This window comes from Quercus robur, chromosome 9 (assembly GCF_932294415.1).
Source record: "Quercus robur chromosome 9, dhQueRobu3.1, whole genome shotgun sequence".
NCBI lineage: Eukaryota > Viridiplantae > Streptophyta > Magnoliopsida > Fagales > Fagaceae > Quercus > Quercus robur.
Window position 1 is genome coordinate 27837181 of NC_065542.1, and position 72089 is coordinate 27909269.

The 72089-nt window shown below is 34.3% G+C and overlaps 3 protein-coding genes across 6 annotated transcripts; 2 read left to right on the forward strand and 1 right to left on the reverse strand.

The window, feature by feature from the left end:
• Positions 1-751: 751 nt before the first annotated feature.
• Positions 752-7552, forward strand: LOC126700292 (peroxisomal (S)-2-hydroxyacid oxidase GLO3-like). 4 transcript variants are annotated; one of them, XM_050398374.1, is made up of 12 exons: positions 752-894; positions 1676-1822; positions 1876-2018; positions 2100-2146; positions 2217-2294; positions 2426-2550; positions 2764-2821; positions 3789-3851; positions 4177-4246; positions 4677-4777; positions 5152-5256; positions 7242-7552. In XM_050398374.1, exons 2-12 carry the CDS (start codon positions 1680-1682, stop codon positions 7419-7421), a joined length of 1113 nt encoding a protein of 370 aa, XP_050254331.1. In that variant the 5' UTR covers positions 752-894; positions 1676-1679; the 3' UTR covers positions 7422-7552. The 4 variants fall into 4 exon arrangements, with proteins under 4 accessions (XP_050254331.1, XP_050254333.1, XP_050254330.1 ...); XM_050398376.1 differs by having other exon boundaries at positions 1894-2018; XM_050398373.1 differs by having other exon boundaries at positions 827-898.
• Positions 7553-15497: 7945 nt separating this feature from the next.
• On the forward strand, positions 15498-22089 carry LOC126700293 (uncharacterized). Its single transcript, XM_050398377.1, has 8 exons — positions 15498-16088; positions 16308-16447; positions 16549-16648; positions 16796-16894; positions 18584-18931; positions 20643-20735; positions 20822-21028; positions 21526-22089. Exons 1-8 carry the CDS (start codon positions 15738-15740, stop codon positions 21787-21789), a joined length of 1602 nt encoding a protein of 533 aa, XP_050254334.1. The 5' UTR covers positions 15498-15737; the 3' UTR covers positions 21790-22089.
• Positions 22090-26905: 4816 nt separating this feature from the next.
• On the reverse strand, positions 26906-60080 carry LOC126700294 (ATP-dependent DNA helicase SRS2-like protein At4g25120). The gene is made up of 29 exons (XM_050398378.1): positions 59756-60080; positions 58635-59286; positions 58444-58485; positions 58164-58327; positions 55560-55758; positions 53579-53635; positions 53389-53494; positions 53156-53289; positions 52914-52988; positions 52674-52799; positions 52432-52563; positions 52253-52336; positions 50557-50670; positions 50242-50342; positions 49400-49466; positions 48543-48593; positions 45733-45810; positions 45425-45634; positions 45266-45304; positions 37760-37831; positions 37577-37663; positions 35983-36039; positions 33939-34141; positions 33750-33843; positions 33045-33095; positions 31148-31210; positions 30878-30937; positions 28177-28239; positions 26906-27110 (listed from the first exon to the last, which is right to left on the reverse strand). The coding sequence occupies exons 1-29, from the start codon at positions 59914-59916 to the stop codon at positions 27021-27023; spliced, it is 3432 nt and encodes a 1143-aa protein (XP_050254335.1). The 5' UTR covers positions 59917-60080; the 3' UTR covers positions 26906-27020.
• Positions 60081-72089: the final 12009 nt, after the last annotated feature.

Consider the following 72089-nt stretch of genomic DNA (forward strand, 5'->3'; position numbering starts at 1 on the left):
CACCCTAGAAAAAAAAATCATTATTATATATAAAATTTAAAAGTTTTATGATTTTTCTTACCTTTAAAAAAAAATATGTGACCACTCTAAATTTTTTTAAGGTTCAATATAAATAAATTTTGGACAAAGTTTAGCAGCAAACTTGATTATAGATTAAGGCTACAACTCTACTCAATATTTTTTTTATTGGATATGAATTTTAATAATTCCACAATTAGATTACATTTTTTTTTCTTTTTCAAAAAAAAAAAAAAAAGATTACATTTTTTTTCTTATATCCTCTATACTTGCAAAACTTCAAGAAGATTAAAGATAAATAACTTATGTCATCAATCAAATGTTTCATTTTCAAGTTTTTGTAGTTTAAAATTATACGCAAAAAATAAGTTTATGGATCAAATAGTAAATAACATCCGATTGACATGAAACTTGACATGTGTTTTAAGAATATAAAAAAAATCATATAATTCAACGGTTAGATTTTCAAAATATGTAGTCATGTTAATTTGTTTAGTGAAAGTTGTAGTTTTAGCCTATAATAAGTTTGTAGTCAAACTTTAGTCTTTTTAACAATATATTGGGTCTTTACAAACAAAAAGAAAATTCCAAAAAAAAATTATTTAACTAAAATATTGAAAGAGATATAACTTGCTGATAATAAAATATAACTATTTTTTTCATTAAATATTGTATAATTTAAATTTCTAGAGCCGCCAGGAGTTGAGTTGGACTTTTATTGACAAATCTGATTGCCAGCTGGGAATATTCTGATCGTTGCTCTTACTCCCCTCTAATATAAACTTTATAGTCAAAAAATCATTGCCTGAAACTTGCAGCAATCGTTCAGACTCTATCTATTACAGTATTACTACAGTGCTTTCCCAGTTCTCGTTGGTATGTATGTGCTGCTTATCTTTGATCTTGATCAACTTACTTGAATATCTTTTGAGCTCGAAGGAATAAATGGTTGTAATACTTTAATGGGTCATCATGCTTTTTATTGGTTTTGAACTACTTTTTGGCTTTCAGTTGGTTGGATGCTACTTATTTTAGTGCTATGTTCAATCTTTTAGATCTGCCTTGCTCTGTAGATCATCTACTAGATATAGACACTACAGGAATTATATATATATATAGAGAGAGAGAGAGAGAAAGAGTAATGATTATCAAAAATAATGTGTATGTGCACACAAGCTGAAATCATGTTTCGAAAATACAATTTTAGTTAAAATGGTGAAATCACAATTATGGCTGCGATTTTACAGGCTGTGCAACTAGCTCTCTCTATACATACATAGACACACACACATTATATATGTGTATATATATTCTAACATTTGTCAAGGGCTTTGATTATGGTTCATCAAAGTACCAGAATGCACAAAGCAAAAAAAAATCAAAGTACCAGAATGTGCTACTTTCTGCAAGAAATTTTGAGTTGCTTGGGAACCTAACTTTGCCTCAAAACTGGATTGCGGTTATCTTATAATATAAGCAACTTCTTTCAAGCAAAAGTTTTGAGGCCCTAAACAGGAGCATCACCTATTTTAGGAAATTCTTGCAAGTATGGCACCTATTATAATCAGTGTCTTTATATGGTGTAGTCTCCTGAGACTGCATCCAGTACTAGATCACTAGAACGTAAACAAAAACTAATGCTCATGTCTGTTTCCAGGACAATGGTGGGTGAACCAGTTAACTTGAACGAGTTTCAAGAATTGGCTAGGCAAGCCCTTCCAAAAATGTATTATGACTTCTATGCTGGGGGAGCTGAGGATCAGTACACGCTAGAAGAGAACATGGAAGCATTTCGTAGAATCATGTAATGTGCTAGTCTTAATAGGGCAAAGTGGGTTATGGCATTTTCCCAATCAGTTTTCATTGTTTTCTCAGGATTCGGCCTAGAGTTCTTGTGGATGTCAGTAGAATAGATTTGTCAACTTATGTATTGGGGTACAATATATCGGCACCCATTCTGATAGCTCCAACTTCCTTGCATAAGTTGGCACACCCTGAAGGTCTAAAGTCCTCTAAAAAAGACTTTGGTTGAGATTCCTTTCCCCCTGCCAAATGCTTATATTACTTGCTATTTGTTTCAGGAGAGGTTGTTACAGCCAGAGCAGCCGCCGCATGTAAAACTATAATGGTATTAATACAACAAATTTGTCATACTTACAAAAGGTGTTGCAGACTAATTAAGTTATCTTTTACTGCAGGCTCTATCCTTCACATCTTCTTGCACTTTGGAGGAGGTTGCTTCCAGCTGCAATGCTGTTCGGTTCTTTCAAATATATGTATTGTATTCTTCTTGATCTCTTATTATTCCAATTTTTGTTGTTATCTGTTCCTTATGTGTTATTATTATTATTATTATTATTTGTTTGGTAGAAACACACACTGAAATTTGATTACCATTTACGAATAGGTATACAAGAGGCGAGATTTATCAGCTCTGTTGGTGCAGAGAGCAGAGAGAAATGGATACAAGGCTCTTGTCCTAACTGCTGATTCTCCCAGAGTTGGACGAAAGGAGGCAGACATAAAGAACAAGTGAAATATCATCTCACTCCTTTTCCTTCTGTGTGCAAGCACAATTAATTTGATTTCCAGAAAAGTTTGGCATAAACAGCTCTTAAAAAGGAGACAGGACACGAATTTGAACTCTAATAACAGAAGATATCTTATTTATTTGTCTCTTGTATCTATGCAATGAGCTATGTCTTATGCATCTCATTTGAAACACAATTTTGATAATTTCTGCAGAATGATTTTACCTAAACTGAAGAATACAGAGCGTTTCTTATCACTTGAAGCTTCTTCTGTGAGTGGAATATTTCTATACTTTTGAATCTAAATTTAACAGCTAAGCTTAGAATGAAGAGGTTCTTCTTCCAAGGTGTCTAATATCTTCTTTGAAAAAATACGTTGCTTTAACAGTATCATATCATATTTTCCTTTGATATGGCAAAAAAATCTCCATTAATCTGTAAAGAAACAAGTGATCAGTTCTTATGCAGCAATACCATTTATCAATATGAATAAATTCAAAGTACAAGGTACACGAAGGAGTGAATCTCAAACATGCATGGAGTGTCCTATGTCTAATTGTCTATCATAAATGGATTAACATTCTTATCTGTGGTTCACATGTCACTACCTCACCAATTATCAGTATGTGGGATATGGCATCTTTGTCTGCTTTTGCCCAAACTAGCATTTAAATTGTTAAGAATGTAATAGAGAAATATCTCTATCATGTATTTCTGTCCTCGGGACCCTTCTGACCACAATCAAACAGAAATTCATAATATTTTACAAATACTATTGCTAAAATTGTATTGTAGAATTGCTATTGGTTATTCAAACTCATAGACTAAAATTGTTACAATTATTCCAAAATTAATCTATTGCAAGATAGTGGTTCAGATTTAGAAGCTTTTACCAAAGAGGCAAAGGATGCTTCCTTTTGGTGGAAGGTATAAACCAGCACTATGTTATTACCTTCTGATATGCTTGTTTTAATGTGTCAGGAAAGGTTCGATATGTCAATTATGAAGGACCAGTAAATATTTTGCAATAGGTTAGCTAGCAAAGTCTCATGGTCTCCATAGCAGGGATATAGGACTGATTAGGGATAGGGAGGTTTATGGGTGGGGAAAAGACATGACATAAGATATGAGATGCAAATTATTTTATATGTCTATCATGTACTCTGGAAGTGTTGTGATTATTTAAACTCATACACTAAAGTTCGTAATTACAACAATTCCAAAACTAAACTTTTGCAGGATAATGGTTCAAATTTAGCAGCTGTTGCAAAAGAAACGAAGGATGCTTCCTTTTGTTGGAAGGTATATACGAGAAAATATTATGATTTGCTAGTGTTATGCTTGTTGAAATATGTCAGAAAAGATTAGTTGTGTCAGTTACAAAGATTCCATTCTGCTTAGTTGGCAAAGTCTCATAGTTTCATGTCAGGGACCTATGATTGATTAGGGATAAGACATTTAATGGGTGGGAAAAAAAGACATGCCATAAGTTATTAGATAAATGCAAATATGAAATATCTGAAATCTACTACAACTACTGTAAAGGACATATTTTGTACTCTTTAATAGTGTTGGCTGGGGTGCACTCTTGAACCATGGTTTAATTAGTGCATCATAACATCTGCAGGACATAGAATGGTTAAGTACAATTACAAACATGCCAATCCTTATCAAGGGACTACTTACTCGTGAAGATGGTAAGATAGCTCTACTTGTGACGGTCACGTCTCTTCACTTCATCTCCCCCACACTACTTCCCTTTAATCACAAAAAAGGAAGACCCTTCTCTGCCTTTGAGTGAAACTTTCAGTTCTTATTTATTATACCAATTGAAAGTCTTAACTTCTCGATTCTAAGATTCTATTTCTTCTTATTTAATGATTATACTTATATAGGAAACTCTTTAAAATCATTTTTTTTTCTTTGGAAATTCAAGTATAGGAGCACCGAGCACTGCTAATCATACTAACCAAGTAGTCTTTATTTTCTTATTATCCTCAACCCTCTCTTTATTTTTTTATAAATCCTTTAAATACTCAGATCCCTGAAAGTCATAACATTGTTTTCATTTCAGATTCCAGTTCATTATTCAAACATCCTTAACATTTGATGCATTACTATTGGCAGCAATAAAGGCTGTAAAAGTAGGTGTTGCTGGGATTGTTGTCTCCAACCATGGTGGTCGCCAGCTTGATTATGCTCCTGCTACTATTACTGTTCTGGAAGAGGTGGGGCTCTATCTCTACTGTTTAGCAAAAGAAAGACTGTCTCTCCTCTCTACTCAATTAGTTTGTTGGTGTGTAAGACACGGATATTGGGTTTTAGTTGCAGACACATTGCATCTTTCTGCTTTTATATATATATAGGGAAAGCTTGCAGGTGGTTATTTCATAGCAAGACATCCTCAACATAACAATTTGTAGGAATTATTAGCATTTCAATACAGAAAATGTAAATGCTCATGCATTCCTGCACAGGACTTGTTTTTTTTGGATTCATGTATTGTTACTAGTATACAGAACATAATGCTCATTGGGAAGGAAAGTTTAATCAGCAAGGTTAGTCACATGTCTGATGATATTGTTGTACCTTTTGATTCCAGGTGGTTCAAGCTGTTGGAGGGAGAATTCCTGTTTTCTTTGATGGAGGAGTGCGGCGAGGAACAGATGTCTTCAAGGCATTAGCCCTTGGTGCACAAGCCGTCCTTGTAAGCTCTCCAACACAAACTATTTAATTCTGCAAACATCTTATTTATTTCATATGCAATGTTGGCAATGTCACAGGGGCGTAGCCAGGAATTCGTACTTGGGGGGCCAAATTGCAATATTGATAGAAAAATCATAATTCATAAATTTATAAATAAAAAATGATCAACTTTGATATATTGTCATATTCTTAAATATTAATGGAAGTACAAAAGGTAGTCTATTTTACCATACACATATACAAAAATTTGCATACTTTTACTTTAAGCACCATCAACCCATCATTATCCATAACATTGAAAATTTTCTTATTTTTTAATGAATTATTCAGCTCCTAATTTCAAATTTTTTTTAAAAAAAAATGATGATATGGAGAGAGAGATAATATATTATCATATAGCAATACAACAAATTGAACAACTTAATAAACAATGCATATTCATAAAACTAAATGACCATTATCATATATATAAAAAGCATAAATCTAAATGCCCATATGATGTTGAAGAAAGAAACAAACCTGAAATACTGAGACACAAGAAGAAGCTGGAATTGAAAGCAAATAGATATAGTTTTTTTAGATGAAAGGAGTTTATTTGATTTCTACCCTTATTGAGAAGAGAGTTAATGTGTTTAGAGCAATCAACAATGAGAGTAAAGAAACATGAGGCATTGTAGGCTTGTACCAGGAGGAGAAAAAGTAGTAGTGATTGCAAATAGATATAGTTTTTTTAGATGAAAGGAGTTTATTTGATTTCTACCCTTATTGAGAAGAGAGTTAATGTGTTTAGAGCAATCAACAATGAGAGTAAAGAAACATGAGGCATTGTAGGCTTGTACCAGGAGGAGAAAAAGTAGTAGTGATTACTTCTATTTTCTTTGAGAATCCCGTAGGTGGCTTCTTGAGATTGAGAATGATGAAAAAAAAAAAAGAGTAAATTTTTGTTTGAAAATGAGTGGTAAAAGATGATATTTTGAGGGTGTGGATTATTGTCTATTGGATATTTGGATTGACAGCAAATCATTTGGACAATTGCGAGAGCTAACTAGTATTTTATTTGAGGACTTTGGGTTATCTATTGGACTAAGTAGAGATCCTAGAAAGAATTGGGAGGGCCGGTCATTATTTTCTAGGGGCCATAGCGTTTTACTTATTTTTTGCTATCAGACTCATAGCCTAACAGTAGAAGAAATCAAAATTTTGGGGGGGCCATGCTCCGCCCGCCGCAATGTAATTGCTTAACTATTTTGCTGTCATGCACTCGTTTTACTGCCATTGTGTGAGTTTCAAAGTGTCAATAGATGTCTCTACATCCAACTGATGGTTTTTAGAGATGCAGCTCTATCATACTGAGCTAATGGAATTGCCAGTCATCTTTTTCAACTTACTGCTTAAGGGGCCCCTAAACCAATAAATCTGTCTAACGTGCCTTTTTTTTTTCTTTTGTGGGGTGGAGGGATAGTGAGGGAGGGAAAGGTTGAACCACGTTAATTTCATGTGTTCTTTATCTTTATCTCTTTGTTTTCTTTACACAAAATAAAATAAACTTGTTGTCAAGGGTGGAGTTAGATGCCAATCGAATATTTGATTTCCTGGTCATCTCAGCCTCCTTCTCATGCTCTCACGAACCGATTTGACTGTTCATCGACATTGTCATTGAGCACATCGAATTCTGTAAGAAGCTCTTTGGTCTTTCTTCAAGAACTCGTTGCAACGTTGATTGCCAAAAACTTTTTTTTTTTCACAAAGCTTAACCCAAAAACTTAAACTAATAGGTTTAACTATGTATACCAACTGTTCCATCCTTTTATGTTTAATTATGTATATCAACTGTTCCATCCATTTATGTTTCTTTGATGATGAATTCAATACTCACACATACACTCATAAGTCATAACAAACATGTCACATATGAAGAATTAGAAGTATCACTATGCTTAATCATTGCTCTCTTAAGTTTATTGTAATCTACATATGTAATCGCAGATTGGAAGGCCTGTTATCTATGGACTAGCGGCTAAGGGAGAATATGGGGTGAGGCAAGTTATCCAAATGCTGAAGGATGAACTTGAGCTCACCATGGCTTTATCTGGCTGTCCTAGTGTGAAGGATATCACTAGAAGGCATGTGAGGACAGAGCGTGAAAGACTCCATTCAATGCTCTAATAAAATGTTAAAGCGTTAACAATATTTTTGAGAAAAATTATTTAGATCATCATGGTTGCGTTTGGAAACTTGGACTTGAATTTGGATATGGGTTTTAAATTAATAGATTTGAAATGCTTTGATTTCAAATACATTGATTTTAGGTGTTATTTCAAATTCAATGGTTTTAAACTTATAAAATGGTGGATTTATCAAATTCAAATCCTTAACCTTTTGTAAACTGTCCAAACAAAATATTTGTATTTTAATTATTCAAGTCCAAATTCAAATGCCCACATCATGCCATCCAAACATACCACAATATTCCTAAATAAAATTATGTTATGGAACCGTTATGCACCTTTGGTGCGGTAGTCACTCCACAAATATAAGTGCTTGTAGGATATGGAGGGTAAAATCCGAGGTTCAAGTCTCCAGAATGAAACTTCACACACATATACACAATACACTTAGATTAGGTTAGAATAGAATTTCTATCATGTAAAAAAAAAATATATATATATATATATATATATATTATGGATTTCCTAAGTACTAGAAAGTAACCATGAGTATCCTTGCTTACTTAGGTCAGGAATAGTATTCCTTCAATGATTATACTAATTATAATTGAACTTTCTTTGATAAAGCAACCCAACACCCAAAAAAAATCTTAATCAAATTATATTAGATCTTCCCTAAACAAGTTCTAATTAAATTATTTATTTTATATAAATTATCTAATTTAACTTTTATTTTTTAATATTTATTAACTAAATGTGTATTATATATGAATTTTTTTTGTCAAACTTTTTCATACATATATTACACAGGTAAAGAAATACTCTATATATATGAGAAATGATATGTCTACAATATTTTTACAACAAATCTTAAGTGGCAGGTTGTTACTGGTTGTTATTGTTAGGGCAAAAAAGTAATTTTAGTATTAATTTCAAATTTGAACCAATAACAACTAACTACCTGTGATTTGTCGTAAAAATGTTGTAGATGTAGCATCTCTATATATAATATAATATAAAATCTTTTTGATTTCTTGTTAACTTCTTGAAGTGTTGCCACAGCTTGAAAAAAGCCCACATTTTTTTTATATTATTTGTTAAAGAAAATGAAAAAACTTAAAAAAAAAAAAAAAAAGAGGCATATGACAATGAATGCTATTGGAGAACATAAAAAACATTAATATTAAATTTCTTATTACTTTTTTGTTAGCCATTCAAAAGTAGACTCATAAGTTGGAAAAGTCTATGAAGTAAAATATCTAACTCAATTTTTTAATTGAGTTTAAATTCTATAAGTATTTTAAAAATATATATGTAAGAATTTCGTATAAAACATCATATATTTATACGTGATCTATTAGAATCTTGTCATCTAAAATTCTTTAAATGATATAATAGATAATTCCAGGTATAAACAAAATCATATTAAATGCCGATTAATAATCAATGATTAAACTAATTAGAATTCAACTTTCTCTGATCAAAAAACTTTCTTTGATAAAGCAACCTAACACCAAGAAAATCTTAATTAAATTATATTACATATATCTTCCCTAAACAAGTTCTAATTAAATTATTTATTTATTTTATATAAATTATCTAATTTGACTTTTATTTTTTAATATTTATTAACTAAATGTGTATTATATATGATTTTTTTTTTTTTTGGGGTTAAACTTTTCCATACATATATTACACGGGTAAAAAAATACTCCATATATATCTATATTATAATATAAAATAAAATGTTTTTGATTTCTTGTTAACTTCTTGAGATGTTGCCACAGCTTGAAAGCCCACATCTTTTCATATTATTTGTTAAAGAAAATTTAAAAGCTAAAAAATTTATTATAAAAAATAATAATAATAATAATAATAAAACCACAAACTCATGTGACAATGAATGCTACTGGAGCACATCGAAAACATAATAATTAAATTTATTATTACTTTTTTGTTAACCATTCAAAAGAAGACTTGTAAGTTGGAAATGCCTATGAAGTAAAATATCTAACTCAATTTTTTTAATTGAGTTTAAATTCTATAAGTATTTAAAAAAAAAAAATATATATATATATATATATGTAAGAATTTCGAATAAAACCTCATATATTTACACGTTCTATTAGAATCTTGTCATATAAAATTCTTTAAATGATATAATAGATAATTCCAAGTACAAGCAAAATCATAATAAATGCCAATTAATAATCAATGATTAAACTAATTAGAATTCAACTTTCTTTGATAAAGCAACCGAACACCAAAACAATCTTAATTAAATTATATTAGATCTTCCCTGAACAAGTTCTAATTAAATTATTTATTTTATATAAATTATCTAATTTGACTTTTATTTTTTAATATTTATTAACTAAATGCGTGTTATATGTGAATTTTTTTGTTAAACTTTTCCGTACATATATTACACGGAAAATGATTAGGTACTCCCTGACTATAAATGCGTAGGTCTTCCTCTCACATGAATGGTAGGTCTCACAATGAATTTAATTAGTGGGACTTACCATTCATGTGAGATGAGAGAGTATACATTTATGGTTATACGGGAGTATACAATAATTTCCCATATTACACGGGTAAGTAAAGAAATTCTCCATATATATCTATATATAATATAAAATAAAATCTTTTTGATTTCTTGTTAACTTCTTGAAATGTTGCCCCAGCTTGAAAGCCCACTTTTTTTCATATTATTTGTTTAAAAAAATGCAAAAGCTAAATAATAATTATAAATAAATAAATAAATAAATAAAAGTAGAAACTCATGTGACAATGAATGCTATGGGAGCACATCAAAAGCATGACAATTAAATTTCTTATTACTTTTTTGTTAACCATTCAAAAGTAGACTCGTAAGTTGGAAAAGCCTATGAAGTAAAATATCTAAAGCCTATGAAGTAAAATATCTAACTCAATTTTTTTAATTGAGTTTAAATTCTATAAATATTTTAAAAATATATGAAATTAAATTCTGTAAAGATGTCTTTCTCCATAAAATAAAATAAAAAATAAAAAAAAATAAAAAATCTGTAAGGATGTGAAATAAAACTCATATTTTACCTCTCAAATCCCAACATATCACATCATCTTATCACATATTTAAGAAGAGAATAAATTCAATAAGGATGGGTGTAAACCCTTTGGTTTACACCAGCCAGGACATGCCACATTAACTTTTTACTTAAAACTCATTGTAAAATCTATACATTCTAATACACCTAATAACATCTTTAAAAAAATAAAAAAAATAAAAACACATATCTCATGTTATCATACTAGATGTGAAAAAGAGTCCCTAAAATCTCATCTACCTCCTCAGCTCCTCTATCTCCTGTCACAAACCTCATTGGACCTCCGTTCTTTGCCACATCAATTCGCCAGTCACTATTCAAACCTTGATAGTGGAATACAGCACTTGAAGGTCTGTTTTGCTATATTTGCTATATTTGAAGGTCTATCTTAACAGTATTCAAATCTTGACAGTGGGTTTGCACACAATTTTGTTTGTTGTTACATAGTTAACATAAAATCCTGTCTTTTATTGAAGGGGTTTATTGTGTCTATTGATATAGATATGTACATTGAAGTCATGTATTCCATTGTCAAGGTTGAGTTGCTATTGAAACATTTACATTGAAGTCTCAATGAATATAAGTGCCTCCTATATGGTTTATTGTGTTTTCCATTTGTGTTTCTTGTGTTATTGAGTTTTATCCATAAATTGTTAGAGCAAGTGAATTACTTTTCTTCTCTTTTCATATCCATTAAGTGTCTCCTATATCAGGGTAATTACTTTTCTTTTTTCTTTGATAATAATTTTATTATGAGCCTAAAAGTTTCCAATGAACGATGGGAACAATTGAGAACGATTTTGGGAAAAAGAAAAAATCAAGAAAAATTAAAACTTGAGTAAACCTGCAAACGATGAGATTTTAGATTTGAAAAATTAAAACTTGAGCAACGATGTTGGAAATGATGAGATTTCTTTTTTTCTTTTCTTTTTTTTCTTTTTTTTTTTTTTGATAGGAAAGGATGATATTTGGGTTTAAGTTTGTTCTGAAATCAAAGACGTTGATTAAGGTGAGAGTTAATTGAGATGTTATTAGGTGTGGAAGGGTGTATTTCTCATTAAGTAAAAGGTTGATATGGAAATTTATTATTGGATGTTTAAAAAATGAGTTTTACACCACATCCTTACCAAATTCAAACTCATTTAAGAATAAACAAAATCACACCCAATTATCAATTCTAATACCCATATATAAATTCAACCAAATTGGGAGTTTATTAAGATGTTATTAGGTGTGGCAGGATGTATTGAATTTTAAGTAAAATGTTGATGTGGCAATTACTTATTGGATAGTATAAAACATAGGTTTTACACCTTATCCTTACCAAATTCGGACTCAAAATATATATATATATATATATATATATGTGTGTGTGTGTGTGTAATTATTTCGTATAAAACATCATATATTTAGTTATTTACATGTTCTATTAGAATATTGTCATCTAAAATTCTTTAGATGATATAATAGATAATTCCAAGTACAAACAAAATAATAATATATACCGATTAAAAACTACTATAATGATCAAATTTCATATATATAAATAAATATATATATAGGCCAAAATGTGCATTTGCCCCTTTCACCCAAAAGATGTAAAATGCTCATATTCTGAAATTATCTAGCAAAATGCCCCTATTTTGAAACTCGATTTTTAGAAAATCAAGTTTCAATGAAAAACTTGATTTGATGAAAATCGAGTAATGTGAGAAATTTCACATGGAACTTGAGTTCCATGTTTTTTTTTTTTTTAAAGTTTGATTTCACATAACTTGATTTTCTAAAAATCGAGTTTTTCATTGAAACTCAATTTTTAAAAAATCGAGTTTAAAACAGGGGCATTTTGCTAAATAGTTTCAGAACATGAGCAAATGCCCATTTTGGCCATATATATATATATATATATATATGTAAAACTTAGAGAAAATCCAATTAGATTCTACAATTAAAGTCCAATTTTGCACCATGTGTCCTAAATTATTTATTTTTAGAAAGAGTTTTATTTCTTAATTTTGGAGTCAAATGTGGGACCACATCATAAATATCCATCCAAGTAAGTTATTGTGTATAAAAATCAAAGAGTTTAGAATTAATGAACATAAAAAATTTAAAAATAAATAGACAATTTACATTTTCTACCTAATAATATTCTTACAAGACTTTTTAAAGAGTTAAAAAAAATAAGAATGACTATCAATAATATTTATGATGGTGTTACAAAAAAGCACCAACTCCTAAACCCGTCCATATGGCTCATCCATTGAAAGACCAATTAGGACGAACCAAGCACATGAGGTGATCATCCCAAGTGTCCTTAATGACCTCGTTCGTCTTTGGACAAACGAGGTCCCATGAGAAGCTTGTCCATCCTCATAATCGTTTGGACAGACAAGCTCTACACGAAATTTAGAAAAAGTAAATACACAAGGGAAAGTCATCCCTAATAGCCTCGTTCGTCCTTAATAAAGGATGGACGAGTTCATTGGGTTGGACTACTATGTGCCAAGTTCTCCATTAACTACTATGGAACACAAGTCCAACTGAGGTAACTTCCATGGCGGTTATGGAAGTTACCTCCAAATCCTCCGGACTCCTCGACAATAGGAACGGTTATTAAACAGATAACCGTTTCACACATGCTATATAAGTACTCTTCGATGAGAAGGTAAGGATTTCATCCAGACATTTATTTCAGAAATCATTTCTTTCTTACTGGGAATTACAAATTCACTGACTTCATCATCGGAGGATTTTTGGTCGGTCCCCTTTGACTTAGTATTTGTTTTCAGGATCAAGCCCTAAGATCATCAGCGCCCGAGACTTATCAACCTACTGATTTCCAAACTGATAGTTCCTTGGAAATCAATAGGTTGATAAGTCTCGGGCGCTGATGATCTTAGGGCTTGATCCTGAAAACAAATACTAAGTCAGAGGGGACCGGTGGGGACTGGCCAAAAGTCCTCCAATGATGAAGTCAATGAATTTGTAATTCCCAATAAGAAAGAAATGATTTCTGAAATAAATGTCTGGATGAAATCCTTACCTTCTCATCGAAGAGTACTTATATAACATGTGTGAAACGGTTATCTGTTTAATAACCGTTCCTATTGTCGAGGAGTCCGGAGGATTTGGAGGTAACTTCCATAACCGCCATGGAAGTTACCTCAGTTGGACTTGTGTTCCATAGTAGTTAATGGAGAACTTGGCACATAGTAGTCCAACCTAATGAACTCGTCCGTCCTTTAATCCTTATTCTTAAAAAATAGGGTTAAAATTGTAATTTAACAAAAAAAAAAACCTGAGAAACTTTTTTCCTAAAAGCTAGCGTAGTCTCTATTTAAATATATCTCACGCACGTTTGATAATTTTTTTTCCTGAAAACTAGAACACATTAAACCCAACAATTTACTCTATTTCAAATTCTAAATTTTAGTTTCTTAAAAATCTCTTCCTGTGTAGCCTCACTAACAATAAATAAATTCAAATGGAAAAATTACATTAAATTCAAAATAAATAAAATAAAAGCCTCATCTCACGTGCAAAGCATGAATGATGAAGTTAGTATATTTTAAGTATATCCATGTATATGCATGAGATTACAAGTAAATAAAATAGGAAGAGAATATTAAATTTTGTTGAACTTTTTTTTTCCCCTGATAGGTAGATACTACTAGATAGCATGAGGGAGGGGGAAGTGGGGTTCAGTCTCAAATTACATATATGAGACACCAAAAAAGAATGTCATTTATTAGGTTATCACTTGAATCTCATATATATTTTGTTGAACTTTTTTGTGCATTGTACTAACTTGATGATCCCATATTTTCCCACATCATCACTATATACATTATATATATATATATATATATATATATATATATGAGTTGGGTTAAAGTTACACTTGGTGTAACTTTAAGCGATATTACAACACTTAATAACTTATTATTAGATGCGAATTTTGATAAATCTACTGTTGGATTATATTATATTCATATACTCTCCATGCTTGCAAAATTTCACGGTGATCAAAGATTAATAGCCATATTATCAATCAATTATTTAAATTCAAGTTTTTGTAATTTAAAATAATTCATAAAAGATGAGTTTATGAATCATATGGTAAATAATATCCGATTAGCATGAAAATTGGCATGCATGTTAAGCACATATAAAACATGTAATTCAATAGTAGGACTCTTAAAATATGAATTTAATAACAAATTATTAGGTGATATAACATTACTTAGAATTACATCAGGTGTAACTTGAACCTTACTATATATATATATATATATATATATATATATATATATAAATGATATGATAAAGTAGGATACAATGAATAATTATGTTTAGTTATTTTGTATTAAAGATACATAAATATATATTATAAAATAACTTTTTTTTCTCAAAAATAAATGGATACCAAAATATATCATTTTAATTTTTAACAGAAGATATTCCAAAATTAATATATATATATATATATATATATATATTTATATATATCAATGGACAAATCAAGACAATGACAAAAAAGAAATTGACAACTTGATTCTAACACACACACACATATATATATATATATATAGATATCAATGGACAAATCAAGACATTGACAAAAAAGGAAATTGATAACTTGATTCTAACATCCAAATCCTCCCAACTTTCGATATTTTTGGATTTGGGTTCTTTTCATTTCAAAGTGAAATGGACAATTAACGAATAAATATGAAGTTTAAATTTTACCATAACATATAATATTTAACTGTAATAAAAATTTGACTATGATTAAACTAAACTACAGCTGAGACAAAATCTTCTTTCTTTTTTTAAAGAAAAAATGAGATTGGAAAAATCTAAATCTTAAATTTATTTAATTTTAAATGGACATTTCTTCATTTCCACAGAAAAAAGAAGAAGAAGAAGACAAAAATGGTGCCAAAACATCATAGGATGGATGGGAATAAGATATGGTGATGGACTGATGTGGCTGGTACCGAGAATGATGACGACGACTTGTACCTTCCTTTCATGACATTACTTCTTCTTTTTTTAATCCCATTCCCCTTTCTCTACTCTCTCTCTCTCTCTCTCTCGACTCTCGCGTGCAAATTTTCCAACTTAAGAAAATGAAAAATAAATAAATTACTGATCAAACCAACCCCTCTCTCACTCTCTCTCTCTCTCTCTCTTCTCGCTGTGACTGTGCGACGAAAATGGCATCAGCAGCAGGGTCTCCACCGTCGCCGCCACTCCAAGACAACGTCGACGCCGAGCGCCGCCTCCGGGAAGCCGAGGACCGTCTCCGCGAAGCCATAGAGGAGCTCCAGCGCCGCCAGCGCAAGGCCGGAGCCGCCGTCCGCTCCTCTCCCCACCACAACCAGCCACAGCATTGCCCGCCCTGCTGCGACCATGCCGCCTACGAACCGTCGTGCGTTGCCAACGCCATCGGCAACCTCTGCCAAACCTTCCTCCTCTCCTATGGCGTCCGCGTCGGCATCGGCATCCTCCTCCGCGCTTTCAAGCTCGCTCGCCGCCAGTCCTACTCTTCCCTCATCGATCTCAAGGTCACTTTCGTAAATTACTCGCTTTTCCATGTCCTTTTTTTGTTGTGAATTGAATTGGATTGGTTTCTGTGTGATCGTGCAAGAATTTCGTTGTAATTAGGGTTTTTCATTTCAAAAATTGAAGCTGCAACGATTTTGAATTATTTGAATAACTATAATCCATCGATCGCCTTGTATTTGTGGACAATGTGTGAGCTTGCGTTTGTGTTTTGATTGCAGCAACTTGTGTCAGAGAAAGATCTGATAGTAAGAGAGGAAGCCTGTCGAATCGGATTGTTTTTCGGTGGCTTTACAGGATCTTATCAAGCTCTTAGATGTTTGTTGAGAAAATTGAGAAAGAAAGAGACGCCATTCAATGCGTAAGTTTGCAGTGCGTAGAGTATGAATTTTGTTTTTGTTCAATTTGCAATGATAATGCATGTTCCTTATTTATGACATTGTTTGAGGGATGATGGAGCAGCATTTTAGCAGGTTCAATTGCTGGTTTGTCAATTTTAGCCCTAGATGATTCTAATCGGAGGCGCACACTTGCTTTATATCTTTTGGCTAGGCTAGCCCAGGTCTGTGAACAAATGGTGTATAACCTAATTAAGTTTTCACGAGCTATGCTAAGTAATAGGAATCAGGAATCGTTTGTTTGTTTTTATTTTGCTTGTGATTATGATTTTTCACGCCAGCCTAATGGTTTTTGTGTCTTATTCTATTAGTGTGCTTATAATTCTGCAAAGTCAAAGAACAAGTTTCACTTTTGGGGAAGCCATTGGAGGCATGGAGATTCTTTACTCTTTGCTTTTGCATGTGCACAGGTAACATTAAGTTCATTTTGACTTGTAAAGCTGTAGATAACTTGAGTAAAAAAAAATATTCGGACCTGAATTCACTATATAATTGCTAGTGGAATGGCTTTTAACTAGAAAGTATGGAAGTATTTGTGATTGATGGAAACATCATGGTGATAGTGACTGTTATTATTGTTACTTTGACTGTATTATAGCTAAGACGAGCAGGAGAGGATAGATGGTGCCATTGGGATTAGTTTTGGAAGAATGAAGTCAATAAGTGCAGTGTGACCAGCCTACATCACATTGGAGGGTAAATTTAATTGGCTGGTATATGACCAGCCATGCTGTCATGGAATTGAGTGTTGGGCAGTTTTGTAAAATCTTGTCAATGAATTCAGCCTAAGCTGAATGCAAATGTAGAGATAAACAAACAGTAAGCTGATCAAGGGCAGAGTGATTTCATAATGGCATGGTTGGGAGCTTCAAACAATTGTTTAGGAATATGTGTATGCATGGATTTATTTTTCTCTGTGCGTAAAAGTCTGATAGCTGTTTTAGCAAGAAGAAACCTACACAGATCAGTAGAGAGCCAAAGATAATGTTAAGATTTAGAAAGGATGTCAATTGAGTTAGTGAGCAAGTTTATATTAGCTTATGCTCTATGAAAAAGTGAGGAACCCAAACATTTGTGAGTTGGGAGGATAGATTTGCTTTTTTAGAAACCTTTCCACTATTGCTTTTTTGGTGCTGGGGCTTCGGAACTTGGATTTCAGTTTTTGGAAATATATAACAAATGGTTTATAACATTGATTTTGAATGTATTTGGATTTTTCATTTTTGTGGATTTCACATGCAAGAAGTTAAAAGAATTGTAAAGAAGCAGGGTGCAGGATGTCAGGAAACAATTTAAGGTGGTGTTGTTGAATTAGGAAAATTTTGTCATAATCAAACAAGCAAATACCATGATTTGCAACCATGAACAATACCGCAAATGTTATTCTGAAATGGTAGGATACTAGGATGTCATAGAATAAGACTCGTTGATCAAAGTCTAATCTCTAAGAAAACAAATGTAGGAATTTTAGAAATTATTCGAATATCATAGACTAATAACAATCAATATAATACCCATAATAGGCTGGAAGAAAAAATCTTAGGAGGATTTATAAAAAACTACTATTAGTCACTGCACATAACGAAGTCCTATAGCTCTAAAACCCAAAACTTGACTCTATAAATGTTAACCCTATATTCCACTGGCATAATTCTATGTTCCACTTGTTTAATTATTTACTTGTAATGTTTGAGATGGATTAGAATACATCTCAGATGTTATATGTGGGGCCCATGAGTCTGCACATGTTCATTAAACAATACTAAGGCCTGTGATTCATTAACTGATGTCTTGCTGGCTATAGAATATATGAGGTCTGTGGTGATTAGGTTTTTGTAACCCTGTAACGATATAAAGTAAGTACTCTCTTCACGCTTTGAAATTCTGGTTCTTGCACTGAGCTTGTAATGGTATCATGCGCTCATTTGTTTGTGTAAAGATGTTAAAATTCTGGTCTTATTATATCTAAGCTATTGATTGGAATTTGATTCAAATTTCTCAAATCCTCTTCACTTAGTAGGGCTTTTTCCAAAATATCTTTTAATAAGTTACTTTTGTATCTTCCATAATCATTTTATTGATTGATAAACTCATTTCAGGTTATGTATTCATTTGTAATGCGTCCTGAGAGCTTGCCAAAATCATATCAAGACTTCATTCAGAAGACTGGGCCAGTAGCACGGCCTGTATACAAGGCTGTAAGAGACAGCTGTAGAGGTTTCCCAGTTGATGTGGCCTCACTCTCTGCTTACTTATCTGGCAGAAGGAATCCCAACTATGTAAAGTTGGAAGAATTTCCCGCCATTATTCCTTGTTCTGTTATTCATCCAGACACAAATTCATGTTTGACTCACAATGCAAATGCAGCATCAGCTACATTCAGGAAAACATTTCCACTTTACTTCTCTTTGACCTTTGTACCATTTGTTGTTCTGCACCTGCAAAAGGTACATTATTTATCCAAGTTGTTTCTTTTGCTTTTAAACTTCAGTTTTCTATGCTTCTGCTGAAAGAAGAAAAATGATAAATAGACAATCTTATATATACTGTAAATTCACATGGTTGGAAATAGTTGTGGAGATGGCCTCATATATCTATTGTGCTGAAGCAGAACCATAACTCTCAAACAGTTGTAAGAGGTGTACTGTTTATTAGTTGAGATCTATTTTGATCTGTTAGTGGGTTGACTAATTAACATGCCAGGCAAGTGCCACTCACTTTAATGGTAGATCACCATGTCACATTTGTCTTCCAAAATGCATATGAATATTAAGCTTGCCATGATGTGATTAAATGCATATCTGATGTGCTGATGTGGGAGAGATATGTAAACAGAATTATAATGGAGAGAATTAAATTGTTATTGGTTTTACTAGAGATGTCTTCTGGTAGGATGGGATGGTAGATTGGTATTTAAGATTTTAGAGAAAGGCACTTATACTTTCTCTTGCATTCTTTGTGTTGGTGCATGGCCTTGCTCTTTTCCTTAACATGTGTCACATTTGATAGTTGTTGCATCATCAACACCTCACCAGTCCTACGTAAATTACTGCTAACTTTTATCTAATTGTACCATGACCTCACAACAGTGTTGTCATCTCCAGTTATATGGATTTTACCATATTTCTATAATATTTCAATTTACAACATCACTGTCTTCTCCAGCTTCATCAACACTACCATCACATCTTTTGGCATGCAACTGTCTTCATGGACATTATTTGTCAGAAATGAACATCACCACCACAATCATCTCTGTTCTTTTAGCCTATATTACTGCTAGGGGCAAAGATGGGGAAAGATAGTGTTACCTACATGGATAAAGATTGCTTCTATATTTATGATTTGTTCTTTCTGAACCTCCATGTATTTAAATTTTGAATTGGGGTTTATCCTGAATTTTAGAATCTTTCTTTGTGTGCTGTGGCTGCATAAAGAACATTGCAATCAGTGATATTATTGGAAATATAATTGTAAAAAATGTCTACTTGAATCAAATATCTCAAATTTTGCATTAGTTGAACTCTAGTAGTATGATAAAACTGTAGGATGATTATTGCATAGTGGTTGGGGTTTTGGTCAAAATTGTGGAGTCCTGTATTCTGATTCTCAATTTCAGTTGGCCCATTTTGATAATATGTGGTTTATTTATGTGACATTTGGTATCTAGGTGTGATTTCAGTGCTTATTTTACATATGTACTGAATGTACTATAAACCCATGATACTGTCATTCCACATGCCTTTTGTGTGTGACATTGTATTTTTTTCCATGGGATGCATACATTGACACCTAAATCACGTGCAAAGAACCAACCAGACTGGCCTATTCTCTTGGGGATATCATCTCTATAAGTAGAAGAGGATAATAATTGTGATATTCTTGCTAATATAAAGTTCCATGCTTCTTATGTCGAATTCATTTTGTAAATATATAACATGGTATGTTTATGTGGTAGTATATGCTCTATTTTGATGATTAGAAACCAGGAAAAAATAAACTTCATTTTGAAGCAATGGATAGCAATTTCTGCCTTATGTTTAAATTGGGAGGATTTTACTTCATTTAGACTAGCCCTGGTTGACTTTTTTCATCTCTGAAATTAATGTTATTAATGTTATTGTTGTCATTAATTTTGGTTACATAATGCCATTTTAGTTCATGGATGCCCCTGCTCGTACCTGCTGGCTTGCTCTTAAGGGGGCTGTTCGCTCCACAACATTTCTTTCAGCTTTTGTTGGAATTTTTCAGGTAGCTGTCTTAATCCTTATCTGCATCTTTGGTTAAATTTTCATGACCATGTTCTTAGTTCTTTTGTGATGCTTGGGTGATACAAGGGAGTGATATGCTTGCATAGAAAGGTTGCATCAAAAGACCACAAGATTGTGTATTGGATCGCAGGCGGTATGGCAGCCCTTTCTGTATTATTGGAGAAAAAAGCTAGGCGCAGTGAACTTGCCTTGTATGTTCTTCCACGAGCAGGAGATTCACTGTGGTATATTTCAGTGAACCGCCACCTGCTTCCAGATATCAAGAATGCAGAGGTATTGCTAAAATTGTTGTCATACTTTTCTGAAAGCATTTTTAATTGTTTTAGGAAATATGCATTTCTGAATGCAGTTTCAGTAAACTAGTTAACAAACCAAATCAATTGAAATCGTAAATCAGGGTTGTTTCTGGGGCCTGTCTTTTGATGCCTCCTGTCAATTTTCTTTGTGTGATGTATAATTATATCCTCAGTTATTACAAAAGAAGTATCTTGCCATTATGAACTAGCCAATCTATCGCTTACTTCAGAAATGGAAGTTTCAGATAGGAGTCATTCCATGGTCATCATCTTAAGGGCCTGGGTATGGTGTCCTGCTCATGATTTGTCTGAACTCAACTACGTGCTCTACATTGGGTCAAGTTGAGAGAGAGAGAGAGAGAGAGAGAGGAATCATGTACTACTGAGTTTTTTGCTTGTGGTTATTAGTTAATTGATTATTATCATTTTTTTAATATTGCTACTCCTCAAATTGATGCTTTTCAACTGTAACAGGTGTTTTTATTTTGTATTTGTATGGGAGGAATCATGTACTACTTGGAACATGAACCAGACACCATGGCTCCATTCCTCAGGGGCTTGATTCGCCGCTTCCTTGCCAGCAGAATTAGCAGTCCTGGCCTTTCATCAAATCGTAATGCTTCCTCCCAATATTTGCAAACTCTTGATGCCATAAAGAAACCAAAATTGCAAGATAATGGGCAGGCTGAAGCTTCGCCTTTGCAAAAATACAATCTTGAATCAATACAAGGGCTATAAGTTTGCCACAGAGGGAGTGGGGTCGGGGCTGGGCTGGGCAATACACCCCTGAGATTTTTTTTTTTTTTTTTTTTTTTTTTTTTTTGCATTATAGATTATTGAAGATCTTAGGATGCGATTATATTCAATAATCGTGAGTTTTATAGCAATTTCTTATTATTAATATATCATTTTGTATAAAACTCAACATGATCACATGAACTTCAGCGTTTGATTTCTCTTCCATGATTTTAAGAGAATTGTTGAATGTTTTACACAATTCTAGGAATACAATTGATAGAAAGTTGTTGGAATGTTTAATCATGTCAAGTTTGCCGTTGTCCAATTATGCGATTGTCCCTAATCAATGTTTGAAACTGTAGTTGAGAATAAACTTTTTCTTGTGCTATTGTAAGTGTGCAGTCACCCGATTCAACTGGTCATCGCATCAAACTATGTTTTTGCTGATAAATGGGAGTATAAAGGGATAACATAGCAGAGAACATTACACCCGCAAATAAGATAAAGAGTGTAAATGATTTCTTCAAATATTATTCCAGCTTTCCACTTTTAAATTCCAAAAATTCCGACGCTGAAATGACTGTTTAGCCACACAGTATCTTATTATTTTTAGTAACTTTTATTTTTGTTTTTGTTTATATTTTCTGGGCACTGATGCGGTAGTTCAACCTCGAACATCATCGTTTAAGTCACTAGCCAAAAAAAAAAACATTATCATTTTGGTCAACTTTCTAAAATGTCTAAAACGGCTGTTGCTTTCAACCGAAAAAACAAAAACAAATTGACAAAAAAAATGTTATATCCGTAACATTTTCACGACATTTTCACAACAAATTCTAAGTGGTGAGTTGTTATTGATTGTTATGAGTGGACAAAAAAAGTAATTTAAGTTGTAAATTGAAATTAGAACCAATAACAACTTACCACCTATGATTTGCAGTGAAAATGCTGTAAAAACATTATGGACGTAGCATTTCTCAAATTGACATAGCTACCACGTTCTTCAAATTTTGGGTGCGCATATATGTAAGAGAACTTCTCAACTTTTTTCCCCAATAAAATAACAAGTCTAATAACAAACCATTTTCCCGATTGTCACACCTATGAGCATTTGCTAAGAGCCTGAGAAGCCAGGTTGGGTGTGGTTAATGTATCAAAAGTGATACCAACCAATGGGAGAAAATGGGCAAATGCCCCTTTAAAAAAAAATATCCAACATTTTGCCCCATTTTCCAAACTAATTAGGAAAATGTCCCTATTTTGAAACTCGATTTTCTCAAAATCGAGTTATAAATAAAAAATAAAAATTATGGAGCCCTATGTAGCGTTTTAAGAAGCCTATAGTGGCGTTTTGTAACTAGGTCTCCATGAAGTCAAGTTACATGCAATTTTTTTTTCTTTTCAAGGAGCTCGAGTTTCAAAACGCCACTATATGTCCTTAAAAACGCCATTATAGGGCTTAACTCGATTTTGAGAAAATCGAGTTTCAAAAGAGGGGCATTTTCCTAATTAGTTTGGGAAATGAGGCAAAATACTGGATTGTTTTTTTTAAAAAGGGCAAAGGCCAATTTTTTCCCCAATAATAGTCCCAATAAAAATGATGTTGCACTAATCACATTTTGTCACTTCAATAAGTTATCAACAAATTGTAAAATTTGTTGCATATGTACTCTCTAGTCTCTAGCATTTTTTTATTTTTATTTTGTAAGCACCCTTGAAATTAGAGGAGAAAACAAAATAGATGTGGAAGAGAGAGAGAGAGAACATAAGGGTTACATGGTTCGACCTGATGGCTTATGTCAATAAGATAAAGTTCTTAGTAACTACATCTTTACTGTATGTACAATGAACCCTAAGCAAAGTATATATAAAAACTAAGAGTTAGGATTAGCCTTAATTGGACTTTACACTAAATTAGGTCTCTTGGGCTGTTACATAATAAACAAGTATAAATTATAAATTAGTGTCTTTAACAATTACATTAGCACCATTATATGTATAGGATAGTGATAATTACATGCACTGTTTTGCACACAGTTCATACACAGGTTATTTTGAACTAAAATCATGAGTGTGATTTCAAGTTTGTGCGTGACAGGTTTTACCAATATGTATAAATCAAAGAGTAATGATTATCACACGGTGTGTAGATGCACACATTCAGCTAAAATTATGAAATCATGTTTCACCATTTCACTATTATAACACCCACTTCTTCAACCTCAACATCCAAACATATTCTTTTGTTTCCCATATAGTCACTACTATCTAAACATAAACAACTTCACAGCTTCCAGCAGAATGGGAAAAAAGGCTGTATGAGGCAGCTCAAGCAGGAAACACCCAACACTTGCATCAGCTGCTCACCGAAAACCCCTTATCCTCCATTCTGTTGCTCTCGATTCTACTGAGAATCCTTTACGCATTGCTTCCATTGCTGGCCATATTGACTTTGTTAAGGAGATACTGAGGTTGAAACCAGAATTTACCAAAGAACTGAATCAAGATGGCTTTAGCCCCATGCACCTAGCATCGGCCAACGGACACTTGGAGATTGTTAGAGAGCTGCTGAAAGTTGACAAGAGACTTTGCCGGTTAGAAGGAAGAGAAGAGAAGAATCCTCTTCATTATGCAGCTACTAAAGGGAAGGTTGACGTTAATAAGTGAAATGCTTTTGGCTTGTCCTGAGTGTGTTGAAGATATGACTGTACAAAAGGAGACAGCCTTGCACCTTGCTGTGAAGAACAGCCAACATGAAGCATTGAAGCAAAAGTTTTACTGACATGGGTGAGAGAGATGAAAAGGGAGGACATCTTGAACTTGAAGGATGAGCAAGGCAATACAATTCTTCACCTAGCAACCTGGAAAAAACAACGCCAGGCAAGTACATCTCTGTCTCTCTTTCTTTTGCTGTTCTTTTCAAAAAACAGAATTGGGAAACTGTACTTTCATGGATTCATTTGTTTTGGTTCCTGCGGTCTTGCAGATCACAATTGAGCATCTGACCATTTCTGTTTCTGTATATATTTTTTTTTGGTCTGTTCTACTAGGAAGCATAAGAGCATTTTATTTTATTTTATTTTTTCAAAAATCATAAGGAGCATTTGACTTGAGGGCCAGCAACTGGTGGCAGCCTGACAGGCTTGATCACAAAGTTGATGGGGTGATCACATTATTCCACAAATGCAACCAATTTATAATCACAATAATGTAGTTTGAACCTTGGACGCAAAAATTATGGTCAAAGTCAAAACTAGAAGAGATTTCTAAACTGGCCTTATGTTTTTAATTTGAGATGTCATACCACCCACCTTTTGACTGAACTAAAGGCCATATGCCCGAATTTCTCATTTTCCTGATAGAATGTGGTAAACATATAGGCTGAAATTAATCTAATTGGATTTATGTGAACCCGTCCTCTCTTTTTAGTAGGTCTAAACTCTAAAGTAGACTTTTGGCATTAAAATTTGGGATAGTTTTCATTTTGATCTTTTACGTTTCAAAATTTTTATTTTGATCATTCATATTTGATTCGTTTTTATATTGGCCTTTTATTTTTCAAAATTTTCATTTTCAAGAAGGGCTAAAATAAAGGGTCAAAAGGAAATTTTGAAATGTGACGGCTAAACAAAAAATTGAATCAAATATGAAGGGCCAAAATGAAAATTTTGAAATGCTATCCAAAATGAAAACAATCTCAAACTTTAGGGGCAAAGAGTGTACTTTAGTCTTTTAGTGGTGTGGGCTCAGGAAGCATATCAACAATAATTTTCCATCACAATCCTTCCCTTCTCTATTCATTTCTTGATCACATGGCAAGAATGGAGTACTACTGGCATTGTATCAACTCAGCTGTCTCCAAGGACACGAGAAATGCTGCAACACACTTTTACTGTTAATTTATTTACAGAACAGTAGGAGCTAGCTTAGAGTGGCTGAATTAAGTAATCTGCACATAGCTATGATCATTATGCGTGCTTATTCATAAATGCTTAAAATGGTAAAACCTTGGCAGGCGATAGAGTTGTTGCTAGGCAAGGAAGCAACCACTTCCCTTGTCCTGGATGTAAATGCTATAAACAAAAGTACTCTAACTGCTCGATTTGCTACTGATTTTTCCAAGCAAGGCCGGTGACAAAGAAATAGAGGAGATCCTTAGAGGTGCAGGAGCCATTAAAGCAAGAGATAGAGATCATCATAACATCTTCTCTCCTGCTTCTTCATTTGAGTTTGGTAACCACTTCAAAGTTAGCAACCCTTCAGCTTCAGTGACCTCTCTGGTGCAACCAAAGAATTTGGTGGAGTACTTCAAGTTTAAGAAGGGCCGAGATTCTCCCAGCGATGCTCGTAATGTACTACTAGTTATATCTGTTCTGGTTGCAACTGCAACCTTCCAGGTTGGATTGACTCCACCTGGTGGTTTCTGGCAAGATGGTAGCTTAGCAGGGAGGTCCATTTTGGGTTCTAATAGCGAAGTTACATTTTTACTTTTTCGTTCTTTTCAACTCTATTGGCTTCTCAGTGTCTCTTTTCATAATCAACATTCTCACGACCAACTTTCCATTGCGTTTCGAGCTTCAAATCTGTATGATTGCAATGTTCAAATCTGTACTTTTTCTCTCTTTTCAGTCAGGAAAAAATAAGACAATGGGAATATTGGATCTTGTAATTGCAATCCTTTCATTACAAGCATAACATTTTCCATTTTTACTATCAAATAGTGCTTCCCATGTACTTTATTAAGTTACCTACATGCTTGTTAAAGCCCTCAATTCTAGGTTGACTACTTGGCTCTAAGCAAGGAAATTCAAGATTTTTATAATTTATTTGGAAAGATCATTTGGAAGAAATCTGGAATTGTTATTTTAGCCCAAACGTCCCGTATTTTTTCCAAATAATCTTTGAAGAGACTTTAGAAGTTAAAGCCACCACTAAACCTGTAAGGTTTATAGGCTCCTGGTCTTCTCTAGTAATAAAGTGCGTTACTTAGGCCCTTGTGTTTTGTGTTGTACGTTCTATATGTTTTATTTATTACATTTTATCTTATGATTTAGATTGGCATAAGATTTTATTTACAATAATGAATGGGTAATTAATCAAAGTGCAACAATTTTTTAGAAGATTAGAGTCATTAATTAAACTGGTGAAAATCATTATACACAACCTCACTGTAGAAAAATTTACAGATATGATGACCTTTAAAAAAGTAGAAATAAGAATAAAATCAATAATCACAATGATTTGTACTGCTCAATCAAACGGGAAGCATGGAGACGAGATGTAGGGGTGACAGTGCATCCCAAACTTTGCAAATAAGAGATCTGCCATTGAACAGTTTAACAAATGAAACAGTGAGATTCCCAGCCATGGAATATTACAGTGGACAGTAAGAGATAAAGCATCAAACATTAAAAAACAGAGTTGAGTCTCCAGTATGCTCTAGTACAAACTAATTGGATTTATTCAAGTGACTACCAGGAAAAAAAAACATATAAAACTAAAATCCCTTATCCAACCTACATGTGCTTTTAATTGCAAATCCATATGTGGGTGTGATTTACCAACTTTCTGATGCATACATAAGTAATGTTGCATGTACATGTATGTCTTTCTATTGTATGGTATCGCCCAAGTGGAAGACGCCAACTCAAGTCGCCCCCTCCACCCTCTTTTTTTCCAGCAAAAAAAATATATGTATACCAGTCCATGGGAGCACAGGTGGAACAAGCCCATAAACAATGAAATGGGAAGCAAAACTTGATAACATGATATAAAGTGAGCAGCTAAACAAATTAAAAATTGAAGAGGAAACTTAAAAGATAAACTCAATGAAAAGCTCAAAACAAAATGGAAAATGTATTTTACATGAAAAATGGAAGCAACATAAAACCCACCATAGGCCTTGTTCATGTATCCTCATTGAAGGCAAACACAAAATTGCTCAATTGTGAAAAGAAAAAAAGATGTAAAATTGGTTCATCTTTCAATTAAAAAAGAATGGCCATTACCTAATATTGGTTCATAACAACAGCCAATGACTTCTAACATTGCACCAGAAAATGGCCCATTTCTCAAAATTCATTTTTTTCTTTTTCTTTTTTGATTCAATGGGAAAAGTTTGTGTCCACAAGGAAAAAAAAATGAATTTTTTTTTGTGAGAATTGAATATTGGACGATGCCACATTGTATAAAAAATTAAACGCAAACAATTCATGTGTGTAAGTGTATATTGGATCTGCTTGATCAATTTACATATCCAACCTTCAGAAAATGTGATACCCAAATCATAATATGATCACTCTTTTGTTCATAAATTCAATGAAAACACAAATGGAAAATAAAAAATATATATAAACCTGACTCATTTAATTAATGCTCATGAGGTACCTGTTTAGATGTTGCCGCTGATGAACCCATTGAATTTTCAATCCTTAACTTTTGGAAATGCTCCTGAAAGAAAAGAACATGTTCCATTTAGTTTCAATCATGACAAATAAACATTAAATTTTAAACATACTTTCTGAAACCAAACTTCTTTTAGTACAAGATGTACAAGATCAAGCTTGCATTCCCCTCATTTTAAACTGAGAAATAATTGTTCACTATTTTAACAAAGAATGCGCACATACGTAGAGGAAAAAAATACAAAGTAGGCCCTCTAATTACTCAAAATCATAGTGCAAACAAGCTCATCAAATGGGTATTTGGTTTTGTTCTCTTTGGGAGCTCATTTAGCTTATTTGCTTATGTGTAGGTTTTTTAAACCTCTATGCAACTATTTTTTGGACAAAGTTCAACTACAAACTTGGTTGTCATTCAATATCTTTTTATGGGATGTGAATTTTGAGAAATTCACTATTAGATTACATTTTCTTCTTAAGGCTACAATTTCAATCAATATTTTTTTATTGGATGTAAATTTTGACAAATTCACCATTGGATTACATTTTCTCCATGCTTGCAAAATTTCTAGAAGATCAAAGATCATTAGCTATGTCAATGATCAATTGTTAAAATTACAAGTTTTTGTAGTCTAAAATTATGCATGTTTATAGATCATATAGTAAATAACATCCAATTGACACAAAATTTGACATGTGTTAAAAGTGTAAAAAACATATAATCTAACGGATAGATTTTCAAAATATGTAGCAATGTTAATTTTTTTAAAAGAAATTGTAGCCAAACTTTGTCCCTATTTTTGTGCTTCAAGATATCTTTTTGATAAGTAAGCAAACCACATTTCTAATTATTTGTTAATTTCCTTATAATTATCATTTGTAAAGTGCTATATATGTTAAAATCCCTATATTGGAGCCTAACAAAATTTCTTCCTATCCCCACCCCCTAAGATCTTAAAAGAAAAAGGTAAGGGTACCTGTAACAACTCTACATGTGTGTGACCATAGTAGTCCCCACAGTCACTGAGTAACCAATGCTTGAAGGGCCTAGATGGTCCCATAAGGAGGGGTCTCACGTTGTGGATCCACACCCCATGGTAGTTCGAACCTAGAACCTATACCACACCAAGACTCTAATCACTGAACCACAACCCTCAGTGGTTATATCAAAAGAACTTAAAGAAAAAGGAAATGGACTCAGTCCTCACACAGATGTACATAGAAAGATTATACGGTACCTCCTCCCCTTAAAAGTTCTAGGTGGCAATGTTCAAGAGCCATCAAATACGTGTGTAACTTACAAACAAAAAAGAAAAAGCATATGTACATTTTAAATTCATAGATGGATGGATAGGTAGATAGGCAGAGAGAGAGAGAGAGAGAGAGAAACATTTATTTGGATACCTATTGAAATGAGAATTTTTCTACTGTCAAGGAAAACTCTCTTTCTTTTTTTATTTTAATCATAAGCAAAGCAGGAAGGGCACCATAGTACATAGGCTGCTATGAAGGAAAGCTTTGGAAATCAACCACAGTTTTGACAAAACAAGAAACAAGATTGCAATTTTTATTAACCAATGACTTTACATTGATCAACTTATATAAAATACTCCTTTTCTCAATCAGGTATATCATGCATAATTGACAAGGTGACCCTAAAATTAAAGGACGAAACAATGTGTAAAACAAAAAGGTTGACAAAAACAACTTTTGATTGGAAAGAAAAATAAAAACCTTATCATAAGTCACTTAGTTTAACTTACATGCTATAAACTCTATCCTTCATCGAAGTGCTATATCTCTCTTCCTCTTTCCTTTTATTTTTTTAATTATTAAGTTACACAACTTAGTATGCTCTGATTTCTCAATCATATCTTCTACCCCATTCGTATGGGACTGAAGGAGGAAATGTTGTATGAAACAAAGCTAATTGGCTATCAATTGCTTTGCTTTATAAAAAAGACACATTGATACTGGTAATAAACATAAATATAAGGTGATCATACATCTTATCAGATCAGAATAAAACATGCATCAGAAATCACAAATACGTATACATGAACCAAACAGGAACAGCTAATCGGGAAAGGATCCCCTCCCATTTATATTTTTATTTATTTTGATAAGGGAAAGGATCCCCTCCCATCCTCCAATTTTAATCAAGATGCAAAGACACATGGCATTTAAAGAATTCAATGCTCTTTAAAAAAAATGTAACCACACAAAATCAAATAAATTCCACATGTCTCACATCAAGCTAAAAATTGGAGTAAATCGTATCCCCAGCTAATCTGCCTCAACATTAGATGGTTAATCAGCACAATAATAGGGAGCTCTAAAAAGGCAGTCTACAGTAGAGATATTTTCCAAAAGTCATAACAAGAATTTACTATCTCTGCCTGTTTATGAAAATTTTGGCAACCTGAAGAAAGTCAAAACTAAATCAAGTACTGATGCACCATTGAACAAATTCTACAGGTTCTAGAACTTCAGAACCCAGCTGAAAACAAGCAATAAACAACTTTTCATTCAGGAAATAAAACATCATTCTTAATTCACATTTTAGATTAATGGAGTAAATCAGAAACTTGTATGAGCAGATGGAAAAACAATATAAAAAAAAGTGATACCACAATTTTCAGTCAAGGAAGTAAAGTACGACAATTTATAAGCAGAAAACATCAAACCTGCTTTTCCCGCATCAAATGGGCTCGTTGATCAGCAGGAATTTGCTCCCATCTCAAAACCTAGTAAAACAAAATAATCATATCAAAGAAAATAGAGCACCCACATATAAACATTACATAAAACTTCAAATTGCAGGGTATTTAAAATAACCATAGTCGCATACTATGACAAGGAGTTACTATGACTACTCAACCATTATATATGTTAAATTCATTTATTATTATCTTAGAAAGTAGTAGCAAACTCTCAGAAGTAGCAAACACACTTACATATTCTGCATATTGAAATGCTTCATCACAGCTCAAGCAAGACTTCAGTGCACTCAAAACATCCTGAAAAATAAAAGAGGGTGAAAAGACGTCAAAATAACCTTCACTGAGTTCCACATTATTGTAAAAACAAATTCAAAAATAATCCACATAAATATTAAAACACATCCTCCCATGGAAATTGGACATGGAAAACTCTTAACATCACAGCAGAAGATGGCACTAAAGGTATGATGTAACAGAGCACATCACCTTGTTAAAGCACATCATGGCAAACTGCTGCATGATAAAAAAATCTGCTTGTGGTAGGCATAATTTATAGAATAGTTGGGAGATCTAAAAAGACCTCAGTATGATTCTTTCCTATGAAAGATGTTCTCCAGAATTACAGCCACAACTTCAGTTGAAAAAATCTAAGACTATTAATGTAAAGAGAGATACATAATTAGCTAAAAGAAAAGAAACAGCCATCCATCTTAGTTCTTTACAATGAAGGGCTTCTCATCTCCCCCTCGTCAATTCATATATTTTTCTAATAATAAGTTACAACCGCACACAGTGGATATCAAACCCACAACACCCTTCACTCATTATAATGAGAGAGGTAAGGATCAGGGAAAAAAAAAAATTTTGAATAAAAGATAGGATGGTCATGAAGATAAACAGAAACACAATTAGTGAATGGGCAAGAGTTATAATTATATTTACTTGCTATGAAGAGCTAGTTTTTTATTCTTCCTTTTTTCATTCTTTCTTTGGCTCAAGGTCAAGGAGACTCAGGACTAAGAACAACATAATCTTAACCCAACCCATAACGGTCTGCACACAGGTATACTTATAGACAACAGAAAGACTGTCAACTATAACCTTCCACATGAAAACTTCGGAGCCTTGGGTAAAGGAATTGCAACATGGGGCAGGAGTGCAGAAAGAGATAAAAGAGGATGTATAATCGCAACAAAAGGAGGAAACTTCAGCCCCACTCATATTTTTGACCTAAAAACCTGGCTCACAAGATTAATATCCAAGATAGAACTAGACAAGTTAGCATAGTCCTTCATTACTCCCATTCTCTCCTGACCAATAATCAACTTTCTCGAGTTGTCATTCAAGCAAATCAATTTCTCTGGGCAAAAAGGAAAAACTCAATTAGCATATGTCAATCTAGATTCGTGTTTTAGGTCCAGTTTGAAGAAAGATGCGTCATAAGGCTCCCACCCTTTTTGGATTCAAAGCTCATCTTTCTCTCTTTTTTAAGTGTCTTCATCATTGGCCATCCATGATCCTTAATTAGAGTGCAATCGCCAACTCTTACTCTCTCAAGAGACACACCATAAAGAGACAATGAAGGGAACCAACTCATCAATAGGCACATCTTACATCAATATGCCTCTAAAATTGGATATTGTTCTTTTAGAGGATGAACAGTTGCAATATTCCCGTGAAGGTCCAGGTCTTCTGTAATGTATAGGCTCTCTAACCATACTCTGTAATTGTTTACTAGTAAATAGCTTATAGCAAGCACTTTGTATCATTTATCACTTAACTGAATCAAAACAGCATGGGATCCATTTGACATCTCACTTAAATCCTTAAATACTGCTTTACATTAACTTTAAGAATCTATCTTTGAACAGATTAACCTCTACCCAAACTATCTAGATATGCATCCCATCTTGTACTACAAGAAACTAAATTTCATACACATCAGCATACCTTGGGTGGAGCTGTGCAGGTAAGCAAAGAAATCATATGGCTAAATTTCTTGAGAACAGTTTATGTAAACTAAAATTACAGAACACAATTGAAGATTCTTATTGCAAGGGAGTGCAGCATATTAAAGGGTAGACAAGAAAAATAACATGTTATAAAATATAATTTACAAAAACTGTATGACCTTGTGTTTGTTTTTCTTGGCTCTAAGGCGTTCATCGATTACAAAGCCAACCTGTAAGACAATAAAGTACATCAACCAATAGTTATATTCACATTGTTTGCATTTTGAAGGTTACCAACTGAAAAAAAGAATCTCAAAGTGCTAAGTAAATACTAGTTGCCTAGATAACAAGACAAACATCACAAACTACTTGTATGAAAAAGAGAACAGAAATAAGCCCAGAATTCATTCAATTATCAGTATTACATATGACACCCATATAAAAAATTTAAAAATAGAGTTTTTCCAAAAAGAGCGCATCTACATTATATAAAGGTAACATTAATATTACAAATTCCAAATAATTTATTGCAAGAACATCTCCAACTGCATCTGCAATATTGTCATCAGCTACCTTAAGCACTACTGTCTCACTAGGTTGATCTACTTGACTCAATGCATGTCCAACCTTCCTAACTACATCACTAAAAATGCAAAGTATTCTTGGTGTTGTGCACATCCTCAATATACACAGAAATTTACTTGTGTTATAAATTGAGCGGTGCCATGGCTTTACTCTTATAACAAAAAAGAAAATAACATGACAGAAAAGAATGATTGAATATCTCGTTCAACACATATTTTACCATCAGATACCATGCAAATGCAAAACTTGCTACAATATCCAGAAGATGCAAAACAAATTTTGAAATAACGAGAAATCACCTTGTCAAGCAGCCTCTTGGGATCTTGAAACGCTTTCTTCTTGGCCCATTGATGAAATATGTGGGAAACAACTGATCTATCCTCCACATTGAATCTGTGAAACAGTGAAAAAGGAATCAAGTTCAGTTCCAAAAAAATATAACCAAAATTTCATGATAATGTTAATCAAGCAATCATAAATGGTAGAACCTTCTTAAAAAACCATTTCCATTGCTAGCCTCCAATGGGTCTTTCAGATCTTCAGAAGCCTCATGAATACAAGTTTTTAGGAAATCATTTGGAACATCTACTTCAGAAAGTTCCTTTTCTCTTGGCACATCAACAGAAAACTGAGCAGTTCTATTTGGAATGTGTTGCTGCTTTGTTTGCAAATCTTTTACACTAACTTCAGCCTACAAAAACAAGCCATCCATTAACCACTAAGGACTACTGATGTTAATTAATATAAGATATTAAATAGCTAATGTGAACAACATTAATACCGAATTCCAAAATGTTCTAATTCATACATAAAATTCATAAACTGTGTAGGTTAAATGGTTCATTAAATTCAATAATTGTGCTTAATTTGAGTGATTAAGTGATGCAAGGACAAACATGATTAAATACAAAAAGTTTCAACAATTGTGGTCTAGTTTCAATATGGGACCCTCTTGACACCTGTCCTAGGTGACTTAGTACTGAGTCTTAGAATCTTAGTATTAAGTTTCTTTAGATTAGAACATTGCCGGTTCAATTTAAATTTACTTCCAAAATTGGGTTAGTTTGGCAATTTTCATATTTTTGACGCTCCATTTGTTCTGAAGTAAAATATTTTCTGAAAAATATTTTCCCATTTTCAAGTGTTTGTTTAGATGTAAAATTTCGTCAAACTTGTAAAATATCTTCCGTTGACCATAAAATCCTTTATAAAAATTTGTAAAAAATTTTACCTTAAAATTTTGGTAAAACATTTTACAAAAACACACATGGCTTCCCCTCACCCCATCTGGTGGCTAGGTCTCTGGTCCAGTGGGCTGGGCGGCCGGTGTCAACGGTCCAATGTGGCTCCGGCAATCCAATGGTCTGAGCTGCCGTTCCGGCACCAAAGACACTACTCCGACGGAGGTCGCCGGAACCACCATTCCGGCTGCTGGTTTCGGCGATCCAGTCACCGAACCTTTGACACCAGTGGCTCCAGTGACTAACCCACTAGTTTTGGTGGTTTGCTTTTAAAAAAAAAATTTACTTGTCATACCAAACACCTAAAAATATGTTACTTCAAAACAAACAAAATGACAAAATGGATTGTACTAGACTACCATAGGTCTATAAGTCATATTTTTTATGTTTGAGTCCTTTTTCTATTTACTTTAAAAGTTCTACTTTTCTTTACAACAAGGAGTCTTAGTCTTTTAGGAAAGGATATTTAGTGTCCGTTTGGGAGCTGAGGAAAGTTTCAACTTATTTTAGAATTTTTAACTTCTTTTTTGTACTATTCATGGATCCCATTACACTTTTTAATCCTATTCATTGGTCACATTGTACTATTTAACTAGCTTTTAACTTTTTTTTTCTACACTTTCAGCAAAAAAATTCCAGTTTCAACTAAATAAGCATTCCCAAACGGACCCTTAGAAGTCCTAATCTTTCTATAAAAGGGATTGGCAATAGCCTATAAATGATTTTATGTGGTCAATATCATTCACATACAAAGAGATTGAATTTAATAAAATTCTAGTAACTTATTTTATGCGTTGAGGATGTGCTTTTTCCTTCCTAATTGTGACAGCTTAGGAAACCTAGGAGAAATTGCATTGCATAGGGTTTATCGTCCTTTTTTTCTCGTTCTATTGAATCTATTCACTGTTATAACACTAAACAGCCATCAAGATCCATTCTAAATCCAATATTTATTTACCATACTTTAAACCTTAAACATCACACCCTCTTAAGATCTCATCAAGAATAAATTCCTAAAGATCTTCCATCACAATTGGAATCAAATTCCAATAAAGCCTTTTTTTTCTGTGTCATTAGATCTAACAGCTAATCATCCATGTCAACTCAAACACTTGTTCCTTAATTTGTAATGTTCTTCACAGAAACGTTGAATTTTGCAATTTTATTTGGAGAAACATTGAAGACATCATAACTATATAGTTCTCTAAAAGATGATAGTATCATGAGTTGCAATGATTTTTATTGTCGCTAACAACACTACAACTTATAGAGTAGGACCATCGTGACAAACCTGAACCTCTCGAAGATGATCTGGAATTTCTTTAAGAAATCTTGATGGTTGAAGCATCTGAAGGGATACACCAAAACACTTTATTACTCAAAGAGCCACAAAATAAACATAGTATAGTCAATTCTCTAAACTAAAGAACAGTATTTATCAAGTATCAATTTCATTTTTTATATAAACCAAAATTCCTCACAACTATGAAGACTTCTAAATGGGATTTTTAAATATCCAAATTTTCTTAAATGTTACTAACATTCTAATTTACAACAAAGCCTCTAACATTCTGCAAAGCTAGAGAACATTTATACACAAGATGTATAGAAGAGACACCAAAAAGTAAATCAAGCATGTAAAATTATCACTGAGAGCCATTAGTGGCATTTATGAACTTAAATAGTATAAGAAGTATACGTATGATTGGGTACAGAATCTTTTTTTAATGACATGTTACACAGCTATCTAAATTATGAACAATACTAATATTTTCTTTTTCTTTTTTATGAATAAGTAAAATTTATTAGCTAAAAAGAGAAAAACCACCATACAATGCACTGTACATGAATCAAAATCAATTAGAAGTACAGCAATCAAGGAATCCAGCAGACTAGAGAAAGAATGACCACTTCAAGTAGCCATCCAAGCATATACAAAGTATGTAAAAAACTCAGCTTCACATCTGCCAGCGATTGTTCCAAGCCTTCGAATTACCCATGTGGTGCAAAGAAGGATAGAATTACAAATATCTCCGATAAGGTGCCTAGCATACCACTCCTTCCAACTCACCAATAGATCCACCACCCTTATAGGCATAGCCCACTGCACCCCAAACAAGCACAAAACAAACAACCATAGCTTTCTAGCAACAAGACAATGTCACAATAGATGATCAACAGACTCCCCGTCTTGCTTACACATACAGCACCAATCAACAATTGGAATCCTCTGTCTTCTCAAGTTAACAACAGTAAGAATCTTCCCTAAGAGAGCAATCCAAGTGAAGAAAGCCACTTTTGTAGGAACTTTAACCTTCCAAATACTTTTCTAAGGCTCCCTATATGTAGCGCTTTATAATAAGAGTCTACCTCAAATAACTTACTTTTGGTAGGCACCCAGCAAATAGCATCCTCAACATCCCTTCTCAGTTTTGTAGAGCTCCGAGGAAGGTAATATCCCACTGAATCTGACTCCCCACCCCACCCCCCCTCTCCAGCTCAACAAATCTGCTACCGAAACTCCCATCTTTTGGACCAGCATATATAAGCCAGGGAATTTCTTTAAGAGCTCTCTCCCCACACCACAATCCTCCCAAAATTGAAAATTTGTGCCAAAACCACCCTCAAATCTGATGAAACCAGAAAAGTTATCCCAGCCCTTCCTAAATATGATGTATAAATACAAGTTTAATATTTGAAATAGTAATTAGTAGCATCAAAGGATTGCTTAAATTTTTTATTAATTATTAACTAACAAAAAAATTCTTTGTCTGAAGTGGAATGAAGTCAGTTTCTTGAAAAATTATTAAGCGTAAGAGAGTAGCAGCTTATAGAAATATTATGAAGTCAGTTTCTGGAACGTATAGATGTTTCATGCCAAACACCTGCCAATTAGAGTCCATCATGACATATAGAATGAAAAGCTTCTTCCGAGCACGAGTCATTGCAACATATAACAAGCGCCTTTCCTCCTACAAAATAAAAGAAAAGAATCAGTGCCACACTAAAACAGTTTTCATGAAAGAAAGAAACAGAAAGACAATGTTCCAAGAAAGAACACAAATAACCTCAATTGAGTTCCCGTTTTCCTTTGCAACACCATTAAATTCATGCAACAGAGGAATTTCAGATTCATTTGCCTGTGTCATGAATAGAGCATTAATGCAAAAATGCCTTCAAACAGAATTGTGTAAGGAAAGAAGTTCATAATCACACAAAACCACTTTCAAAGGATAATTGTGGTGTAATATAAGTGCAGCCACTTGAGCAATGCAAGCAAAGCTAGTTGATGTGCATTGATAATAGCTTAATTTTGCATATTTGTATCATTATTAGAAAGCATTATCATACTTATTTTGAGTTAATTCATGCATTTTATATTTGGTTTTGGAATAATGCTTAATATTCAATTTTGTGCTTAATTGAGTTTTATTGCATGAATTCGTCTTTTGTAGGAAAATGGAATTAAATAAATGGATTTGTACAAAGAAGAAAGCTAATGGACTTTACTTTTACAAGGGTCATGATGAAGTTAAAGAAGGCCAACTCAATTAAATTTAAGTCCAATTGGAGTAAGGAATCAAAGGAAATTTGCACCAAATCCAAGTCCAATTCGGATTAGGATTCCAGCCTGTGCATCTGTTAGTATTTTTGGCATAACTTTCGACTCAAACGTCCAATTGAGATGATTCAAGTTGGGCTGAAAAGTTAACTTAAAGGGCTACAACTTTGTAGTTTATCAAAAGTCCGAATTCTGATGTTAAAGGGGCCAAAATAGTCGGTTAAGTGAAGCATAAAAAACTAGGATTTTCTCCAAACGGGAATTCAACTTATAATAGGATTCCTTGACCTATTTAAAGGCTCTTTAGGGCAAAATTCAGAAAGGCTAGTGCTAGGACTGGGATGCAAAACAGAAAATTGGAGCAAGAGGCAGTGCCGCATGTGGCTTCTCTATAGCTTTTCTCCATGATAGCATTGTGACTATTTCTTTCTCTATTTTATTTGTCTAGTTTAATGTTTAGTATTTTATATTTGTGTTTTATTTCAATTAGCATGAGTAGCTAAATTTATAATTAGGGTTGAGGATGAAACCTTGTTAAGGATTATCAGTAATATTTATGTGATTTGATTTTCCTCACAATAGTTATTCTTTAATGATTTAAGTTGTTCTTACTTCATATCAATTGACTAAGATGGGATTCTAGATATGAATTCAATCATGTTTTTCTCATGATTTAGGATTTGTCTTAATTAATTGAATGCTTGGTTTTTTATTTCTTGATTTTAAAATTGGATATCTCTTGTGATTTTTTTGGCTATGGATACAATTAATGATTTGATTTTATACCTAGGAAGCGAAGAAGAGCATGCTTTAGATATTTAAATAGAAGTTTTAATGATAATATTTTCCATGGTTGCAAGATTGATTTCTAGATTACCATGTAGTGGTTGGGAAAAATTAATGATCATAAATATATTTTTTTTTTGATAAGTAAGAAGAAAATATTATTAAAAAGGGAAAAGCATTAAAATACAAAGGGTTCACGGTAGTGAACAAAAGACACAAACAGCCACTAAGAAAAACTAAGAAAAACTAATAGACGAAAGGAATTCCATAAGGGTAAAACAATCCGAAAAACCCCAACACCGAGACCAATCAAAGAGGGTCCGTTGGCACAAATCTACTAACTGGACCATAGATTTCCCCTTGTTATCAAAAGAACGCCGATTCCGTTCAGTCCAAATATTCCACATTAAACAACCTGGAACTAGATTCCAAATATCGGAGCTATGCTTCCCAAGCCAATGGTACCAACAAAACAATAAGTCCGCTACTGAACCTGGCATGACCCACTCGATCCCAAACAACCGGAGCATATGAGTCCACAAAGAATGAGCTATCGGACAGAAAAGTAACAGGTGATTCACAGATTCCTCATTACAACAGCACATACAACAACGATTCACCAAAGGGCGACCACGCAGCATAAGGATATCCAAGGTAAGGATCTGACCATGAGCTGCTGTCCACATAAAAAATGCCACCCTTTTAGGGACCTTGACTTTCCAAATGCCCTTCCAAGGGAACATGGAAGGAGTTGCATTTCGAATCTTATGATAGAAAGACCGAGTATCAAACTTCCCATTTCCATTAAGCCCCCAACGAAGCCTATCACCCCCATTCCCCCTAGGGATCCGGGTTTGGATGAAATGAAGAAGGGAATAAGAAGCCGCTAACTCCCAATCATTGAAATCCCTAAAAAAGCTTAAACTCCACACTCTGTCGTTACCACCCACTAAAGGGCTTAACACTTCAGAAACATAAGCTTCTTTATTAGCAGAACACAAATATAACTGGGGATAGAGAATCTTAAGAGAGACATCTCCAGTCCATTTGTCATGCCAAAAAAGAATACGGGAACCATCCCCTACTACAAAAGACAAATGCTTAGCAAAACTTTCCCACCCTTCACTAATACTCCGCCATAAACCACAACCATGAGCCCTTCTGCAAACTCTAGAACACCAACCCCCTTTCCCCTCCCCATATTTCATGGCTATGACCCTTCGCCATAGATTAGAGATTTCATGGCCATACCTCCAAAGCCATTTCCCTAATAGGGCCTGATTAAAATACACCAAATTCCGAATTCCCAGACCACCCAACTCACGCGGAAGGCATACCTTTTCCCAAGCCACCAAAGGATATTTGAAACACTCAACTGACGAACCCCATAAAAAATTCCTTTGAATACATTCCAACCTAGTCGCCACAGCTTTAGGGATAGTAAAAAGGGAAAGGTAATAAGTCGGAAGGCTTGAAAGGGTACTTTTTAACAATGTGAGTCTACCACCCTTTGACAGATAAAGCCTCTTCCAGCCTGAAAGCTTCTTTTCCAACCTCTCAAGAATCGGATTCCAGATAGCAGCTGTCTTATACAAAGAACCCAGTGGCATACCCAAGTAAATCATAGGCAAACTGCCCACCCTGCACTGAAGAATAGTAGCCAAAGACTGGATGTTGCTCACCTCCCCAATAGGGACGATCTCACTTTTCCCCACATTCACCTTCAATCCAGTAAAAGCTTGAAAACAAGTCAAAACCAGCCTAATGGAAAAGATCTGCTCTCTTGAGGCATCACAAAAAAGAATAGTATCATCGGCAAAAAGAAGGTGAGAAATACGGATACCAGTATGATTATTTGGACCCACATGAAAACCCTGAATGAGACCACCTTCCTCAGTTTTCTTCAGGATACGACTTAAAACCTCCATGATCAAAAGAAAGAGGAGAGGAGACAATGGGTCTCCTTGTCTTAGACCTCTAGAGCTACCAAAGAAACCAGTAGGAGATCCATTAACCAAAACTGAGAATCGAACGGTAGTGATACAAGTCTTCAGCCAACTCCTCCATCTACCCCCGAAACCCATCCTCTCTAACAGATAAAACAAGGAGTCCCAATTCACATGATCATAAGCTTTCTCGATATCTAACTTACAAACCACCCCTGGAGCACGACTCTTCAGTCTACTGTCTAGACATTCGTTAGCAATAAGCACTGAGTCCAAAATCTGCCTGCCACCAACAAAAGAGTTCTGCGATTCCGAAATGAGTTTAACCAACACCAGCCTCAGTCTGTTAGCCAGAACTTTAGACAAAAGCTTATACACACTTCCCACTAAGCTGATAGGCCGAAAATCTTTGATATTCAAAGCATTATTCTTTTTGGGAATCAAAGAAAGAAAAGAAGCATTCAGAGACCGTTCAAACTCTGAGCTCCTATGAAAATGATCAAAAAAAGCCATAACATCTGATTCCACTACATTCCAACATTTTTGGAAAAATGCCATAGTGAAACCGTCTGGACCTGGGGCTTTATCGCCCTCCATCTCTTGAAGAACCTTAACTACTTCCTCCTTAGAAAAATCCCTCTCTAGAATAAGCCTCTCATCCTCCTCAATGCAAGCAAACTCTAAGCCGTCCATCGAAGGGCGCCAAGTATCTGACTCAGAGTACAAACTCTGATAAAACTGAACCACCTTAGACCGCACTACTTCCTCATCCTCATAAAGAACACCATCCACGTTAATACCCCGAATATGGTTAGTTCTTCTATGGGAGTTAGCAACCCGATGGAAAAAACGAGTATTATTGTCCCCCTCCTTCACAAATAAAATCCGGGACTTTTGTCTCCAAGAGATCTCCTCCAAAGAAGCAAGATGAGCAACCTCACTTTTGATCTGACATCGCCTAGTTTGATCCTCCTGAGAAAGGCCTAACGAGTCCTCCTTAGCATCCAAACCCAATAGTTCAGATAAAAGACATTTCTTCCTAAAGGCCAAATCCCCGAATTCCTCCTTATTCCACCTTTTCAAATCTTCTTTTAGAGCTTTTAATTTTCGAGCCAGAATAAAGCTTGGAGAACCCACAAAGCAATACCCATTCCACCATTGCCGAACCCTCTCTACAAAACCCTCTTCTTTCAACCACATATTCTCAAACTTAAAGGCACTACGACCTTTATTAACACTACCAGCCACCACCAATAGAGGGCAATGGTCAGAAACAACACGAGGGAGTACCCTTTGAGACACATTCCCAAAATGATCTACCCAATCCACCGATGCCAAGGTTCTATCGATTCTTGACATACAATCTATCCCTGAATCTCTAAACCAAGTAAACGATGCCCCTTCAAGAGGTAAGTCCACAAGATAGTTAGCCTCAATGAAATCTGAAAAAGCAAACATAGCCGGGCTAAAAGCCTCACAGCCAAGTCTCTCACTCGGATATCGAATGATATTGAAATCCCCAATCACACACCAGGCCGTATCCCACCTAGAGTGCATCCTAGAGAGCTCCTCCCACAGGGCACCCCGCTGACTATCATCATTAGGACCATACACTCCTGAACAAGCCCATACAAAGTCATCTACAACCCCCTTCAATAAAACATTTACAGAAAACTGACCAATAGCACAATCCACCCTATCATAAACTCTCTTATCCCAGACCAGTAACACCCCCCCTGCAGTGTTGACTGCATCTAGAGCAACCCAGTCTAGGAACGGACTACCCCAAAGGCTTCGAACAATAGAAGAGCTTATAGAAGCCAGCTTTGTTTCTTGATAGCAAACAATATCACACTTCCACTCCTTAAGAAGATTTTTACAAACTTCCCGCTTCTGAGGATTGTTTAATCCTCTAACATTCCAAGATAAAAGCCGTAAATTCATTTAACACAGGTACTCAACCCCATGCCAACTGAGGAATCTCTGTTCCTCCCCTTAGATGCTGGCCCCTCATAGTTGACAGATGAAAACAAACCTTTAAGTTCCCTAAGTCCTTTCTGCCTTGAACTCACAATATCTTTGGAAGTCCCAACACTTACAACATCAATGCAATCTTGTTCAAGGAGACGAAACAAGGCCAGACATTGATCTTCATGCTTTACAATAGGAAAACCCACTATTCTACAAAAACTTTTCATCAGGCTGCATACCCATTTCGAATTTTTTACCTCTAACCCCCGAACCTCTTCCTCATCAACTTCCTGGATCACCTCTAACTCCTTATGTTCCATGGGATCCCATTTAGATATGGGTGAACACTCCAAAAAACCACTCTCATCCTCCCCTTGAGAAGAGCCACTAGGATTAACTTCCCTATGCTTCCACTGAAGCATAAAGCACTCAGACCCATCTTGAACCTGTTCAGTCCCATCCTGAACTAGTTGTTCTTCCTTCTCCCCTGATACCTCCATAGAATTTTTTAACTCCCCAAAACACAAGTCCATCTCGCTACCCAGGCCCAACAGAGGAGAAAACTGATTTTGGGATGCTCCCAGATGCCATTGAGGCGAAAGAAACTCCTTCCCAGACCCCGTCGGCCTCGTCACCCTCCCTCCGACGAAATCCCCAGCCATCGGAGACTGGATCTCCTCGCCGATGAACCTAGTCTCGGCATTTTCCGGCGCACCGGTCACTATGGCCGACGGTGAGACCACCGAGACAACATGCACAGGGTCGCCGGTGAGGGTAGAGGCGGCGCGATCCAGTTCCGGCACCGTTGCTGACACCGGTGGCTCTGGGTCACCACCCCCTCTCCCGCTCGAGCTCACGCCCGCTACCCACGAAGCCTGGGCATCAGACTCCACATGAAGAAGGTTGGGCTTGACCAAATTACCCTTCAGTGGGAAAGCCTTATGCACCTTGGGTTGGGCTACATCAGGCCCACCTGGCTGTTTTGTTACTTCTGGCCCATCACTAAACACCTTGGGCCAGCTGTGCACCTTATCACCCAGCCAAGACACAGCACGTCTACCATTCTCAGACTTGCACACTCTCAACGCCAAGGTAGCAGGAGTCATCTTAAACTGAAAAGCCCGCGTGGGTCTGCCAGAAAAAGCTGAAACATTTCCTTTTATAACTGAAACATTTTCTATACGTTTTCCATGCATCACGTTCTGCCCCAAAAATGTTTCAATTTTTTCAAAATTTCTGATCTTTTGCTGATTTCCATAATTAGATAAAAACTTCCCACTCTGGTCACCACCAGCAAGTTTACCACCCCCACCACCATTATTAAAAGAACCTTTGGCCAGAGATAACGGTTCAGCACCAGAGCAAAAATTCCTAAGCTCTTTCTGAAACAAAGACCAGCCAGCTCTATTAGAGCTTGCTGGTATCATTATACAACCTCTCCTAGATCCTCCGAAATAAGCTGTAATAACAACAAACAGACCAGCTTTGTTAGCTTTCCCACAAAACTCTAATAACTTCCCATTCTCCCTAAATCTCTTACAAAGTAAACCATGGCCAGGCACCCAATCTCGTATATCCTCAAGACAAGTAAGTATCCACTCCAAGCCCTTACGACCAACCCAAATCGAGCTCTTAACATTCCTATGTGTCTCAAGTAAAGAATACGAATCAGACCGCCCTCCATCAAAAGAAAAAGAAAAAAATTTAGCATCAATATGAAAAGAGCTCTTGCTTCCTCCAGAAACAGAGGATATAGGTTTGGGTGGGGTGTTAAGAGAGGTTTCAATGGTGGGAAAACTTGGAGTGGTTAAAGGTGCAGGTACAAGAGTAGGCTTTTTAGGCAAAACTTGGTTAGGCCCCTGATGTGGTGGGGAAGGGAAGGGCAAAGGCAAAGGTGGAGGAGTGGGATAAAGATATGGAAAAAACCCAAACTGTGGAGGGAAGCAATAGGGGGAGGGAGAAGGAAAATGTGAGGGTGGCAAAAAAGGAAAGAAGGAAGGTGATGGTTGAGGGAGGGGGGGAGGGAGAGGTAGAGGGCGGACTCCAAAACCTTAATTCCTTTCTCTAGATTGTTTACATCTCTTTACTGCTTTATATTATATTTTTGCTTAGTATATTTAATTGCAAACAACCAATTTTTATTAAAATAGATTAGGATTAATTTGATTAAGATTTGATTAATTTTTTTATGTTCGTTCAAATCCTTGTGGATTTAACCTCGTTCTTGTTAAATTATACTTCAGTACGATTCGTACACTTGCAAATACTTTAAAATTTCACAACACTAGTAAACCAATGTAATCAAGTACCTTAACTATGAAAACAACATCCCATTCTAAGCCTTTCGACTGCAAAAGGAAGAAGAGAGGCATTAAAACAAAGTTGAGCATAGGAATATTGCCAAAAAAACCACCAGAACAGCAACAAAACAGTCCTAGCAAATTTAATTGTATGTCAGAGAAAAATACCTGATGAATGGTAGTCAAGGTGATGGATTTTTCATTATCATGTCTCCGGGAACGAAAATTTTCTCTCTCACGCTCAGATATAAATTCAATAAAAGCTTTGAGCGCATTAAGACAACCTTTCCCTTCTGCTGCAACTTTAGCATCCCCTTCTACAGCAACAAATTTAGTTGACAAAAATTCAGAGACGTCATCCAGTAAGTACTGAAGAACCTGCATGGAGAAGAGATCAAATTCAACCATGGGAATGCACCAAGATTTAGGTGAGGACAAAGTAATTTGAAACTTCAGGATGAACACTCTATACTTACAGATCTGATGTCATTGTCTTCATTCAGCAATTTTCCTCCATCAACATCAATAACTGCCCGTTGCTCAAGAAGGTATTTCTAAAAAATTAAGACAAGAATGATGAATAAAAGTTTAAGTATACTGAATTAGAACGATGTTAATAGAACATTTGAACAGAAAATCATCCTCATATCATTGTATTTTAAAAGGTTTATTAGTAAAGTTGTATTTCACAAAAGAGAAAGAGAATTGTAGAAAGTAATTCAATGAAATCTACTGGAAGATTAATCAGCAAACAGCAGGTAAACACATCTATGTCAAAATAGCAAAATTTAGTGTAAGATAAAAATGGAAGATGGTAAATCTTAGTAATGGAACCTCTCAGAATACAAACATGATGCGGGAAGCACGAAGACAGTTTTGTTGTAATTTTGTTTTGTTTGATTTTAGAAGTCTCTTTTTTTCTTTTTTTCTTTTTTTGCTGAATGTTTGATTTTAGAAGTCAATTGTATTTTTTATTGATCCGTTGGATTTTATTTGTCTTATTAGTTAATTAGCTTAAGAGTATTTTATTTAATTCCCTAGAATCAAGGGTATTTTTGTAATTCAATAATTGGGCTTTCATAAGTCAATTTGAATTAGGGTTTAGTCCTAGTAGTCTATATGAGCATACTATTGTACTCCAATGGAAACAGTTTTGCTTGATTAATAAAATTTTCATTGAAATTTTCTGAATGGTCTGGTGTTCATTCCGGCCAACCCTAGTTGTTGATTCCTAGGTTTTGCTGGCTTGCTTGGTGCCAATTCCAAGCAAGTTTAGGTGTTGATTGATTCCTAGAAGCCTTTTTTTCTTCTTTCTGTTTTTCAAATTTGGTATTCATCAGTTTTGGTTGTCCAGCATCAGAACATGGAAGTATGCATGAGAACAGAATAAGAAATGCTAAAGCAAACTACCAACAAAACTTGACCAGCACATGCTGTAGTCAAATCAGCTCATATAACCAATATGAGGGAAGACCAGTACAAAGAGCAAGCCAGAGTAGCATAAAAAATGATTTTGTACATTGCTTATTAACCTAATTTGCATGTCATTTTTGGGAATCGATTCTTGAAAAATGGCATCTTAATTATAATCCATTGTCCATAAACCACTAAACACAACCTGTGTGAGAAAACAGGGAGCTAACTCATTGAATTAAGGTTTCATTAAGAACTAGAGAACTAAAAAGGAAATTTAAGCAGATTTGGTCATAAGAGAGTTACTTTTTGCATCAACTGGAAGCTTAAATGAGTGATATTTACCTTTTTGTTTGTGATATCCTCTCTATTGTTATAATTTCTATTTTGGCTAGTTAACTTATAATGTCCACTCAATGAGTAATAAACCAGGATTATAATTAAATCTATACTGCCCTTCTACATAATTAACTCCAATCCATTTATTTAGATTTTTTTTTTTTGATAAGTAATCCATTTATTTAGAAATTACTACCAGATCCCAATAAACTGGTGACAAGAAACACCAAGAACACAAGCTATGACTGTAGTAATGGACAAAATTTTGGCCATAAATAAATATATATTTTACTTCCTCCCTCCCAATTGGTTTGTCACATTTTCCATTTTTGGCTATCCCAAAATGCTAGCATAGTTTTAACAGTCAATGGTCATTAATTTACTAACTCTCCAATATACACTTGCCCTTTATTTTATTCAGGTTTAAACTCTTTATATATACATATATATAAGAAACTGCCTAGGACTCATATAGTATAGAAAATCCAATAAGCGAGGCAAAGTAAATGGTGTAGTGATCAAAATCCATTCAAATAAGGTGTTCAAAACTTCAATTGTGTCATTAATCACTCTTTTCCTTCATAAGTGTTCGAATTATAGGTTAAATGATTATATTCACCATCTCCTAATAGCTCAAGCTTTTGGGAGAATCGGTAACTTAATATGGTATCAGAGCAAGAGGTCCTAAGTTTGATTCTTATCTCCTCCACACTCCCTCCCAAGTTTGATCCTAGTCTCCTCCACACTACCTCCCATTTAAAATCCTACGTGTTGGACCTCACCTATTAATAGGAAGTTTGAGCCTACAAGTGAGGGGTAGTGTTAGAATTGTATGGATAAATGATTAAATCTACCATATCCTAATAGTTTAAACTTTTGGGAGAATCGGTAATTTAACAAAAAGTATAGGAATTCTTGTCTCCAAAGGCACCACATTAGACACAGTAAAACTACCTTCCAAATATCCCCACTAATAGTATTGCCAAAGTTCCTTTTCCATGAAGCCAAAAGATTGATCATGGGATTTGGATTGCCCAATTAGCCCTAAATAAGCAAAGGACTAATCACCACAAGTCCCAAGCAACTGTGCAATTTACCATGAGGTGATCCACAGAGAGATGCTAAGTCAGGCTGAAGTCATCACATCCAAAATCACAAACCCTGATTAGGAACTTCAGGAAATTTATAAAATATCCAACGGATGTCCAGGCATCTTGTAGTCCTCTTTGTCCATGGCCTCATCTCTATACCAATTTACATGAATCCATGCTAATTATAGAAGTATGCTATAGAAAATAAATATAAGACTTATATATTCATCATTACAGTTATGTAGTTAATTATCCAACACTAACAAAACTATTTAAATGCAAGCAAATTCAAAGTAGTAAATAAATAATTAAGACATTAGCATAAACAAAACAGCATCATACACAAGAAAACTATCTTCAATCAATTTTACCAACAAAGCTTTTATATCTTATAGACAATTTCTATTAAAAAAAAAAAAAACAGGGCGAAAGGGAAGCCAAACCTGAGGCACCATGTTTGCCACTGAGGTTATGATAGCTGAAATTGATTGTTCCTGTAAGCATTGATAAGTAAGGTCAATTTCTTTACAATCAGGTAGAACGCAACCTTCAAATTTATCTCTAAAGCAATGCATGGGTTCATGCAGACAACAAAATGCTGATTGATGTTGACTAACGCTAATTGATGCTATTAAAGACATTTGATTACTATTTGGATTTTGTTTCCATTTATGATGAAATCTCATTAAGAGTTTATTTTATTTTCATGTGTAAATTTGGGGACTCTACTTAAAGTGTCCAAAGTTCACTATTGTAAGCAGTTGATCACTAATGAAAAAGGGTTGTAAGTTTTCTTCCAACATTTGGTGCTTATTTCAAGCAACCGAGGTGCTAATTCGTAGATTCTATTTTTCTATTTCACCACTTGGTGCAGATTCCAAACAAACCCTGGATGCAAATTCCTAGGTCCTATCACTTTGTTTTATTCTTATTTTGTTTCCCACACAAGTCCCCCCTCTTAGAGTTTCTTTTCTTGCAACATGGGTCTAGCATAGACTAGCATCAAACCTCTTTAAAATACTTTAGAAAGCAGGGAAAAGAAGGAAAAGAAAATAAAAAAGCTTGGGAAGATGAAGAACATCTTTCCAATGGCCAAAGTTCTATGAAACCACACAAGGTTCCAATAATTGGATAGTAATCCCAGATCAAATAACAAATAACCACAAGAATCAGTTTATCTAATCTATTCTCACCATATAAAACACACTTTTTTAATCAATAAAGATCTAAAACAATTACTAATTGTTTCTAATAAGAAATGACAAGTCAACAATTCTGCAGTGAGGCCAAATATATTTACCCTGTTTACAAGTTTTGATATCATCTCTAGTGTCGACAATACTTTGCGTCCTTGGGTAAGCTGACTCCTGTTATCAATTGCAGGGGTCATATTTCAGTAAATACTAGGACGTCTTACATAATGTACAGGCATACAACCATAATACAAGAAGCTGATAAAAAAAATACAAATGTGTGTGTGTGTAGAGAGACAGAGAGATCTGTCAGATTAAAAGAATTGTAAAACATCCAGATCAACTTTCATACTTCTCAAAAGAAGAGCTATGTTATAGTAGCAATACCAGGCATGCAAAAAGTGACAGTAATTTTATTAGCATCACAATCAAGGAAAATGCGCTTATACATCTAACTACGCTAGCAAAGGGTCAGGATTACACAGGTTTGGATCAGGTCATTCATCTGCCACTGTACACTAGCTATTAATTCAATATAGTTGTCTAAGTATTTTCCATAAAAGTTAAGTTCTCATTGTTCACCATGTGTTTCTCACAAAAATTTCAGAATTTTATTGCCAATTGCTCGGAATGAGAAGAAAAAATATTCTGATAAAGAGGTAATAGGTCCTCAGGGATTAAATATCCCCAAAGTAGTTGTGCTTATCAATTTCTGCAATTTATTTGAGGCTGCATTGCCACTTTATTTTCAACGCAAAATTACATAAATGTCAAATATGCACATGCCAGATATTTGAAATAAACCAGGAGCTGATTATTTCATTATTATAAGCCACATTATATACCATTCTTAATGTTCAAAAAGAAACTACTACAAATATAAGATAACTGAATACTATGAGCTACCCATCCCATCTAAGAACATTAAGAATAATTTGCTTAACAGAACCTCTTGAAGGTACCAGAAAGCTTGGCACTAAAGATGTCCGAGGCAGCTAATATAAAGCTGCATTTTCTAATAGTTGAAATTTTGTCGATATAGTCGATTACCTGCAAGAAAGAGAGACAGAGACTCAGATATGTGAGCCTCACACAGAATGAAATATCCTAGATTAAAAGAAAGATAACTGGCAGCATAGTGCACACACAAGCACAATAGCTAAAATATATATATATATTTTTTTATATATGTACATATTTATATACATACATATATATATAGATAGATAGATAGATAGATAGATAAATAAAGCAATACACATACCCTCTTCTTTTCCTCCTTCTCAAAAGGAAGTAAAGCCTTGAAGACCCGATGGTATGGGCCATCATCACAAGCAGGCAATGTTGTTTGAAGCATGGCAATAATGGCTTTGACTACCTATTATAAGACGAGCTAAATCATAACCAAATAACAACAGTAACTCTGTTGGCATGCATGTCAGAACAAGTATGAGAAAATAGCTTCGATTTCTAATACTTGGACAAATCTAAGAGCACAACCATATGAAAGTTTTAAACAGCTTAGAAATTGTGTACAATAGATTATAATAACTATCAGCATCTAAAAGGGGTAAATCTGTAACAGCGTAGCTAAAATTAAAAGATTGTATATATGCAGGCAAAGAATTTGTTCCTTCTATGCACTCAAACACATTGGGATCAAAATTATGAAGTAAGCAAACTTGATGATGACAAATCCAAAGGCTTGTTTCTTAGGAGGAAAAAAAAAATCAACCAATCTAAATTGTGTTAGAGTTCCACTAAAACACAAGTGAATATTTTCAGTTCACAATTATGTATGCATATATTCATTCATATATATATGTACATGTGTGTAAATATTAATTCGACTTTCATCTACCTGCTCTGGAAAATGATTTTGCATTCAGGTGAGTGAATAAGAAGCTTTCTGACACAGAACAATAACCCCATCATGTTGGACTGAACCTTGACCTAAATATGTACATATGTATACACATGTATGCAGATATATGTTTATATTTCTTTCCAACCGATCAGTTCAACATGTTCATAATGAGAGGTGAACATAAATGGATAGTCTCAAATATCAAAAAAAATAAAATAAAATAAGTCAAAGGGCAGGAAAAGTGTATTTTCCCTAGTTCAAGTGAACTACACTGAGTACAGGGTATAAAGTGTAATTTCCCCTCCTAACATCTTTTTTTTGATAAGTAAATGAAAGGATAAAATTTCAACCTAACATCTTGAAACTAATTACACCCTAGTAATCAAAAGAAAGTTGAAAGAAAATCAAAATTGTATGATTACAGACTACAAAACATCAAACTAAAATACCCCCTAAGTAAGAAAATCATTAAATCCTGCTTATTCAATATCCTAAGCAAGCTAAGAAACACGTTAATTTGCATTAACTTAAAGGAGCATCCTGAGAAAATATCATTATTAAATATTGTGCCTTTAAATAGTTATGAAAGTTTCAAGTGCCCATAAAAATTCAAAGCTTTAAGTAAAATACATTTAATTTAATTAGGAAATCACTTTCCTTCACATGTTCCAAACCTAAAAGGCTATTCCATAGATTCCACAGGGTGACGGACACAACCTAAATTCAGATTAAAATCAGGTCAAGAAAATATGTTTAACAGTAATGTCTATTACATGTATCACACCTGTGTAGTTCAGGAAGGTACCCACAGGATGGAAATTATAAATTTAAAATCTTTAGTTTCCAAAAAAATCCTTCATTATGGAAGTATATTACAATACCTAGTCATGATAGGCAGCCAAAAAAAAATTCAAGAAAGAATGCCTCCTAATAAACATCTCTAGTAATGTCAAGAATCACACAAAACAGTAAAGATTTTATTTCCGTAAAATGAACATACTGCATAGTAAAAATCATATGCATTAAATTATTAACATAATCAAGTAGAATGATGGTAGAGAACATCTTTGTAAACTAGCAAAATGTTAACTACCTTTTTCCTATAGAATGCTACACCGTGCACATTGAAAGGTATTTTCCTTTCACGGAAGGCCATTTGGAAGACTTTTCCCGATACCTGTAGTATAAAACATAAGAACATAATTAGTCAGCAGAAATTTAATGTTTGTACTTTTTATCATGCAAATTTATATAATGGCAAGTAAGCTAGACCTGCCTCCTGTAAAGAATTGCAATGTTTCCATATGAGCAGTTAGCAGCAGAACCATTAGAAGCAGTTTCCAAGATCTTGTCAACAACAAATGCACACTGCGCACTCTCATTGTGACATTCTTTTATGATTATCTGCGTATTATAGGCAACATTATCTGGAAATTAAGTAACAAACCACAGATAGAAAATCACATTTAAATTATTATTTTTCTAATCTGAAGAATAAGGCAGAAGTAAATTACCTTAGATCCAGAAGAATTATCAGTAAGAACATCTTTTAACTGGCATCGCTTTTTATTATTTTGTATAAGAGAAGATGCAGCCTCAACAATACAGCGTGTGGATCGATAGTTTTTATTTAGTCTGATCTGAAGCATAAAGATATTTCAAAGAAAGAATCAAATTCAATTCTAGTTATATAAACTTGCATACATGCTGTAAATATAATCAAGGAACATGTATGAGTCAAAGGCAGGGCAAACCTCTTTGTAGTTTGGAAAATCTTTGCGAAATGAATCAAATCCAGAAATGTCAGCTCCGTTGAAACTAAATATGGACTACAGTAGAACATGTTATATTGGACTTCAGAAAAATTAAGTAACTTGAACAGAATGGATTTACAGTGCACAAACACAAAATCACCCCCCCCCCCCCAAAAAAAAAAAAAAGGACAAACAAGTTAACACAAACACAATTCTCAGGCTGTAAAAGATAGCAAGTGCACCTGATCATCATCACCAACAATAGTTATACGGTTATGAGAAGCAAGAATCTGCAGAAAATCATATTGCATGGAACTTGTGTCTTGAAACTCATCTATTACAATGGCTTTCCATGAATCCTGAGACTCCTTGAAGACTAATAATTGAACCGAAAGAGAAAACAATGGTTAAAACATGAGTAATGTACAAATATATATATATATGCGTGATTAAGTTTATTTAAGATAATTTATACCTTCAGGAAAATCAGTAAGCAGCTTTACAGAACAGCTGATTAAGTCATGGTAATCCAGAGCATTACAAGATTTTAATATGTCATTGTAGTTCCCAAGGATTGCACCCTGATTCAAATTGAAACCTGAGAATCACATGAATGTAACGAAAGGTACCAAAAAGGTTTCTGAAACAACAAATAAACAGCTTACTCCTATTTCATCACCCATTTTACAGCATTCTTCAGGAGTCTTTCCAGAAGCTTTAGCCTGAAATTGGAGTAAAAATTAATTGCACGGTACCTCATAAGTTCATTGGTGTAACATGCTCAGATAGATATAGACAGGACACTTGAGTCTCATTCAGCGATGGAATTTATTAAGAGAAGAAATAAACGTTTTCATTCATGATTTTGGTAATTGTAAAAGGTGAGTCATCAACATAAGGTCTAGACCCACTTCTTAAACAGCTTTAATTTATTTGACTCAATCATTGTTCAATATTCTACCCATTTTGTCTTTGGCATCCCAGTCCCTCTTACCTCTTTTTATTCATATAACTAGTAAATAACTGTAAAGGATCCATTCATAGAAAGTTATTAAATTTTACACTAGCCATCAACTTACCACAACTCTCCTCTTTTCTCCAAGCTTAGGACCGCCTTTTTACAAAATGTAGGAAACAAAGAACTGACACAAGCGGGGTTTCACCTAATCTCTAGATATCATATAGAATCTTGTGGTAGAGAATTTTCCTAAATAAACTTCAGGGAAATGGGAGTATGCTTGGCGGTTTAAAATTTCTTGCAACAATGTTATATATTTGATATTAAATAGATAAGGAAAAGTAAAATGATTCAATGGGAAAAGCACAACTTTTGCAATACAATTTCACGAAAAGAAATGTCAAATACACATGGTCAGTCATGATTGTTTTTCAATTATAAAGTAACAATTGGAATCAAGCTGTAGCAAATATAACAATTCAAATGGCTACTAGCAAGTAGTAACACCATTAAGTTGCATCAATAGCCACGAAGATGATCACTTTTTTAATAAGTTCGAAGATGATCATGACAAACTCGTTCCTCATGATCATGCCATAGTTCTATTAATTGGTTGCCTTCTCAAGAAAAGTAAACTCACATCATGCAATGCTTATTGACCATTCTCATACAGTCTCTTTCTTAGCACCTATTTTAATAGTTTGTTGGCAAATTTTTTACCAGCTATACCTTTGCTCAATATTGCACATGTAGACCAAAATGCTAATACAACTCTCCAAATGTCAATGTGGTTTTGGAGGCTTTCTAATGGACATTTGTGGTTAGTTCCAAGTCACAAACGACAAGTTTTAGATGCATTAACTCTGTAGAGATTATAACCAAATGACAAGTTTTACTAGGCATTGCTCATGACTGATGTTAATTTCTGAAGATATAATAACCAAATCATAGCTGTTAGGATCGGTTGAATATGATTCAAATCGTTTGCAAAAAGTTCTGAATCATTTGGGTATATCAAAGATGCTCATGAATTGTACAATTCACTGGGGTGTTGTGTAAATCATTTTAGAGCAGTGAATCATTATCATACCATACCTGACTTTTTGTTTTACTAACATTTTAAAAAATGCCTCTTTTTTTTTATCTATGTTTTTTTTTCCAAAAAGAATCTTTTAAAGTTTCAGAACATCTTATTTATCAATGTAAACAAAAGTTATCCAAGAGTCACTTCTCTTTCTCCTCTTCTTTTTTTCCTTTTACATAGTCTGCCATATTTCTGATAAAGTGATGTGGATCAATATCATTGTATATAATATGATGTCACTTTTGAGTATAATCCATCTGAAAGTTGAGTGTGAATTATCTATTTGTTATTACTTGAAATTATATGATTATTTACAAAATTATGGATTTTGCAAATATATTTCCTTTTGAATTATTTATCTTTCTTAAACATTATTAAATAAATGATGGTAAAATAGTTCATTATTTGATTTCGTTTTAAATTTGTAATAATTATGTCGGTTTTATGCCTATATTTATGAGTAGATCCGCCTACAGTTCTTGCTTTTACTGCTATATCAAGAATTACTCCAAGTATGCAGGCATTGCTTTTTATACCAGATATATAGCTTTTGAAAACTGAATAAAATACAACACATTATAAATAACAAACATAAAACAACAACCTGAGCCACAAACTTCAGCCATTTCTTTGACTTATCCTTAAAAAGTTGCAGAGACGTTATCCCATTAGAATCTTCACCAAGTATGCAGGCATTATGATTTTGTATACTCTTCTCATTTTCTAACAGCCGCACAGCCTCAATGATTGCTCTTCTCTGCTGCCCATGCCCATATATTAAGAATTCTGATGTGCGCCCTAACCTACAACATGAGCAATATCTTAGTCCTCAGATAACCTCAAAGACCATGTAGAAAAAGGGACTCTAAACAAGTTGGTGCATTGCCATTGTATAGTTCAGATAGAACCACAATAAAAATCATAACAGAAATATGAGTGGTTCTATCATAAAGTTGTTTTTCAGCTTTAGCGGAGAGAAAAACCTGTTTAACAAAATTGCCAAAGTCAAAGACAAGTAATTATCAAAAAAAAGTTGTCGAACACAAGTGGTTTATTTTGCTATCTTTTTTTCCCCTCCTAAGTCCTAATGCAATAACTGGCCCTCATAGTAAGGACAATTCCATGATAGCAACAAGACCATTGAGTTTACTAATAAGACATAGCATAGAGAACTTTGGCTTACAAAGCTGTATGTTTACTGAGCCAGCTTTTCAGTATCTTAGAAAGGTGTCTTAATCAGGAATAATATCCAAGCAATTGTCTTCAATACATTGGAAAGTCAAAAAAGGTTTACCTATGCTCAAAAAAGAAAACAGGAAAGTTAAGAAGGCAACTACATTGAGTACTACCTAAAATGAGAAATTATACACTGGATGTGGAGCTGGAAATTCTTGATACCCATCCCACTTACAATTCATTTCTTAGCGAGGTAGTCAAAGGCAAAGGGTGACCCTAAGGCACCAAGGCCTTGTATCACCAAGGCATGAGGCAAAAAAAAGGCACTAACAGCCAACCTGATTAAAGTGAGGCTCCAAATTCTAAATATTTTTATACATATAGAACTTAAATCATATGTATCTAATGTATTGAAATGTTATAATCAAGTGTTATTGACATGTGTTGCATGAAGAAATTAGGTCTTTTACTTGCTTTTAAAATAGGCTTAATACGGTTTTGGTTCTATTAATTATTCTCACGATAAGTTGATAATAATCTATCAATAGGTTTTACTCTACAGGCAAGCACCTCAGTAAAGACTCCTCACCTTAGAGCCTTCAAGGTGCCTTAGTGGCGCCTTGTCTCACTTGGGTGCCTAGGGGAGCGCCCTGCTCACCTTTGACTTCCGTGCTACATATATAGTACAAGGGGATTACACACATTAGGTATAGGGACATTCTTGAAAGAGACAGCTGGTAGGGAAAGCTGATTGGAACACATCACTAGAAACTTCCAGACCCTTTGTAAAAAGTATCACCCATGCAAGACAAGGGTACAACCCATAATATTATCTTTCTATTTCTCAACAGAATCCATGCTGAGAAAGTGTTTGGTCAATGAACATGTTCTGATTAGACGCAAGAACTTGATTGAGTGACTAAACAAATGGAGCAAAAAAACCTTGGTTGCTACCTCCAGAAGAATAACTTCGGCAGCCACTGTTAACATGTTATGCAAACAAAGGAATACTATGACTCTTAAAATTGCTGAGGACAAAGTGTTGAAGATTGTTGGGGACATATCAGGTAGAAGAGAATAGAGTGGTTTCCTAGTAATGAAGATAATCCCAGAAACAAAGGAACTCAAATCATTTGTGGGGAATAAGTTCTAGTGTTTTCTGGTAATAGTTTCTTCTGTTGTTTCAAGAAAGGTAGGTACATCAGGTCATCTCATGCAGAGAATTTTTCTTTTTTAATTCTATTTGTGTTGTTGCTCATTGTATCTTTGTGTTCTTTTGATAATAAATCAGTTTATCACCAAAAAATTCTCAAGCTATTTCTTTTACACAAATAATTGCAGTTCATTCTGTATTTCATTAGAATACAATTTACAACAAAGATATTGGAATCAAACCACATTTGTCTGACATAAGTAAATGGATTCATTCAGTGATTATTTCAATGTTTGCAGAACATGTGTTGCCAATCCTCTTGAAACAGAAGACAGAATTTCCTCCACAACGGACAATATAACATGGAACCGTTTTTTTTCCCCCTTCTTTTTTTATAAGTAAGAATAATTTTATCGAAAGGAGACTACTTCATGCAAAAAAAATATATGAACAAAACATAGCTCCAGAAATAAAGCAAGGGAAACATTCTATGGAAAATTTACCATACAATAACCATTATGAGATAGCTAACACCAAAACTCTGTTAAGATCTCTGCCCTGAGTGCCCTCTAATGCCAAACAACATAAAGGCTAGGCTCTTTTCATTTAGTATGAATGCATTAGAATTTCTTCCTAACATATATAAGATAAAATTAAAGAGACACAAATTTTTTAAGTAGGAGTCCAAAAAGTGTTTCAAATTGAAGTTGGCTATTGACAATATTTGCAGAGTGTTATGAGGCTAGTGCAGCTTTCTAGTGGAAAGTATATCTATTAATGGGTCTTCTATAAATTTTCTGAGTAAAACAGAGCTCAGAAGAAAATATTTAATCATCTGTAATTTTGAATAAATCTCATACAATCTCAGAGTGTGCATACTTCTCAGCATGTAAACGACACAGTTGCAAGGAAAATGAATGGAAAGTGCTGATTGTGAGCTCCTTGGCTGTTGCCTTTCCAGCCACTGCTCCAATGCGATCTCTCATCTCAGAAGCTGCTGCTGTAGTGAAAGTCATCGCCAGGATGTTTGACGGGCTAATTCCCTAAACATGTTTTAATGGGTGGGAAATAAGGAACAATAAAGATGATTAGAATACTAAATTAGAAGAAACAGAAGGTACATAGAAAAAAGTAATTCAGAGTAGAAAAGATGCAATACCTCATTAAGCAGCATTAACACACGCCCAACCATTGTTGAAGTCTGACATCAAAAGCAGCAAATTGAACTCCAACCATAGGTAAATATCATAGAATATATGAATATAAAATGGGATATACCAAAATCGAAATCAAGAATATCATTTTCTTTATGTATGTGTATGAAAACAACAGAGGGAGGTAAAGAGGAACCTTTCCACTTCCCGGACCAGCAACAATCATCAAAGGGACTGAAATATCATTACAAGCTGCTTCGCGTTGCCGGTCATTCAGAGACTGCAAGTATTTTGAGTACTCCTCCGGCATGTTCCCAGTCTCTATAGTCTGAGAAGTATCTGACCCTTTTGTTGTAGGGTCTAAATCACTCCCGGAGTCCAATGCCCCTTCCATTTTTACACTCTCATACCCAGTGACAGACTCCGAACTAGCACTAAGATCACCATTACAATTACCATCATGATGACTACCTGGGTCAATGTCACAACTTAGAACCTGCCTTTCTGCTTTTGCAGCAGATTTCTGCTCGCACAAAGCATCGATTTCTTCCAAAATGGACTCATCAAAATCATCATCTAGAGTGCTGCTAGTCATCGAAACCGAATCAATTAAATCAAAACATTCTTGTTGTTTCATAGGAGTTGTATAAGAATCCAACACGCAGTCATTCTCTAAAGGACTATGATCAACTAATTCTTTCCGATCAAGAGTTAAGCCCCCGGGACACGAACTGCTTATATTTTCACAAACTTTTGACTTCACAAAAGACGGGGATGGCGTGTTTGGCTGTAGCTCCACAAGAGGAACTCTCTTGATGCTGGTTTGAATTCCATTTGTATCCCCAACTCTGAAACCAGAATGATCAAATATACCACATTCAATCATTTTAATTTTGTTCACAATTAACAAAAACAACCACATATATCAGATTTTCTGTTGTTTTGTTGAGAAACAGCAAAAATTTAACATTAAAATTTAAATATGCATTTAGTTTTTTTTCTTTTTTTCGTTTTTAGTTTATTCAACTTATTTGATAATCCGTTTGTTACAGCTTTCAACTTTTTGCTTTTTGTCTCAGCTTTATTTTAAATATCTAACTTTTAGCTTTTTGGAAGTAAATTATATCCAATCGCAAGTACAATGTACTTTTTTCAGAAAATAAAGGTAAAAGGCAAAAATATGAAGGATAAAATATAAGGCTTCGTTTGGTTGACACATAAATAGAGAACGGAAAAAAGCATATTTAATTTGAATTCTTTGTAAAATTTTGAGTCACAGCAATCAAACAGGGAATTAGTAGAAGAGGGCGGTCTTACTTGTGAGGAAAACTGGGGGAGGCATGGTGATGGAGGCGAGGGCGTTTGCGAGCAAGAAGAGCCTTAGCGGCTCGGAAGTTGCGAGAAATTCGAGCTCTTTCTTCCTCTGTAACTGTGATTTTAGGGACATTTGGAATTGGATCAGCATTTTCCTTTGACATTACTACTCCGTTGTTTGTTTTAGAGGGAAAAGTTCAGGACTCAAAGAGGAAAAATGTGGCTCAAAAACTGAACCCTAGTATAGTAGGACTAGGAGAGAACTCAGGCGAGGAAGCGTATCGGAAAAGGAAAGAAAGAGTGATCTTTTGGAGGATTGTTTGGTTTCTTTTTATTAATCTTTTTCCCTCCTACTAGTGAAATTCAAGTTATGGGCTTTTTAGAGCGTTAATGGCCACGATTTATGGGCTTTTTTAGAACGTTATGGGCCACGACTTTTTGTCTTTTCTTATAGTAAAAATATAAATTATATGCCCTTTAGCTTGGGTCAATTGTCATTTTGATCTGTAAGTTTTATTTTTGTCCCCCTTCCGTCCATAACTCATGTTAACTATTACTAAAATATGATTTTTTTTTTTTTTTTTTTTAGATACTCAAAAAAATATGTATAATTTTTTTAATTCTAAAAAACTAATAAAATTTTTTTAAAATACAAATTACACTATTTAAATTTACTCAATTATCATATGGACCACATAAGTTTCATTTTTGTCATATAAGTTCACATTTGTTTTCACCATTGTTAACAACAATTTTCTTAATGGAATTGAATGACCAATAGTGACATCAAATTAGAACTTATAGACCAAATGATTAAAAAAAATTAAGTTTATGGGACCAAAAAATGACAATTGACCAATGCACATGACTCACTTAAAATTATTGTGTACAATTACTTAAGTATGGTTTCATAACCTTCTCAAAAAAAAAGTATGGTTTCATAAGTCGTGCATTGCGCATAACAATGATGCTTGTCATCTTTCTATTGTTGGTTGTAGTCTTAAACTACAACTAAATTTGTAGTCAAACTTTATTATTTCCTTTATTGTGATGGCACACAAAAACCCAATTTAGTCTCCTAACATCCTACACAATCACCAAATAAACACCTAATCAATTTGTGTCAATAAAGGAAGCACAACACAATTTAGAACATGCACAACCAATACACAACTTATTAAGAGGGGGTACTCACAAGCTTGATTATTCAAAAGGGTGCACAACACAATTCAAAACATGGACAAAGAGTAGACAACTTATTGGGGGAGGGGGCTCACAAGCTTGATTAAGATTCAGTAATCAAAAGTTGCAAGGTATTTTTAAAAAAAAATAGTTTCATTTTGTCTTAAATATTTTATAATCTATTATGATATTTAGTTTTGATTAAAAAAAAAATCAATAATTCCGTTGTTACAAGTTACAACAATTTGATTTATAGATCTGACACAATTAAACCCAAACAAAACAAAGTGTTGAATTGAATTGTACCAGTCTCTATTGTAGGTTATTACTCATTTTTGTACTTGTTTTATTTTCCAATTATTTCTTCGCTTAAGAGAAGCAAAGAGAACAGTAAACAGCTGAATAATAGGAATTCTCTTATCCCATTTGGAAGAATATCATATCATAATTATCTATGACTGTTTATGTCTATAACATGACCACTTGATGAAATTTGGGTGGGGGAAGGGGGTTCAAAGTTTCAAATCTTGATTCGCCTTATATAAGATAAACTAGGTAATGTCATTGAGTTACAAGACTCTTGATTTTTTTTTTAATAAAATCTTATAGAAATTACATTTTACTATCCTAAGATATACTCTTATTTACACTTGACATCAGGAACTTTCAAAATGCATGATTACTACCCTAAACTATAATTTGTGTATCACTTTGTATCCCGCTGTCAATTGGGTTGTTAACTTGGACGAAAAAGCATGCCATGTGCAACCCACATGATCTATGCATACATGGCATTACATAAAAATAAAAAATAAATAAAAAATAAAAAAACCCAAATTGCTCCTCTTCAATCCCTTAAAACAAAATCGTTTAACAAATTTAACCCTTGTAGTGACTAAATGTCTCATCAAAATCAATACCATGTTACTGATGGAAACCTTTAGCAACTAATCGAGCTATGGACCCATCACTGATCCTCTTGAGTTTAAACACCCATCACTGTTCCCACGTGATCTATGCATGCATGGCATCACATAAAAATACTGAAATACTCCTCTTCAATCCCTTAAAACAAAATCATTTTACAAATTTAACCCTTGTAGTGCCACATAAATTCCATGGGTTTATAATATTGTATGAAATAAATAAATGTCATAGGTTTAAGAAAAATAATCATAACTTTCCGTGGCTTTTATATTAGAAACACAAATTCATAATTCTCCATGGGCTTGATATATGTTTGCCATGGGTTTTGGAAAAATGAATAATGTTACGTAACATAAATAGTTACCATGGGTCTATAATATGATATGAAAAAATAAATGTCATGGGTTTAAGATAAATAATCATAATTTTCCATGGGCTTTTATATTAGTAACACAAATTCATAATTCTCCATAGGCTTGATATATGTTTACCATGGGTTTTGGAAAAATGAATAGTATTATGTAACATAAATGATTACCATGGTTTTATAAGATAGATTTCATGGGCTTGTAATATTATAGTAATAGGTTTAAGAACTTAAAGCATTGTTCATCATTGGACTTTAAGTGAAATACTTATTTTATAGTATTTTGCCAAATATTGATAATTTTGGGCTTTTTACTAAATAGTGCCAAGTAGCTAGCTTGGGCTTTTAATAGTGCCAAGTAGCTAGCTTGGGCTTTTAATAGTGCCAATGTAAATTGAGATTTTGATATTGCCAATGAGAATTAAGATTTTGAAATATTGCAAAGTATAAGTAGCCTTGGGCTTTAAAAAGAATGGGATGTGTGCATTGGGCTTGTAGGGCCGGTTTTGGGCTTAGCTAAATAATGATAATAAAATTTGATAAGATATGAGTTTTTGGGGTCTTTGTGATGGTTTATATCATAGCCCAATTTAGATAATGAAATAGGAAATATTTGTGGGCCAATGGGATGAGAAATATTCATGGAGGCCCAAAATAATTTATGGATGATATTTTGGTATTTTTTGGTGAATAAATAAATGTGATTAAATAGGATTAGGGCATGTGGCATGAGTGAAGAAATTGTACCTCAACACTCCATTCTGGCTAAGCTTCAGAGTAATAACCGGCCTTGTGGTCATTGTCCAACTCGAAGAAATAAAAAATGGAAACCTCTAGTAGCTGATGATTTGAAGACTAACTTTGATGGGGCGATGTTTGCGGACTCTAATGAAGCCGGAATTGGAGTTATAATTTGAAATAGCTTAGGAGAAGTCATGGTTGCGTTGTCGGAAAAAATTACAAAACCTCATTCGGTGGAAATTTTAGAGATGTTGGCAACGCGTAGGGCAGTCCAATTTACTGTGGAGCTCGGTTTTGTGCACTCTATGTTTGAAGTCGACTTCGAGGTCATTATAAAATCTCTGGTAGACGGTAATTCATCTCTTGCTAGCATAGGACACCTTGTAAAAGACGTTATGTCTATTTCTGGTTTGTTACAAACCTACTCCTTCTCTCATGTTAGAAGGCAAGGCAATGTTGTAGCCCATACCTTAGCACAGTGAGCTAGGCCTTTTTTTTTTTTTTTTTCCTTTAGTTGTCTAGATAGAGGATGTTCAAACAGACGTTTCTCATTTTATGGTTGCAGATTTTCTAGTTAATTAATAAATTGCCACTGAGTTTGGCTTCTCAAAAAAAAAAAAAAAAAAGTCTATTATTGTACATACATAATACTAATTTACTAATTGTAATGTGCTAATTATCCCTAATCAATCTCTGCATAAAATAAAGGATAAAATACTATTTTTGTCCATAAACCTTACAAAAGTTTGTTTTTCATTCCTAAATTTAATTTTTTTTTGTTTTTTTTTTTTTTTATACTCAAACTTTGTAAAGAGTTCCCCCCCCCCCCCAATAGTTTAGAGACAAAAGTAGGGATGAAAAAATAATTTTTTCAATAGTTTGAAAGTGAAACATTTTCAATAGTTTATGATTGAAAAAGAATTTTTTAAAGTTTAGAGAAAAAAAATATTTGGGAAAATGTTAGGACCAAAATTATATTTTACACTAAAATGAATAAAGAAAGTTCAGTAAATGAACATTATAAGCGAATACATGTATCAATTCCCACTAAATTGGATAGAAATAAATTTACACTTGAGATTTTATAGTTCATGAATAATGAGTATATAGAGTTTAAATTCCGTTATTTGTAAATTCATTGGTTATTCAGGGAGGGAAAAAAATTGGTAGTTGATTCAAATTGCACTACCAGAGCATTTTTTTTTTCTTTTTTTTTAGAGATAATTACAACATGCTGCTAACTCCCGTAACTCGAACCCTTTCCCCCCTAGACCCCCAAGCACTTTGTGCATGGGGAGGTGTCAATTCAGCTACAAGGCCTTTGGCATTTCTAATATGTCTCATTACTTTCATGAACTAGCCACTCGAGATTGCAACTTTTACATGACGAATTTTTATAAGTTTAAACGGAATGTGAAGTCATTTCTATATTTTTGCTTGCTTTTGTCATTACAATCACATTCATTATCTCCTTGGATGGCTATAAAATTACCGAAGAATATTTTCTCATAGAAAAGAAAAAAACATTATTTGTAGAAGAACTCTATAGGTTTTTATCTCTATTTTAACATATCATCAAAATATTGGAGGAAATTAAATTTTAATTTACTAAAATATCAAATTACAATGGAAATTAAACATAGCTGAAATTTGGTGAAAAAAAAAAGATTTAGTTGAACTGAAAAAAGAAAATGATGAAAGAAGAAAAGAGCTTGTATGAGTTAGAATTTGGTGAAAGAAAAAAGGGTAAATTGCAAATTACACCCCTGAAGTTTGGGGTTGACTGGATTTTACACTTCAAAGTTCCAGAAACTTGATTTTAAACCTTGAAGTTTGGTTCCGTTAGCAATTCACATCCTACGGTTAGTTTTTACTGTTAAGTGACACATGCGCATGCTAACATGTTTTATTTTTGCCAAAACTGCCTCCAAACTACGTCATTTCAATGAAAAATAAAAACTTAACTGGCACTATACAAACGGTACAGTTTTCCCTAAGCTAAAACACAAAAAATCCAGTCCTAAAACTACATCATTTCATCCTAATTCAAAAATCTGAAATCTGTGAATCATCACCTATTCTCGTCCATCTAAGCAAGCCTCATCGTGAACCCATCCACCTAAAAGGCACTGGCTCATTGTGAACCCATCATCCCAGTGGCAGTGGCCACAACAACTTGAAGATTATGAACCCTGGCAGCGACGACGGTGGCTCTTGTGAACCCAGGTAGCAACAGCGGCTCTAGGCAGCCTTGGCAGCCACGTCGACGGTAAAACTAGATAAACTCGAGCAGCTCTTCTCGTGTGATTGATTTGTTGATTGGGTTTGGTGGGGGGTTTTTGTATAAATGTTTGGGTGATTGATTTGTTACTGGAACTATCTATATGTGTATGATTTAAACTCATTATACAACTTTCATCTTTATTGAAACTGTGTATTTATGGTGAAGTTTGTTTTTCTTTGATTTTTTTTTTTTGGTTTCTGTATCACTTTGAATATTGTTGATTGGGATTAGTTTTGTATTATTTTGTTGTCAATGGATTATAATATAGTTGGTTGTATTTTGTCTTGTTCTGGTTACTTTATTGATCTTTATTTTTGGTGGGTCAGCTTGTTGGATGATGATTAGTTGTATGTATTGTCTAGTGTAAAATAATGTTTATTTTTTATTGGTAAATTGACCAAGTGCAATGGTTGTGGTCCAAGTGAGTAGTACATGTGTTGTGCTTTGTGCCTCATGTCTACATGTATGTTTTGTTGCATTTATGCATGTATTATATTTTAGTAATATATTAATTAAAGGTTATATTTTAATAATGCATTTATACGTGTGAGTAGAGCATTGAATATGGATCAACTATTTAATATGTGTATACATCATGGAGGGATATTCATTACGCATAGTGATATACATGTTGAATATGTTAGAGAGACTGAATCAAGGGTCTCTAATGTTGATATTGACACTCTTGCTGTTTTTTATATGCCTAAGGATGCCAAAAATCTTGATATTATGAATGTAACAGAATTTCTTTAGCAGATTCCTCAGATGGAACTTCACAATGGCTTATGTTCATTGAATAAAGATGGTGATGTGAGGGCCCTACGTGGCTGGTTAGAATTTGTACCGGAAAAGTTAATACACATATATGTAAAGCATGTTGAACAAGCTGTTGAGGAACAAGTTAATCAGGATCAAGGTAATGAAGGTGATGATGAGCATGAGTGTTATAAAGAAGTTGATGAAGGGGTTGGAGTAGATGACAATTTTTTTGATGAGGACTATGCTGATTTGGTAGGTGACAGTGAATTTGATAGATATGAAAAACCTTCCTTCCCTATTGACCCATCCTCCTACATTGTTCCATCCACTTACATTGTCCCATCCACTCCCCATGACCAATCCAACCTAAACCCTTACGAGAAAAAAACATCAAATCGGGCACGTCTTCCTTTGGGTGGAAGATACATTGTCTACCTATGACCAAATAAATATAATTTGGTAATAAAAAAAATGAAGCAAGACTTAAAGTAGTCAGATTAATGCTTAAAATCTTAGATCATTATAATAACAATCCCAAATAAACAGTCTTTTGGTAATTAGTACATCGACAGTCATAAATGCAGTAGACAATTTTTCAAATAATTTGCCAATATGAAATTCCATAAGACATGAAGTCATGCACACCAATTTAATGTGGGAAAATACTAATAGCATGTAAACATTTTTCAAATAATCTGCCAATATGAAATTCCATAAGACATGAAGTCATGCACACCAATTTAATGTGGGTAAATACTAATAGCATGTAAACGAACAGCTGCACAGAGGTGGAACATAATTCTATAGTCTGGATGAAAAAGCACAATCAAAACTATATTTTGGGGGTAAAAGTGTATTGTTTGCTTTAAGAGCTCTTTGGAGAGCCCAAATATCAGTTAGCAAAGCATAGTATATAGGTTATCTCAAGCAACTCACAAAGTGGCCATTTGACCATTCCAGAATAGTTATTCAATTATATGCAAATTGAGTTATCACTAAAACCTCTAGAGTAATTATTGATTATTTTACCCAACATAAGGATGACAAAAGATCTCAAGTAAAATAGTAGTCCAAATCACCACAAGAATATAAGATAATAGTGATATGTACAATATTCAAGATCAAGAATTCCTATCGTGTTCCTAAGACATAATGCTAATTTAATTGCATTGTAAGGGACCATTGATATTACACTTTCCAGTAATATCTAGAAATAGGATTTTAGAAAGGGAGCAGGGTGTGTCTATAAGTTGGGGTTTGTATTTTTCATGGATCAATAGGTACCTAAAATATTTATAGAGTTTCTAATGTTGTGGCTTCTGATTTGATCTTGCAATTTGTATTGCTTTTATTATTGTTGTTCGACCTCAACCTTTCATCTGCATATCTTGAATACATACAATTCTACAACTCTAATCGCTGGAGTAAGTGAAGCCTAGACATATTGCATATGTTCTTAATCATTTGTGGAACCTAACTCCAATTTTTGTGCGTAGTGTAAGCCAATGCATCAGAAATAAGCACAATCATGAAATATACCCTAATAATAATCTACAACTTCTAACAATTAAATTATCAAAAAAAATTGCATAATCTATAAAAACGAGAAAGAGAGCCAATGGTTTTACCATCACTGTGGCTATCGCCATGGCTGCGGAGGTTGCCTAGGTTCACAAGAGCCGATGGGTTCGTGGGGTTTTGGTTCACACGTGCAATTGAAGCTGAGGGATCTAGACGTCGCCGCCAAGGCAGCCTGGAGCCTTCAACGCCGCCACCTGGGATGAAGGGTTTGGGTTTATGAGATCCCTGAGTAGTTCGTGAGTCCTTGTTTTTAGATTTTAGGACTTTGCTTGAAACTGTGTCATTTATGGAGACATGCAAGAAGTTAAGTTTAGGCTTGAGACTACGTAGTTTTGATGCAAGCTAGCTCTTCGCTTGGTCATCATTAAAACGACGTAGTTTTGGAGCTGATTTGGTAAAAATAAAACATGCCAGTGTGCATATGTGTCACTTAACAGTAAAAACTAACTGTGGAGTGTGAATTGCGAACGGAACCAAATTACAAGATTGTAAAATCAAGTTTCTGAAATTTTGGGGTGTAAAATCTAGTCAATCCCAAACTTTAGGGGTGTAATTTGCAATTTACCCAAGAAAAAAAGAGATTGAGTTCAATGTAGTGTAGATAAAAAGGATACAATCCATCAACATTCGGTCCTATTGTTGCCTTATAGTTTTGCCTGAATATTAACTTCCATTATTAAAGTCATTGGCTATTGAAAAAAGATTTGAAAGAGAATTGTTATTTCATATAGAGACTTGTTCATTACCACAATGGCTGTCTTATTTTCATGATAAGAGTAATCCGGGTAACAATTAATGGCTAGTGTATTATTTTGTCACAAATTTGACAAATTGGTTTACAATAATCATTTTAGGTTTTATTTTATCTTTTAATATATCTATTTGAAAGGAATTTTCCTCTATTTCAAATAGAACATTGATTTGTTCAAAATTCCAAGTTTCATTCTTGTTCCAATTGATGGGCAAAAAAGTCCATATTTGGAACAATATGCAGCATATATTCATCATCAATTTCATTGCTAACAATTTTTAATCATTTGTATATAAATATTAACGCGAATTTTTTTTTTTTGACAAAAAACGTGAATAGTAAGATATACATGTTCTCAAGAATTAATAAATATCATGATTGAACTTTAAAAAAAAATATATATTTATTTTAAAGGTTTAATTTATTTTGGATATAAGGCGATGCATAATTTTTTTTTTTTTTAATAATTCAAAAGTTACAATAATTAAGGAAAGTAAATTCGTAACCATGGTTCCATGAATAAAGAAGATCATGCTATGCCACTCAATTGCAAGGCTCCTAGTAAAGTAATGCATGGTTAAGTAAAGTTGTAACTTGTAATCAAATTTTCAATTTTAACTTTAGTTGTTAAGGGAGAAATAGAGATTGTTTGGTGTATAAACATGTTGGAAATTATGAGTCTTTAATCTTGATTACAAGAATTAAAGACTCAAGCTAATATCAGTGATCTTATTTACAATTTTTTGTCAAATGGATTTAAGATTCCAATTGAGATTTCTACACGTTTAGTAATACTTTAGTATCTTGTTCGATGTAAGAAAAATAATGCATATTTTTGTTTTTTAAAAATTAATTATTATCATAATTTTCTTATTGCATTTCTATCATAGGGGTTTGAGCTTTTTATAAAGAGTAATGAATATCACACTCACTATTGCACATTTGCCATATGTACACTGTTATGTGAACTAAAATTGTGTTTTAAAACACAATTTTAAAGAGAGTGTGTACAATAATGAATGTATAACAAGATTTTCCCTTACAAAGGAGTAGGCTTTCTTATGCTTGAATTCCTCAAGTGTAGGACCAGTCTTGCCAATTGAAAGCTTAAGATTTAAGCTTTTTTTTTAGAAACAAACACATAAAAAATGGAGAGAGAAAGAGGTTTTAAAACAAAGGCCCTGCTTTTAATAGTATACCCTAAAGATTTGTCCTCTTTGAAGGGTCTCTAATTCTTTGCGGTGAAGACTCAGTACTAAGCTCATAGGATGGAGAGAGAGAAATACTGAAGAAAGAGACACACTGGAGAGAAGCACTAAGAAATTCAAGGAAAATCATGACATGGACGAGGAGGCCTCGGAGAACAAACAGAAGGAGAGAAATGCTTTCAGAAGCTATAAAGACAAGCTTGTTGGGGTTATCCCAGGAGCGTATGAACAAGCCTTTGGGTTTGCTTCTAATATGGATGAAGGAGTAGAATCTGATGGGGAGGAAGATAGTCTTTGCGAAGGGATGGTGGCCATTTCACTCTTTAAGGAGGAGAAAGCTAGAATCAGGGAACCTTAAGGACAAGCCATCATTGTTAAAACGTTTGGAAGAAATGTGGGTTTTCTTTTTCTAACAAACAGATTGAGAGCTATGTGGATGCCTATAGGAAGAATGGATTGTATTGGTTTAGGGAATGATTTCTTTCTGATCAAATTTGAACTCCATTCAGACTTGGAGGTGGTGTTAAAAGGAGGTTCGTGGTTTGTTGGCCAACACTTCCTAGCCATTCGGCAGTGGGAACTCGAGTTTAAAGCAGAGGAGGCTTCCCTTTCTTCTGTGGCTGTGTGGATCAGACTACCTGGGCTGCCAATAGAGTTCTACGATCCTCTTATCTTAAGGAAGATTGGGAGAGCCATTGGACTAGTGCTACGCATTGATTCTCACACGGCAAATGGTGAGAGGGGTCGTTTTGCAAGATTGTATGTCTAGGTCAACGTCGATAAACCTCTTGTTAACTCTATTATGATTGGAAAAATGTTTCAACCGGTGCAATATGAGGGCATTAATACGTTACGTTTTGCTTATGGCCGTATTGGTCATTGAAACGAGTATTGCCCAGACGTGATTAGGAAACCCCCTCCCTATCCATTTAAAAATGATATGGTCTCTACCTCGCAGTCATCACCGAGGTCTATGGATGCCACGGAACCCACTGGCACCCAAGTGGCAGAGAAAGAAGTGAGTACAAGTGCCTATGGGGATTGGATGGTGATTGTTAGAAAGAAGAAAACCCATGGTAACAGTAGAAATAGTTCGAAAGGATATGTGAGAGAGGATCAAGGAAGGCAACTTGTTGCCTCTCAGACTGGGGATCAAAAAGAAATCCCTTGAGACACTCACTCTGACAGTAGAAAAGATATGAAAAGAAAAGCCAATGGAGTGGCAACGTCCACTGATATAAGGAATAATGACACCAACAAAGATAGTTTAAATAGTAGGCAGTCAAATCCTAGTACCCACTCTTAATTGAAGGGCAAAAAAGGGTTTTCTTACAAAGAAGCTAGTAGACCCATGAAGCTAAATCATAGGAATACTAAGGATATTAAGGGTTTTTCACCCAATGTCTCGATTTGGGAAGCCAGAAAGTGGCCCTCAAAACCCCTTACCACCATAAACACCAACCCAAATTGCTATTTCAGTGCTGGCTCTGATGAACATGAGTCATCCAAAGAACCTGTGGGCAATATTCCTGAAGGGGAAAATAATACCTTTAGGGATGTCAACAATCATGGGGATTCAGAGAGACCCGACGGATATCATGGGATGGTATGGAGAAGAGGACATGATGGCTTGGAAGAACATATTCCCCTTGACAAAGGTGAGTGCTCGGTTGGGATTCTTGCTGATGGAGGACAAAGCATGGATGAACACCCCCAACCCTTATTGGCACTTCCTGATGGATCAGCCAAAATTTCAGCCTTTGTCCTTAGTGCAACAAGGGATTTTTTGCGGATAGCCCCTCTGCGAAAAATCACTAACAACCTTGGAGGAGATTCACCTGGAACCAGTGATCTCACAGAGAAAGATATTGCTTAAGAAACCCATCGAGATGGCCCTCATGGGGAATTTGTTCAGAGTGAAGCTCCTCCAATTCGCGGTTCCAACTATTGCGCTCACCTTGGATATTCGCAGCAATCACAGCTCTATGGGAATACTAAAGCATGCAGTGAATCTTTTCCCAAGGATTATTCGGGAGAAAAGGGAACTGAGACAGGAATGGATGTTGAGGAATATAGGGGAGGAATCGTCCCCAATGTGTTTTGATGCTCAAACCTCCCCAAACCCGATTATGAATATATTAATCTAGAATTACAGAGGGGCTATGAAGCCTAACTTCAAAAAGACTGTGATGGATCTTGTGGAATGGCACCATCCAAGAATTTTTGTGATCACTGAAATGCATATTGATGGCCAGCATGCTGATGATATCATTAGTAGGCTTCCTTTTGATGGGGCGTATTCTACTGAAACCATTGGATACGTAGGGGGCATTTGGCTGCTATGACGCTCAGATTTTGTGGATATGGACATTCTCTCGGCCACTGAAAAGGAGATTCATGCCATTGTCCAAGTTAGATCTCTTTCTCAACCCTAGCTATTAGTGCAATATAGTGTAGTCCTCGGTTTAGGGAGAGATGCATCTTATGGGATAATTTAAGAATTTTGTTTGTGAGACACAATCTTCCCTGGGCTGTGA

What these genes read in the sequence shown, in the direction of transcription:
- LOC126700292 (XM_050398373.1), top strand. An exon ending in GAGGCAGACATAAAGAACAA is followed by an intron (nt 2,551 to 2,763) that starts GTGAAATATCAT and finishes TAATTTCTGCAG; the next exon opens with AATGATTTTACCTAAACTGA. An exon ending in ACTACTTACTCGTGAAGATG is followed by an intron (nt 4,247 to 4,676) that starts GTAAGATAGCTC and finishes TACTATTGGCAG; the next exon opens with CAATAAAGGCTGTAAAAGTA.
- LOC126700293 (XM_050398377.1), top strand. Translation starts at nt 15,738, where the DNA reads ATGGCATCAGCAGCAGGGTCTCCACCGTCGCCGCCACTCCAAGACAAC. An exon ending in AAAGAGACGCCATTCAATGC is followed by an intron (nt 16,448 to 16,548) that starts GTAAGTTTGCAG and finishes ATGATGGAGCAG; the next exon opens with CATTTTAGCAGGTTCAATTG. An exon ending in TTGCTTTTGCATGTGCACAG is followed by an intron (nt 16,895 to 18,583) that starts GTAACATTAAGT and finishes AACTCATTTCAG; the next exon opens with GTTATGTATTCATTTGTAAT.
- LOC126700294 (XM_050398378.1), bottom strand. Translation starts at nt 59,916, where the DNA reads ATGTCAAAGGAAAATGCTGATCCAATTCCAAATGTCCCTAAAATCACA. An exon ending in CCAAGAAAAACAAACACAAG is followed by an intron (nt 31,211 to 33,044) that starts GTCATACAGTTT and finishes TTTATTTTTCAG; the next exon opens with GATGTTTTGAGTGCACTGAA. An exon ending in CAGCGGCAACATCTAAACAG is followed by an intron (nt 27,111 to 28,176) that starts GTACCTCATGAG and finishes GTTCAATGGCAG; the next exon opens with ATCTCTTATTTGCAAAGTTT.